At 32.6% G+C, this 72,089-nt stretch overlaps 2 protein-coding genes and 1 long non-coding RNA gene across 3 annotated transcripts in view; 2 read left to right on the top strand and 1 right to left on the bottom strand.

The window, feature by feature from the left end:
- Window positions 1-43,520: 43,520 nt before the first annotated feature.
- LOC143238526 (uncharacterized) lies at window positions 43,521-47,440 on the top strand. Its single transcript, XR_013020626.1, has 2 exons — window positions 43,521-43,656; window positions 46,314-47,440. It is a non-coding gene; the product is annotated as an uncharacterized LOC143238526 (long non-coding RNA).
- Window positions 47,441-59,656: 12,216 nt separating this feature from the next.
- Window positions 59,657-61,836, top strand: LOC143238520 (zinc transporter ZIP1-like). Its single transcript, XM_076478813.1, has one exon. The coding sequence runs from the start codon at window positions 59,711-59,713 to the stop codon at window positions 60,659-60,661; it is 951 nt and encodes a 316-aa protein (XP_076334928.1). The 5' UTR covers window positions 59,657-59,710; the 3' UTR covers window positions 60,662-61,836.
- A 9,990-nt stretch (window positions 61,837-71,826) lies between these two features.
- The window catches only part of LOC143244040 (zinc transporter ZIP2-like), a 1,659-nt gene continuing 1,396 nt past the window's right edge, over window positions 71,827-72,089 (bottom strand). Inside the window, exon 3 of the mRNA XM_076488015.1 lies at window positions 71,827-72,089. This exon is cut by the window's right edge and continues 87 nt beyond it. Within this exon, the coding sequence (XP_076344130.1) occupies window positions 71,869-72,089 (221 nt within the window). The 3' untranslated portion in view covers window positions 71,827-71,868.

Genomic DNA, 72,089 nt, shown 5'->3' with positions numbered 1-72,089 from the left:
TGTTATTTTGTCCATAAAGAAGCTACACTTCATTGTTATGAGAAATGTTTTGTTATTCTGTTCACGAAGAAGAAACACCTACATTGTGTTAAGAAATGTTTTGTTATTCTGTCCATCAAGAAGAAACACCTACATTGTTATGAGAAATGTTTTGTTATTCTGTCCATGAAGAAGATAGACCTACATTGTTATGAGAAAATGGTTTGTTATTCTGTCCATGAGTAGGTACCTCCTATATTGTTATGAGAAATGTTTTTTTGATTCTGTCCATGAAGGAGGTACACCTACATTGTTATGGGAAATGTTTTGTTAATATTTCCATGAAGATGGTACACCTACATTGTTATGAGAAATGTTTTGTTATTCTGTCCACAAAGAAGGAACACCTATATTGTTATGAGAAATGTTTTGTTATTCTGTCATTGAAGAAGAAACAACTACATTGTTATGAGAAATGTTTTGTTCTTCTGTCCATGAAGAAGAAACACATTCATTGTTATGAGAAATGTTTTGTTATTCTGTTCACGAAGAAGAAACACCTACATTGTGTTAAGAAATGTTTTGTTATTCTGTCCATCAAGAAGAAACACCTACATTGTTGTGAGAAATGTTTTGTTATTCTGTCCATTAAGGAGGTACACGTACATTGTTAAGAGAAATGTTTTGTTATTCTGTCCATGAAGGAGGTACACCTACATTGTTATGGGAAATGTTTTGTTAATATTTCCATGAAGATGGTACACCTACATTGTTATGAGAAATGTTTTGTTATTCTGTCCACAAAGAAGGAACACCTACATTGTTATGAGAAATGTTTTGTTATTCTGTCCATGAAGAAGAAACACATTCATTGTAAATGTTTGTTATTCTTCCGAAGAAGAAACACCTACATTGTTATGAGAAATGTTTTGTTATTCTGTCCATAAAGAAGAAACACCTACATTGTTATGAGAAATGTTTTGTTATTCTGTCCATGAAGAAGGTACACCTACATTGTTATGAGAAAATTTTTGTTATTCTGTCCATGAAGTAGGTACCTCTATATTTTTATGAGAAATGTTTTGTTATTCTGTCCATGAAGGAGGTACACCTACATTGTTATGAGAAATGTTTTGTTATTCTTTCATTGAAGAAGAAACACCTACATTGTTATGAGAAATGTTTTGTTATTCTGTCCATCAAGAAGGTACACCTACATTGTTATGAGAAATGTTTTGTTATTCTGTCATTGAAGAAGAAACAACTACATTGTTATGAGAAATGTTTTGTTATTCTGTCCATGAAGAAGAAACACCTTCATTGTTATGAGAAATGTTTTGTTATTCTGTTCACGAAGAAGAAACACCTACATTGTGTTAAGAAATGTTTTGTTATTCTGTCCATGAAGTAGGTACCTCTATATTTTTATGAGAAATGTTTTGTTATTCTGTCCAAGAAGGATGTACACCTACATTGTTATGAGAAATGTTTTGTTATTCTGTCCATGAAGATAGAAACCTCTACATTGTTATGAGAAATGTTTTGTTATTCTGTCCACGAAGGAGGTACACCTACATTGTTATGAGAAATGTTTGTTATTCTGTCCATCAAGAAGGTTCAACTACATTGCTTTGAAAAATGTTTTCTTATTCTGTCCATGAAGGAAACACCTACATTGTTATGAGAAATGTTTTGTTATTCTGTCCATTAAGAAAATACACGTATATTGTTATATGAAATGTTTTGTTATTCTGTCCATTAAGAAAATACACCTACATTGTTCTGAGAAATGTTTTGTTATTCTGTCCATGGAAGTACACCTACATTGTTAAGGGAAATGTTTTGTTATTCTGTCCATGAAGAAGGTACACCTACATTGTTATGAGAAATGTTTTGTTATTCTGTCCACAAAGAAGGAACACCTATATTGTTATGAGAAATGTTTTGTTATTCTGTCATTGAAGAAGAAACAACTACATTGTTATGAGAAATGTTTTGTTATTCTGTCCATGAAGAAGGTACACTATATTGTTAGAAATGTTTTGTTCTGTCATTGAAGAAGAAACAACTTCATTGTTATGAGAATGTTTTGTTATTCTGTCCACGAAGAAGAAACACCTACATTGTGTTAAGAAATGTTTTGTTATTCTGTCCATCAAGAAGAAACACCTACATTGTTATGAGAAATGTTTTGTTATTCTGTCCATGAAGAAGGTACCTCTACATTGTTATGAGAAATGTTTTGTTATTCTGTCCATGAAGTAGGTACACCTACATTGTTATGGGAAATGTTTTGTTAATATTTCCATGAAGATGGTACACCTACATTGTTCTGAGAAATGTTTTGTTATTCTGTCCATGAAGAAGGTACACCTATATTGTTATGAGAAATGTTTTGTTATTCTGTCCACAAAGAAGGAACAACTACATTGTTATGAGAAATGTTTTGTTCTTCTGTCCATGAAGAAGAAACACATTCATTGTTATGAGAAATGTTTTGTTATTCTGTTCACGAAGAAGAAACACCTACATTGTGTTAAGAAATGTTTTGTTATTCTGTCCATCAAGAAGAAACACCTACATTGTTATGAGAAATGTTTTGTTATTCTGTCCATGAAGAAGAAACACCTACATTGTTATGAGAAATGTTTTGTTATTCTGTCCATGAAGTAGGTACCTCTATATTTTTATGAGAAATGTTTTGTTATTCTGTCCATGAAGGAGGTACACCTACATTGTTATGGGAAATGTTTTGTTATTCTTTCCATGAAGATGGTACACCTACATTGTTATGAGAAATGTTTTGTTATTCTGTCCATGAAGGAGGAACACCTACATTGTTATGAGAAATGTTTTGTTATTCTGTCCATGAAGAAGAAACACATTCATTGTTATGAGAAATGTTTTGTTATTCTGTTCACGAAGAAGAAACACCTACATTGTGTTAAGAAATGTTTTGTTATTCTGTCCATTAAGAAAATACACGTATATTGTTATATGAAATGTTTTGTTATTCTGTCCATTAAGAAAATACACCTACATTGTTCTGAGAAATGTTTTGTTATTCTGTCCATTAAGGAGGTACCTCTATATTGTTAAAGAAATGTTTTGTTATTCTGTCCATGAAGGAGGTACACCTACATTGTTATGGGAAATGTTTTGTTAATATTTCCATGAAGATGGTACACCTACATTGTTATGAGAAATGTTTTGTTATTCTGTCCACAAAGAAGGAACACCTATATTGTTATGAGAAATGTTTTGTTATTCTGTCCATTGAAGAAAACAACTACATTGTTATGAGAAATGTTTTGTTATTCTGTCCACAAAGAAGAAACACATTCATTGTTATGAGAAATGTTTTGTTATTCTGTCCATGAAGAAGAAACACCTACATTGTTGTTAGAAATGTTTTGTTATTCTGTCCATGAAGAAGGTACACCTACATTTTTATAAAATGTTTTGTTATTCTGTCCATGAAGAAGGTACACCTACATTGTTATGGGAAATGTTTTGTTATTCTGTCCATGAAAAAGGTACCTCTACATTGTTATGAGAAATGTTTTGTTATTCTGTCCATGAAGGAGGAACACACTACATTGTTATGAGAAATGTTTTGTTATTCTGTCCATGAAGAAGGTTCACCTTATTGTTTTGAGAATGTTTTTGTTATTCTGTCCATGAAGAAGGTACACCTACATTGTTATGAGAAATGTTTTGTTATTCTGTCCATTAAGAAAATACACGTATATTGTTATAGGAAATGTTTTGTTATTCTGTCCATTAAGAAAATACACCTACATTGTTCTGAGAAATGTTTTGTTATTCTGTCCATTAAGGAGGTACACCTACATTGTTAAGAGAAATGTTTTGTTATTCTGTCCACAAAGAAGGTACACCTACATTGTTGTGAGAAATGTTTTGTTATTCTGTCCACAAAGGAGATACACCTACATTGTTATGAGAAATGTTTTGTTATTCTGTCCATGAAGGAGGTACACCTACATTGTTATGAGAAATGTTTTGTTATTCTGTCCATGAAGAAGGTACACCTACATTGTTATGAGAAATGTTTTGTTATTCTGTCATTGAAGAAGAAACAACTACATTGTTATGAGAAATGTTTTGTTATTCTGTCCATGAAGAAGAAACACATTCATTGTTATGAGAAATGTTTTGTTATTCTGTCCATGAAGAAGGTACACCTACATTGTTATGAGAAATGATTTGTTATTCTGTCCATGAAGTAGGTACCTCTATATTTTTATGAGAAATGTTTTGTTATTCTGTCCATCAAGAAGGTACACCTACATTGGTATGAGAAATGTTTTGTTATTATTTCCACAAAGATGGTACACCTACATTGTTATGGGAAATGTTTTGTTATTCTGTCCACAAAAAAGGAACACCTATATTGTTATGGGAAATGTTTTGTTATTCTGTCATTGAAGAAGAAACAACTACATTGTTATGAGAAATGTTTTGTTCTTCTGTCCATGAAGAAGAAACACATTCATTGTTATGAGAAATGTTTTGTTATTCTGTTCACGAAGAAGAAACACCTACATTGTTATGTTAAGAAATGTTTTGTTATTCTGTTCAAAAAGAAGGTACACCTACATTGTTATGAGAAATGTTTTGTTATTCTGTCCATGAAGGAGGTTCACCTTCATTGTTATTGGAAATGTTTTGTTATTCTGTCCATAAAGAAGGTACACCTATATTGTTATGAGAAATGTTTTGTTATTCTGTCCATGAAGGAGGTAACACCTACATTGTTATGAGAAATGTTTTGTTATTCTGTCCATGAAGAAGGTACACCTTCATTGTTATGAGAAATGTTTTGTTATTCTGTCCACGAAGGAACACCCATTATTATTATGAAATGTTTTGTTATTCTGTCCACAAGAAGGTTCACCTACATTGTTATGAGAAATGTTTTGTTATTCTGTCCATCAAGAAGGTACCTACATTGTTATGAGAATGTTTTGTTATTCTGTCCATTAAGAAAATACACCTACATTGTTATGGGAAATGTTTTGTTATTCTGTCCATGAAGAAGGACACCTACATTGTTATGAGAAATGTTTTGTTATTCTGTCCATGAAGAAGGTACACCTACATTGTTATGAGAAATGTTTTGTTATTTGTCCACAAAGAAGGTACACCTACATTGTTATGGGAAATGTTTTGTTATTCTGTCCACAAAGAAGGAACACCTACATTGTTTTGAGAAATGTTTTGTTATTCTGTCCATGAAGAAGAGTACACCTACATTGTTATGAGAAATGTTTTGTTATTCTGTCCATGAAGGAAGTACACCTACATTGTTATGAAATGTTTTGTTATTCTGTCCATAAAAGGAACACCTACATTTTTATGAGAAATGTTTTGTTATTCTGTCCATGAAAGGAGGTACACCTACATTGTGATGAGAAATGTTTTGTTATTCTGTCCATCAAGAAGAACACCTACATTGTTATGAGAAATGTTTTGTTATTCTGTCCATGAAGAAGGTACACCTACATTGTTATGAGAAATGTTTTGTTATTCTGTCCATGAAGAAGGAAACACCTACATTGTTGTGAAATGTTTTGTTATTCTGTCCATCAAAAAGCTACACCTACATTGTTATGAGAAATGTTTTTTTATTCTGTCCATGAAGGTACACCTTATTGTTATGAGAAATGTTTTGTTATTCTGTTCATCAGGAAGATACACCTACATTGTTATGAGAAATGTTTTGTTATTCTGTCCATAAAGAAGGTACACCTTCATTGTTATGAGAAATATTTTGTTATTTTGTCCATAAAGAAGCTACACCTACATTGTTATGAGAAATGTTTTGTTATTCTGTCCATGAAGAAGGTACACCTACATTGTTATGAAAAATGTTTTGTTATTCTGTCCACAAAGAAGGTACACCTACATTGTTATGAGAAATGTTTTGTTATTCTGTCCATGAAGGAGGTACACCTACATTGTTATGAGAAATGTTTTGTTATTCTTCTGTCCATGTAGGAGTTACACCTACATTGTTATGAGAAATGTTTTGTTATTCTGTCCATGAAGAAAGATACACCTACATTGTTATGAGAAATGTTTTGTTATTCTGTCATTGAAGAAGAAACAACTACATTGTTGTGAGAAATGTTTTGTTATTCTGTCCATGAAGAAGAAACACCTTCATTGTTATGAGAAATGTTTTGTTATTCTGTCCATTGAAGAAGAAACACCTACATTGTTATGAGAAATGTTTTGTTATTCTGTCCATCAAAAAGTTACACCTACTTTGTTATGAGAAATGTTTTGTTATTCTGTCCACAAAGAAGGTACACCTACATTGTTATGAGAAATGTTTTGTTATTCTGTCCACAAAAAAGGAACACCTACATTGTTATGAGAAATGTTTTGTTATTCTGTCCATGAAGAAGGTACACCTACATTGTTATGAGAAATGTTTTGTTATTCTGTCCATTGAAGAAGAAGAACACCTACATTGTTATGAGAAATGTTTTGTTATTCTGTCCACAAAGAAGGTACACCTACATTGTTATGAGAAATGTTTTGTTATTCTGTCCATGAAGAAGGTACACCTACATTGTTATGAGAAATGTTTTGTTATTCTGTCCATGAAGGAGGAACACCTACATTGTTATGAGAAATGTTTTGTTATTCTGTCCATGAAAAGGTACAGTTACATTGTTATGAGAAATGTTTTGTTATTCTGTCCATGAAGAAGGTACACCTTCATTGTTATTGGAAATGTTTTGTTATTCTGTCCACGAAGAAGAAATTCCTACATTGTGTTGAGAAATGTTTTGTTATTCTGTCCATCAAGAAGGTACACCTACATTGTTATGAGAAATGTTTTGTTATTCTGTCCATGAAGAAGGTACATCTACATTGTTATGAGAAATGTTTTGTTATTCTGTCCAAAGAAGAACACCTATTTGTTATGAGAAATGTTTTTGTTATTCTGTCCACAAAGAAGGTAACACCTACATTGTTATGAGAAATGTTTTGTTATTCTGTCCAAAGAAGGTACACCTACATTGTTATGAAATGTTTTTGTTATTCTGTCCATGAAGAAGGTACACCTACATTGTTATGAGAAATGTTTTGTTATTCTGTCCATGAAGAAGGTACACCTACATTGTTATGAGAAATGTTTTGTTATTCTGTCCATGAAGAAGGTACACCTACATTGTTATGAGAAATGTTTTGTTATTCTGTCCATGAAGAAGGTACACCTACATTGTTATGAGAAATGTTTTGTTATTCTGTCCATGAAAAGGAACACCTACATTGTTATGAGAAATGTTTTGTTATTCTGTCCATGAAGAAGGTACACCTTCATTGTTATGGAAATGTTTTGTTATTCTGTCCATCAAGAAGGAACACCTACATTGTTATGAGAAATGTTTTGTTATTCTGTCCATGAAAAAGGTACACCTATATTGTTATGAGAAATGTTTTGTTATTCTGTCCATGAAGAAGAAACACATTCATTGTTATGAGAAATGTTTTGTTATTCTGTCCATGAAGGAGGTTCACCTTCATTGTTTGGAAATGTTTTGTTATTCTGTCCAACAAGAAGGTACCATACATTGTTATGAGAAATGTTTTGTTATTCTGTCCATGAAGAAGTACACCTACATTGTTATGAGAAATGTTTTGTTATTCTGTCAACAAAGAAGGAACACCTACATTGTTATGAGAAATGTTTTGTTATTCTGTCCAAAAGAAGATACATCTACATTGTTATGAGAAATGTTTTGTTATTCTGTCCATGAAGAAGTTACACCTACATTGTTATGAGAAATGTTTTGTTATTCTGTCCATGAAGAAGGAACACCTACATTGTAATGAGAAATGTTTTGTTATTCTGTCCATGAAGAAGGTACACCTACATTGTTATGAGAAATGTTTTGTTATTCTGTCCATGAAGAAAGTACACCTACATTGTTATGAGAAATGTTTTGTTATTCTGTCCATGAAGAAGGTACACCTACATTGTTATGAGAAATGTTTTGTTATTCTGTCCACAAAGGAGGTACACCTACATTGTTATGAAAAATGTTTTGTTATTCTGTCCATGAAGAAGGTACACCTACATTGTTATGAGAAATGTTTTGTTATTCTGTCCATAAAAAAAAGTACACCTACATTGTTATGAGAAATGTTTTGTTATTCTGTCCATGAAGAAGTACACCTACATTGTTATGAGAAATGTTTTGTTATTCTGTCCATGAAGGAGGTACACCTACATTGTTATGAGAAATGTTTTGTTATTCTGTCCATGAAGAAAGGTACACCTACATTGTTATGAGAGAAATGTTTTGTTATTCTGTCCATGAAGAAGATACACCTACATTGTTATGAAATGTTTTGTTATTCTGTCCAAAAGAGGAACACCTACATTGTTTTGAGAAATGTTTTGTTATTCTGTCCATGAAGAGGAACACCTACATTGTTAAGAAATGTTTTGTTATTCTGTTTACAATTCTTACATTGTTATGAGAAATGTTTTGTTATTCTGTCCATGAAGAAGGTACACCTACATTGTTATGAAATGTTTTGTTATTCTGTCCATGAAAGAAGATACACCTACATTGTTATGAGAAATGTTTTGTTATTCTGTCCATGAAGAAGGAACACCTACATTGTTATGAGAAATGTTTTGTTATTCTGTCCATGAAGAAGGTACACCTACATTGTTATGAGAAATGTTTTGTTATTCTGTCCATGAAGAAGGTACACCTACATTGTTATGAAATGTTTTGTTATTCTGTCCATGAAAAAGGTACACCTACATTGTTATGAGAAATGTTTTGTTATTCTGTCCATGAAAGAAGGTACACCTACATTGTTATGAGAAATGTTTTGTTATTCTGTCCATGAAGAAGGTACACCTACATTGTTATGAGAAATGTTTTGTTATTCTGTCCATCAAGAAGGTATACCTACATTGTTATGAGAAATGTTTTGTTATTCTGTCCATGAAGAAGGTACACCTACATTGTTATGAGAAATGTTTTGTTATTCTGTCCATGAAGAAGGTACACCTACATTGTTATGAGAAATGTTTTGTTATTCTGTCCATGAAGAAGTTCACCTACATTGTTATGAGAAATGTTTTGTTATTCTGTCCACAAAGAAGGTACACCTACATTGTTATGAGAAATGTTTTGTTATTCTGTCCATGAAGAAGGTACACCTACATTGTTATGAGAAATGTTTTGTTATTCTGTCCATGAAGAAGGAACACCTACATTGTTATGAGAAATGTTTTGTTATTCTGTCCATGAAGAAGGAGGTACACCTTCATTGTTATGAGAAATGTTTTGTTATTCTGTCCATAAAGAAGGTACACCTACATTGTTATGAAAATGTTTTGTTATTCTGTCCATGAAGAAGGTACACACCTACATTGTTATGAAAAATGTTTTGTTATTCTGTCCATGAAGAAGGTACACCTACATTGTTGTGAGAAATGTTTTGTTATTCTGTCCATGAAGGAGATACATCTACATTGTTATGAGAAATGTTTTGTTATTCTGTCCATGAAGAAGGTACACCTACATTGTTATGAGAAATGTTTTGTTATTCTGTCCATGAAGAAGGTACACCTACATTGTTATGAGAAATGTTTTGTTATTCTGTCCATGAAGAAGGTACACCTACATTGTTATGAGAAATGTTTTGTTATTCTGTCCATGAAGAAGGTACACCTACATTGTTATGAAATGTTTTGTTATTCTGTCCATGAAGAAGGTACACCTACATTGTTATGAGAAATGTTTTGTTATTCTGTCCATGAAGAAGGTACACCTACATTGTTATGAAATGTTTTGTTATTCTGTCCATGAAGAAGGTACACCTACATTGTTATGAGAAATGTTTTGTTATTCTGTCCATGAAGAAGGTACACCTACATTGTTATGAGAAATGTTTTGTTATTCTGTCCATGAAGGAGATACACCTACATTGTTATGAGAAATGTTTTGTTATTCTGTCCATGAAGAAGATACACCTACATTGTTATGAGAAATGTTTTGTTATTCTGTCCATGAAAAGGTACACCTACATTGTTATGAAAAATGTTGTTATTCTGTCCATAAAAGGAACACCTACATTGTTATGAGAAATGTTTTGTTATTCTGTCCATGAAGAAGGTACACCTACATTGTTATGAGAAATGTTTTGTTATTCTGTCCACAAAGAAGGTACACCTACATTGTTATGAGAAATGTTTTGTTATTCTGTCCATGAAGAAGGTACACCTACATTGTTATTGGAAATGTTTTGTTATTTTGTCCATGAAGAAGAAACTCCTACATTGTGATGAGAAATGTGTTGTTATTCTGTCCATGAAGAAGGTACACCTACATTGTTATGAGAAATGTTTTGTTATTCTGTCCATGAAGAAGGTACACCTACATTGTTATGAGAAATGTTTTGTTATTCTGTCCACAAAGAAGGTACACCTACATTGTTATGAGAAATGTTTTGTTATTCTGTCCATGAAGAAGGTACACCTACATTGTTATGAGAAATGTTTTGTTATTCTGTCCATGAAAAGGTACACCTACATTGTTATGAGAAATGTTTTGTTATTCTGTCCATGAAGAAAATACACCTACATTGTTATGAGAAATGTTTTGTTATTCTGTCCATGAAAAGGTACACCTACATTGTTATGAGAAATGTTTTGTTATTCTGTCCATGAAAGAAGGTACACCTACATTGTTATGAGAAATGTTTTGTTATTCTGTCCATGAAGAAGGTACACCTACATTGTTATGAGAAATGTTTTGTTATTCTGTCCAAAAGAAGGTACACCTACATTGTTATGAGAAATGTTTTGTTATTCTGTCCATGAAGAAGGTACACCTACATTGTTATGAGAAATGTTTTGTTATTCTGTCCATAAAGAAGGTACACCTACATTGTTATGAGAAATGTTTTGTTATTCTGTCCATGAAGAAGGTACACCTACATTGTTATGAGAAATGTTTTGTTATTCTGTCCATGAAAGAAGGTACACCTACATTGTTATGAAATGTTTTGTTATTCTGTCCATGAAGAAGATACACCTACATTGTTATGAGAAATGTTTTGTTATTCTGTCCATGAAGAAGGTACACCTACATTGTTAAGAGAAATGTTTTGTTATTCTGTCCATGAAAGAGGTACACCTACATTGTTATGGGAAATGTTTTGTTATTCTGTCCATGAAGAAGGTACACCTACATTGTTATGAGAAATGTTTTGTTATTCTGTCCATGAAGAAGGTACACCTACATTGTTATGAGAAATGTTTTGTTATTCTGTCCATGAAGAAGGTACACCTACATTGTTATGAGAAATGTTTTGTTATTCTGTCCATGAAGAAGGTACACCTACATTGTTATGAGAAATGTTTTGTTATTCTGTCCATGAAGAAGGTACACCTACATTGTTAAGAGAAATGTTTTGTTATTCTGTCCATGAAGAAGGAACACCTACATTGTTATGAGAAATGTTTTGTTATTCTGTCCATGAAGAAGGAACACCTACATTGTTATGAGAAATGTTTTGTTATTCTGTCCATGAAGAAGGTACACCTATATTGTTATGAGAAATGTTTTGTTATTCTGTCCATGAAGAAGGTACACCTACATTGTTATGAGAAATGTTTTGTTATTCTGTCCATGAAGAAGGAACACCTACATTGTTATGGGAAATGTTTTGTTATTCTGTCCATGAAGAAGGTACACCTACATTGTTATGAGAAATGTTTTGTTATTCTGTCCATGAAGAAGGTACACCTACATTGTTATGAGAAATGTTTTGTTATTCTGTCCACAAAGAAGGTACACCTACATTGTTATGAGAAATGTTTTGTTATTCTGTCCATGAAGAAGGTACACCTACATTGTTATGAGAAATGTTTTGTTATTCTGTCCATGAAGAAGGTACATCTACATTGTTATGAGAAATGTTTTGTTATTCTGTCCATGAAGGAGTTACACCTACATTGTTATGAGAAATGTTTTGTTATTCTGTCCATGAAGAAGGTACACCTACATTGTTATGAGAAATGTTTTGTTATTCTGTCCATGAAGAAGGTACACCTACATTGTTATGGGAAATGTTTTATTCTGTCCATGAAAAGGTACACCTACATTGTTATGAGAAATGTTTTGTTATTCTGTCCACGAAGAAGGAACACCTACATTGTTATGAGAAATGTTTTGTTATTCTGTCCATGAAGAAGGTACACCTACATTGTTATGAGAAATGTTTTGTTATTCTGTCCAAGAAGGTACAACTACATTGTTATGAGAAATGTTTTGTTATTCTGTCCATGAAAAAATATAATTATAAAATGTTTTTAGGAGGTATTCCTTCATTGTTATGGAAATGTTTTGTTATTCTGTCCATGAAGGAGGTACACCTACATTGTTATGAGAAATGTTTTGTTATTCTGTCCATGAAGAGGTACACCTACATTGTTATGAGAAATGTTTTGTTATTCTGTCCATCAAGAAGGTACACCTACATTGTTATGAGAAATGTTTTGTTATTCTGTCCATGAAGAAGGTACACCTACATTGTTATGAGAAATGTTTTGTTATTCTGTCCATCAAGAAGGAACACCTACATTGTTATGAGAAATGTTTTGTTATTCTGTCCATGAAGAAGGTACACCTACATTGTTATGAGAAATGTTTTGTTATTCTGTCCATGAAGAAGGTACACCTACATTGTTATGAGAAATGTTTTGTTATTCTGTCCATGAAGAAGGTACACCTACATTGTTATGAGAAATGTTTTGTTATTCTGTCCATGAAGAAGGTACACCTACATTGTTATGAGAAATGTTTTGTTATTCTGTCCATGAAGAAGGTACACCTACATTGTTATGGAAATGTTTTGTTATTCTGTCCATGAAGAGAGTACATTTTAGAAATGTTTTGTTATTCTGTCCATGAAGAAATGTTTTGGTACACCTACATTGTTATGAGAAATGTTTTGTTATTCTGTCCATGAAGAAGGTACACCTACATTGTTATGAGAAATGTTTTGTTATTCTGTCCATGAAAGATAACACCTACATTGTTATGAGAAATGTTTTGTTATTCTGTCCATGAAGAAGAAACACCTACATTGTTATGAGAAATGTTTTGTTATTCTGTCCAAGAAGAAAACACCTACATTGTTATGAGAAATGTTTTGTTATTCTGTCCATGAAGAAGGTACACCTACATTGTTATGAGAAATGTTTTGTTATTCTGTCCACAAAGAAGGTACACCTACATTGTTATGAGAAATGTTTTGTTATTCTGTCCATGAAGGAGATACATCTACATTGTTATGAGAAATGTTTTGTTATTCTGTCCATGAAGAAGGTACACCTACATTGTTATGAGAAATGTTTTGTTATTCTGTCCATGAAGAAGTTACACCTACATTGTTATGAGAAATGTTTTGTTATTCTGTCCATGAAGAAGACACACCTACATTGTTATGAGAAATGTTTTGTTATTCTGTCCATGAAGAAGGTACACCTACATTGTTATGAGAAATGTTTTGTTATTCTGTCCATGAAGAAGGTACACCTACATTGTTATGAGAAATGTTTTGTTATTCTGTCCATGAAGAAGGTACACCTACATTGTTATGAGAAATGTTTTGTTATTCTGTCCATGAAGAAGGTACACCTACATTGTTATGAGAAATGTTTTGTTATTCTGTCCATGAAGAAAGTTTTGTTACACCTACATTGTTATGAGAAATGTTTTGTTATTCTGTCCACAAAGAAGAAACACCACATTGTTATGAGAAATGTTTTGTTATTCTGTCCATGAAGAAGGTACACCTACATTGTTATGAGAAATGTTTTGTTATTCTGTCCATGAAGAAGAATACACCTACATTGTTATGAAATGTTTTGTTATTCTGTCCATGAAGAAGAAACACCTACATTGTTATGAGAAATGTTTTGTTATTCTGTCCATGAAGAAGAAACACCTACATTGTTATGAGAAATGTTTTGTTATTCTGTCCATGAAGAAGATACACCTACATTGTTATGAGAAATGTTTTGTTATTCTGTCCATGAAGAAGGTACACCTACATTGTTATGAGAAATGTTTTGTTATTCTGTCCATGAAGAAGGTACACCTACATTGTTATGAGAAATGTTTTGTTATTCTGTCCATGAAGAAGGTACACCTACATTGTTATGAGAAATGTTTTGTTATTCTGTCCATGAAGAAGGTACACCTACATTGTTATGAGAAATGTTTTGTTATTCTGTCCATGAAGAAGGTACACCTACATTGTTATGAGAAATGTTTTGTTATTCTGTCCATGAAGAAGGTACACCTACATTGTTGAGAAATGTTTTGTTATTCTGTCCACAAAGAAGGTACACCTACATTGTTATGAGAAATGTTTTGTTATTCTGTCCATGAAGAGGACACACCTACATTGTTATGAGAAATGTTTTGTTATTCTGTCCATAAGAAGGTACACCTACATTGTTATGAGAAATGTTTTGTTATTCTGTCCATCAAGAAGGTACACCTACATTGTTATGAGAAATGTTTTGTTATTCTGTCCATGAAGAAGAAACACCTACATTGTTATGAGAAATGTTTTGTTATTCTGTCCATGAAGAAGGCACCTACATTGTTATGAGAAATGTTTTGTTATTCTGTCCATCAAAAGGAACACCTAAGAAATGTTTTGTTATTCTGTCCACAAGAAGGTACACCTACATTGTTATGAAATGTTTTGTTATTCTGTCCATGAAGAAGGTACACCTACATTGTTATGAGAAATGTTTTGTTATTCTGTCCATGAAGAAGGTACACCTACAAGAAGGTCCAAAGAAGAACACCTACATTGTTATGAGAAATGTTTTGTTATTCTGTCCATGAAGGAGGTACACCTACATTGTTATGAGAAATGTTTTGTTATTCTGTCCATGAAGAAGGTACACCTACATTGTTATGAGAAATGTTTTGTTATTCTGTCCATGAAGAAGGTACACCTACATTGTTATGAGAAATGTTTTGTTATTCTGTCCATGAAGAAGGTTCACCTACATTGTTATGAGAAATGTTTTGTTATTCTGTCCACAAAGAAGGAACACCTACATTGTTATGAGAAATGTTTTGTTATTCTGTCCATGAAGAAGGTACACCTACATTGTTATGAGAAATGTTTTGTTATTCTGTCCATGAAGAAGGTACACCTACATTGTTATGAGAAATGTTTTGTTATTCTGTCCATGAAGAAGGTACACCTACATTGTTATGAGAAATGTTTTGTTATTCTGTCCATGAAGAAGGTACACCTACATTGTTATGAGAAATGTTTTGTTATTCTGTCCATGAAGAAGGTACACCTACATTGTTATGAGAAATGTTTTGTTATTCTGTCCATGAAGAAGAAACACCTTCATTGTTATGAGAAATGTTTTGTTATTCTGTCCATGAAGAAGAAACACCTACATTGTTATGAGAAATGTTTTGTTATTCTGTCCATGAAGAAGAAACACCTACATTGTTATGAGAAATGTTTTGTTATTCTGTCCATCAAGAAGGTACACCTACATTGTTATGAGAAATGTTTTGTTATTTGTCCAAAAGAAGGTACACCTACATTGTTATGAGAAATGTTTTGTTATTCTGTCCATGAAGAAGGTACACCTACATTGTTATGAGAAATGTTTTGTTATTCTGTCCATGAAGAAGGTACACCTACATTGTTATGAGAAATGTTTTGTTATTCTGTCCATGAAGAAGGTACACCTACATTGTTATGAGAAATGTTTTGTTATTCTGTCCATGAAGAAGGTACACCTACATTGTTATGAGAAATGTTTTGTTATTTGTCCACAAGAAGGTACACCTACATTGTTATGAGAAATGTTTTGTTATTCTGTCCATGAAGCAGGTACACCTACATTGTTATGAGAAATGTTTTTTTTTATTCTGTCCATGAAGAAGGTACACCTACATTGTTATGAGAAATGTTTTGTTATTCTGTCCATGAAGAAGGTACACCTACATTGTTATGAGAAATGTTTTGTTATTCTGTCCATGAAGAAGGTACACCTATATTGTTATGAGAAATGTTTTGTTATTCTGTCCATGAAGAAGGAACACCTACATTGTTATGAGAAATGTTTTGTTATTCTGTCCATGAAGAAGGTACACCTACATTGTTATGAGAAATGTTTTGTTATTCTGTCCAAAAAGAAGGTACACCTACATTGTTATGAGAAATGTTTTGTTATTCTGTCCACAAAGAAGGTACACCTACATTGTTATGAGAAATGTTTTGTTATTCTGTCCATGAAGAAGGAATACACCTACATTGTTATGAGAAATGTTTTGTTATTCTGTCCATGAAAGAAACACCTACATTGTTATGAGAAATGTTTTGTTATTCTGTCCATGAAGAAGTACACCTACATTGTTATTGTTATTCTGTCCATGAAGAAGGTACACCTACATTGTTATGAGAAATGTTTTGTTATTCTGTCCATGAAGAAGGTACACCTACATTGTTATGAGAAATGTTTTGTTATTCTGTCCATGAAGAAGGTACACCTACATTGTTATGAGAAATGTTTTGTTATTCTGTCCATGAAGAAGGTACACCTACATTGTTATGAGAAATGTTTTGTTATTCTGTCCATGAAGAAGGTACACCTACATTGTTATGAGAAATGTTTTGTTATTCTGTCCATGAAGAAGGTACACCTACATTGTTATGAGAAATGTTTTGTTATTCTGTCCATGAAGAAGGTACACCTACATTGTTATGAGAAATGTTTTGTTATTCTGTCCATGAAGAAGGTACACCTACATTGTTATGAAATGTTTTGTTATTCTGTCCATGAAAGAAGAAACACCTACATTGTTATGAGAAATGTTTTGTTATTCTGTCCATGAAGAAGAATACACCTACATTGTTATGAGAAATGTTTTGTTATTCTGTCCATGAAGAAGGTACACCTACATTGTTATGAGAAATGTTTTGTTATTCTGTCCATGAAGAAGGTACACCTACATTGTTATGAGAAATGTTTTGTTATTCTGTCCATGAAGAAGAAACACCTACATTGTTATGAGAAATGTTTTGTTATTCTGTCCATGAAGAAGAAACACCTACATTGTTATGAGAAATGTTTTGTTATTCTGTCCATGAAGAAGAAACACCTACATTGTTATGAGAAATGTTTTGTTATTCTGTCCATGTTAAGAAGGTACACCTACATTGTTATGAGAAATGTTTTGTTATTCTGTCCATGAAGAAGGTACACCTACATTGTTATGAGAAATGTTTTGTTATTCTGTCCATGAAGAAGGTACACCTACATTGTTATGAGAAATGTTTTGTTATTCTGTCCATGAAGAAGGTACACCTACATTGTTATGAGAAATGTTTTGTTATTCTGTCCACAAAGAAGGTACACCTACATTGTTATGAAAATGTTTTGTTATTCTGTCCATGAAGAAGGTACACCTACATTGTTATGAGAAATGTTTTGTTATTCTGTCCATGAAGAAGGTACACCTACATTGTTATGAGAAATGTTTTGTTATTCTGTCCATGAAGAAGGTACACCTACATTGTTATGAGAAATGTTTTGTTATTCTGTCCACAAAGAAGGTACACCTACATTGTTATGAGAAATGTTTTGTTATTCTGTCCATGAAAAAGGTACACCTACATTGTTATGAGAAATGTTTTGTTATTCTGTCCATGAAGAAGAAACACCTACATTGTTATGAGAAATGTTTTGTTATTCTGTCCATGAAGAAGGTACACCTACATTGTTATGAGAAATGTTTTGTTATTCTGTCCATGAAGAAGGTACACCTACATTGTTATGAGAAATGTTTTGTTATTCTGTCCAAGAAGAGAGTACACCTACATTGTTATGAGAAATGTTTTGTTATTCTGTCCATGAAGGAGGTACACCTACATTGTTATGAGAAATGTTTTGTTATTCTGTCCATGAAGAAGGTACACCTACATTGTTATGAGAAATGTTTTGTTATTCTGTCCAAGAAGAAGGTACACCTACATTGTTATGAGAAATGTTTTGTTATTCTGTCCATGAAGAAGGTACACCTACATTGTTATGAGAAATGTTTTGTTATTCTGTCCATGAAGAAGGTACACCTACATTGTTATGAGAAATGTTTTGTTATTCTGTCCATGAAGAAGGTACACCTACATTGTTATGAGAAATGTTTTGTTATTCTGTCCATGAAGAAGGTACACCTACATTGTTATGAGAAATGTTTTGTTATTCTGTCCATGAAGAAGGTACACCTACATTGTTATGAGAAATGTTTTGTTATTCTGTCCATGAAGAAGGTACACCTACATTGTTATGAGAAATGTTTTGTTATTCTGTCCATGAAGAAGGTACACCTACATTGTTATGAGAAATGTTTTGTTATTCTGTCCATGAAGAAGAAACACCTACATTGTTATGAGAAATGTTTTGTTATTCTGTCCATGAAGAAGAAACACCTACATTGTTATGAGAAATGTTTTGTTATTCTGTCCATGAAGAAGGTACACCTACATTGTTTGAGAAATGTTTTGTTATTCTGTCCATGAAGAAGGTACACCTACATTGTTATGAGAAATGTTTTGTTATTCTGTCCATGAAGAAGGTACACCTACATTGTTATGAGAAATGTTTTGTTATTCTGTCCACAAAGAAGGAACACCTACATTGTTATGAGAAATGTTTTGTTATTCTGTCCATGAAACAGGTACACCTATATTGTTATGAGAAATGTTTTTTTTATTCTGTCCAAAAAGAAAGTACACCTACATTGTTATGAGAAATGTTTTGTTATTCTGTCCATGAAGGAGGTACACCTACATTGTTATGAGAAATGTTTTGTTATTCTGTCCATGAAGAAGGTACACCTACATTGTTATGAGAAATGTTTTGTTATTCTGTCCATGAAGGAGGTACACCTACATTGTTATGAGAAATGTTTTGTTATTCTGTCCATGAAGAAGGTACACCTACATTGTTATGAGAAATGTTTTGTTATTCTGTCCATGAAGAAGGTACACCTACATTGTTATGAGAAATGTTTTGTTATTCTGTCCATGAAAAAGGTACACCTACATTGTTATGAAATGTTTTGTTATTCTGTCCATGAAGAAGAAACACCTACATTGTTATGAGAAATGTTTTGTTATTCTGTCCATGAAGAAGGTACACTTACATTGTTATGAGAAATGTTTTGTTATTTGTCCACAAAGAAGGTACACCTACATTGTTATGGGAAATGTTTTGTTATTCTGTCCACAAAGAAGGAACACCTACATTGTTATGAGAAATGTTTTGTTATTCTGTCCATGAAGAAGGTACACCTACATTGTTATGAGAAATGTTTTGTTATTCTGTCCATGAAGAAGAAACACCTACATTGTTATGAGAAATGTTTTGTTATTCTGTCCATGAAGAAGAAACACCTACATTGTTATGAGAAATGTTTTGTTATTCTGTCCATGAAGAAGGTACACCTACATTGTTGTGAGAAATGTTTTGTTATTCTGTCCATGAAGAAGGTACACCTACATTGTTATGAGAAATGTTTTGTTATTCTGTCCACAAAGAAGGTACACCTACATTGTTATGTGAAATGTTTTGTTATTCTGTCCATGAAGAAGGAACACCTACATTGTTATGAGAAATGTTTTGTTATTCTGTCCATGAAGAAGGTACACCTACATTGTTATGAGAAATGTTTTGTTATTCTGTCCATGAAGAAGGTACACCTACATTGTTATGAAATGTTTTGTTATTCTGTCCAAAAAAGGTACACCTACATTGTTATGAGAAATGTTTTGTTATTCTGTCCATGAAGAAGGTACACCTACATTGTTATGAGAAATGTTTTGTTATTCTGTCCATTGTTAAGAAGGTACACACCTACATTGTTATGAGAAATGTTTTGTTATTCTGTCCATGAAGAAGGTACACCTACATTGTTATGAGAAATGTTTTGTTATTCTGTCCATGAAGAAGAAACACCTACATTGTTATGAGAAATGTTTTGTTATTCTGTCCATGAAGAAGGTACACCTACATTGTTATGAGAAATGTTTTGTTATTCTGTCCATGAAGAAGGTACACCTACATTGTTATGAGAAATGTTTTGTTATTCTGTCCATGAAGAAGGTAACACCTACATTGTTATGAGAAATGTTTTGTTATTCTGTCCATGAAGAAGAAACACCTACATTGTTATGAGAAATGTTTTGTTATTCTGTCCATGAAGAAGAAACACCTACATTGTTATGAGAAATGTTTTGTTATTCTGTCCATGAAGAAGAAACACCTACATTGTTATGAAATGTTTTGTTATTCTGTCCATGAATTCTGTCCATGAACCTACATTGTTATGAGAAATGTTTTGTTATTCTGTCCATGAAGAAGGTACACCTACATTGTTATGAAATGTTTTGTTATTCTGTCCATGAAGAAGGTACACCTACATTGTTATGAGAAATGTTTTGTTATTCTGTCCACTACAAGAAGGTTACACCTACATTGTTATGAGAAATGTTTTGTTATTCTGTCCATGAAGAAGGTACACCTACATTGTTATGAGAAATGTTTTGTTATTCTGTCCATGAAGAAAATACACCTACATTGTTATGAGAAATGTTTTGTTATTCTGTCCATGAAGAAGGTACACCTACATTGTTATGAGAAATGTTTTGTTATTCTGTCCATGAAGAAGGTACACCTACATTGTTATGAAATGTTTTGTTATTCTGTCCATGAAGAAGGTACACCTACATTGTTATGAGAAATGTTTTGTTATTCTGTCCATGAAGAAGGAACACCTACATTGTTATGAGAAATGTTTTGTTATTCTGTCCATGAAGAAGGTACACCTACATTGTTATGAGAAATGTTTTGTTATTCTGTCCATGAAGAAGGTACACCTACATTGTTATGAGAAATGTTTTGTTATTCTGTCCATGAAGAAGGTACACCTACATTGTTATGAGAAATGTTTTGTTATTCTGTCCATGAAGGAAGGTACACCTACATTGTTATGAGAAATGTTTTGTTATTCTGTCCATGAAGAAGGTACACCTACATTGTTATGAGAAATGTTTTGTTATTCTGTCCATGAAGAAGGTACACCTACATTGTTATGAGAAATGTTTTGTTATTCTGTCCATGAAGAAGGTACACCTACATTGTTATGAAATGTTTTGTTATTCTGTCCATGAAAGAAGGTACACCTACATTGTTATGAGAAATGTTTTGTTATTCTGTCCATGAAGGAAGGTACACCTACATTGTTATGAGAAATGTTTTGTTATTCTGTCCATGAAGAAGGTACACCTACATTGTTATGAGAAATGTTTTGTTATTCTGTCCATGAAGAAGAGGTACACCTACATTGTTATGAGAAATGTTTTGTTATTCTGTCCATGAAGAAGGTACACCTACATTGTTATGAGAAATGTTTTGTTATTCTGTCCATGAAGAAGGTACACCTACATTGTTATGAGAAATGTTTTGTTATTCTGTCCATGAAGAAGAAACACCTACATTGTTATGAGAAATGTTTTGTTATTCTGTCCATGAAGAAGAAACACCTACATTGTTATGAGAAATGTTTTGTTATTCTGTCCATGAAGAAGGTACACCTACATTGTTATGAGAAATGTTTTGTTATTCTGTCCATGAAGAAGGTACACCTACATTGTTATGAGAAATGTTTTGTTATTCTGTCCATGAAGAAGGTACACCTACATTGTTATGAGAAATGTTTTGTTATTCTGTCCATGAAGAAGGTACACCTACATTGTTATGAGAAATGTTTTGTTATTCTGTCCATGAAGAAGGTACACCTACATTGTTATGAGAAATGTTTTGTTATTCTGTCCATGAAGAAGGTACACCTACATTGTTATGAAATGTTTTGTTATTCTGTCCATGAAGAAGGTACACCTACATTGTTATGAGAAATGTTTTGTTATTCTGTCCATGAAGAAGGTACACCTACATTGTTATGAGAAATGTTTTGTTATTCTGTCCATGAAGAAGGTACACCTACATTGTTATGAGAAATGTTTTGTTATTCTGTCCATGAAGAAGGTACACCTACATTGTTATGAGAAATGTTTTGTTATTCTGTCCATGAAGAAGAAACACCTACATTGTTATGAGAAATGTTTTGTTATTCTGTCCATGAAGAAGGTACACCTACATTGTTATGAGAAATGTTTTGTTATTCTGTCCACAAAGAAGGTACACCTACATTGTTATGAGAAATGTTTTGTTATTCTGTCCATGAAGAAGGTACACCTACATTGTTATGAGAAATGTTTTGTTATTCTGTCCATGAAGAAGGTACACCTACATTGTTATGAGAAATGTTTTGTTATTCTGTCCATGAAGGAGGTACACCTACATTGTTATGAGAAATGTTTTGTTATTCTGTCCATGAAGAAGGTACACCTACATTGTTATGAGAAATGTTTTGTTATTCTGTCCATGAAGAAGGTACACCTACATTGTTATGGGAAATGTTTTGTTATTCTGTCCATGAAGAAGGTACACCTACATTGTTATGAAATGTTTTGTTATTCTGTCCAGAGAAGAAGGTACACCTACATTGTTATGAGAAATGTTTTGTTATTCTGTCCATGAAGAAGGTACACCTACATTGTTATGAGAAATGTTTTGTTATTCTGTCCATGAAGAAGGTACACCTACATTGTTATGAGAAATGTTTTGTTATTCTGTCCATGAAGAAGAAACCTACATTGTTATGAGAAATGTTTTGTTATTCTGTCCATGAAGAAAGTACACCTACATTGTTATGAGAAATGTTTTGTTATTCTGTCCATGAAGAAGGTACACCTACATTGTTATGAAATGTTTTGTTATTCTGTCCATGAAGAAGGTACACCTACATTGTTATGAGAAATGTTTTGTTATTCTGTCCATGAAGAAAAACACCTACATTGTTATGAGAAATGTTTTGTTATTCTGTCCATGAAGAAGAAACACCTACATTGTTATGAGAAATGTTTTGTTATTCTGTCCATGAAGAAGAAACACCTACATTGTTATGAGAAATGTTTTGTTATTCTGTCCATGAAGAAGAAACACCTACATTGTTATGAGAAATGTTTTGTTATTCTGTCCATGAAGAAGGTACACCTACATTGTTATGAAATGTTTTGTTATTCTGTCCATGAAGAAGGTACACCTACATTGTTATGAGAAATGTTTTGTTATTCTGTCCATGAAGAAGGTACACCTACATTGTTATGAGAAATGTTTTGTTATTCTGTCCATGAAGAAGGTACACCTACATTGTTATGAAATGTTTTGTTATTCTGTCCATGAAGAGGTACACCTACATTGTTATGAGAAATGTTTTGTTATTCTGTCCATGAAGAAGGTACACCTACATTGTTATGAGAAATGTTTTGTTATTCTGTCCATGAAGAAGGTACACCTACATTGTTATGAGAAATGTTTTGTTATTCTGTCCATGAAGAAGGTACACCTACATTGTTATGAGAAATGTTTTGTTATTCTGTCCATGAAGAAGGTACACCTACATTGTTATGAGAAATGTTTTGTTATTCTGTCCATGAAGAAGGAACACCTACATTGTTATGAAATGTTTTGTTATTCTGTCCATGAAGAAGGTACACCTACATTGTTATGAGAAATGTTTTGTTATTCTGTCCATGAAGAAGAAACACCTACATTGTTATGAGAAATGTTTTGTTATTCTGTCCATGAAGAAGAAACACCTTCATTGTTATGAGAAATGTTTTGTTATTCTGTCCATGAAGAAGGTACACCTACATTGTTATGAGAAATGTTTTGTTATTCTGTCCATGAAGAAGGTACACCTACATTGTTATGAGAAATGTTTTGTTATTCTGTCCATGAAGAAGGTACACCTACATTGTTATGAGAAATGTTTTGTTATTCTGTCCATGAAGAAGGTACACCTACATTGTTATGAAATGTTTTGTTATTCTGTCCATGAAGAAGGTACACCTACATTGTTATGAGAAATGTTTTGTTATTCTGTCCATGATGAATGGTACACCTACATTGTTATGAGAAATGTTTTGTTATTCTGTCCATTAAGAAGGTACACCTACATTGTTATGAGAAATGTTTTGTTATTCTGTCCATGAAGGAAGGTACACCTACATTGTTATGAGAAATGTTTTGTTATTCTGTCCATGAAGGAGGTACACCTACATTGTTATGAGAAATGTTTTGTTATTCTGTCCATGAAGAAGGTACACCTACATTGTTATGAGAAATGTTTTGTTATTCTGTCCATGAAGAAGGTACACCTACATTGTTATGAGAAATGTTTTGTTATTCTGTCCATGAAGAAGGTACACCTACATTGTTATGAGAAATGTTTTGTTATTCTGTCCATGAAGAAGGAAACACCTACATTGTTATGAGAAATGTTTTGTTATTCTGTCCATGAAGAAGAAAACACCTACATTGTTATGAGAAATGTTTTGTTATTCTGTCCATGAAGAAGAAACACCTACATTGTTATGAGAAATGTTTTGTTATTCTGTCCATGAAGAAGGTACACCTACATTGTTATGAGAAATGTTTTGTTATTCTGTCCATGAAGAAGGTACACCTACATTGTTATGAGAAATGTTTTGTTATTCTGTCCACAAAGAAGGTACACCTACATTGTTATGAGAAATGTTTTGTTATTCTGTCCATGAAGAAGGTACACCTACATTGTTATGAGAAATGTTTTGTTATTCTGTCCATGAAGAAGGTACACCTACATTGTTATGAGAAATGTTTTGTTATTCTGTCCATGAAGAAGGTACACCTACATTGTTATGAGAAATGTTTTGTTATTCTGTCCATGAAGAAGATACACCTACATTGTTATGAGAAATGTTTTGTTATTCTGTCCATGAAGAAGGTACACCTACATTGTTATGAGAAATGTTTTGTTATTCTGTCCATGAAGAAGGTACACCTACATTGTTATGAGAAATGTTTTGTTATTCTGTCCATGAAGAAGGTACACCTACATTGTTATGAGAAATGTTTTGTTATTCTGTCCATGAAGAAGGTACACCTACATTGTTATGAGAAATGTTTTGTTATTCTGTCCATGAAGAAGGTACACCTACATTGTTATGAGAAATGTTTTGTTATTCTGTCCATGAAGAAGGTACACCTACATTGTTATGAGAAATGTTTTGTTATTCTGTCCATGAAGAAGGTACACCTACATTGTTATGAGAAATGTTTTGTTATTCTGTCCATGAAGAAGGTACACCTACATTGTTATGAGAAATGTTTTGTTATTCTGTCCATGAAGAAGAAACACCTACATTGTTATAAGAAATGTTTTGTTATTCTGTCCATGAAGAAGAAACACCTACATTGTTATGAGAAATGTTTTGTTATTCTGTCCATGAAGAAGGTACACCTACATTGTTATGAGAAATGTTTTGTTATTCTGTCCATGAAGAAGGTACACCTACATTGTTATGAGAAATGTTTTGTTATTCTGTCCATGAAGAAGGTACACCTACATTGTTATGAGAAATGTTTTGTTATTCTGTCCATTCTGTCAAAGAAGGTACACCTACATTGTTATGAGAAATGTTTTGTTATTCTGTCCATGAAGAAGGTACACCTACATTGTTATGAGAAATGTTTTGTTATTCTGTCCACAAAGAAGGTACACCTACATTGTTATGAGAAATGTTTTGTTATTCTGTCCATGAAGAAGGTACACCTACATTGTTATGAGAAATGTTTTGTTATTCTGTCCATGAAGAAGGTACACCTACATTGTTATGAGAAATGTTTTGTTATTCTGTCCATGAAGAAGGTACACCTACATTGTTATGAGAAATGTTTTGTTATTCTGTCCATGAAGAAGGTACACCTACATTGTTATGAGAAATGTTTTGTTATTCTGTCCATGAAGAAGAAACACCTACATTGTTATGAGAAATGTTTTGTTATTCTGTCCATGAAGAAGGTACACCTACATTGTTATGAGAAATGTTTTGTTATTCTGTCCATGAAGAAGGTACACCTACATTGTTATGAGAAATGTTTTGTTATTCTGTCCACGAAGAAGGAACACCTACATTGTTATTGGAAATGTTTTGTTATTCTGTCCATGAAGAAGGAAACACCTACATTGTTATGAGAAATGTTTTGTTATTCTGTGAAGAAGAAACACCTACATTGTTATGAGAAATGTTTTGTTATTCTGTCCACCTACATTGTTATGAGAAATGTTTTGTTATTCTGTCCATGAAGAAGAAACACCTACATTGTTATGAGAAATGTTTTGTTATTCTGTCCATGAAGAAGGTACACCTACATTGTTATGAGAAATGTTTTGTTATTCTGTCCATGAAGAAGGTACACCTACATTGTTATGAGAAATGTTTTGTTATTCTGTCCATGAAGAAGGTACACCTACATTGTTATGAGAAATGTTTTGTTATTCTGTCCATGAAGAAGGTACACCTACATTGTTATGAGAAATGTTTTGTTATTCTGTCCATGTTATTCTGTCCATGAAGAAGGTACACCTACATTGTTATGAGAAATGTTTTGTTATTCTGTCCATGAAGAAGGTACACCTACATTGTTATGAGAAATGTTTTGTTATTCTGTCCATGAAGAAGGTACACCTACATTGTTATGAGAAATGTTTTGTTATTCTGTCCATGAAGAAGGTACACCTACATTGTTATGAGAAATGTTTTGTTATTCTGTCCATGAAGAAGGTACACCTACATTGTTATGAGAAATGTTTTGTTATTCTGTCCATGAAGAAGAAACACCTACATTGTTATGAGAAATGTTTTGTTATTCTGTCCATGAAGAAGGTACACCTACATTGTTATGAGAAATGTTTTGTTATTCTGTCCATGAAGAAGGTACACCTACATTGTTATGAGAAATGTTTTGTTATTCTGTCCATGAAGAAGGTACACCTACATTGTTATGAGAAATGTTTTGTTATTCTGTCCATGAAGAAGGTACACCTACATTGTTATGAGAAATGTTTTGTTATTCTGTCCATGAAGAAGGTACACCTACATTGTTATGAGAAATGTTTTGTTATTCTGTCCATGAAGAAGGTACACCTACATTGTTATGAGAAATGTTTTGTTATTCTGTCCATGAAGAAGGTACACCTACATTGTTATGAGAAATGTTTTGTTATTCTGTCCATGAAGAAGGTACACCTACATTGTTATGAGAAATGTTTTGTTATTCTGTCCATGAAGAAGGTACACCTACATTGTTATGAGAAATGTTTTGTTATTCTGTCCATGAAGAAGGTACACCTACATTGTTATGAGAAATGTTTTGTTATTCTGTCCATGAAGAAGGTACACCTACATTGTTATGAGAAATGTTTTGTTATTCTGTCCATGAAGAAGGTACACCTACATTGTTATGAGAAATGTTTTGTTATTCTGTCCATGAAGAAGGTACACCTACATTGTTATGAGAAATGTTTTGTTATTCTGTCCATGAAGAAGAAACACCTACATTGTTATGAGAAATGTTTTGTTATTCTGTCCATGAAGAAGGTACACCTACATTGTTATGAGAAATGTTTTGTTATTCTGTCCATGAAGAAGGTACACCTACATTGTTATGAGAAATGTTTTGTTATTCTGTCCATGAAGAAGGTACACCTACATTGTTATGAGAAATGTTTTGTTATTCTGTCCATGAAGAAGGTACACCTACATTGTTATGAGAAATGTTTTGTTATTCTGTCCATGAAGAAGGTACACCTACATTGTTATGAGAAATGTTTTGTTATTCTGTCCATGAAGGAGGTACACCTACATTGTTATGAGAAATGTTTTGTTATTCTGTCCACAAAGAAGGTACACCTACATTGTTATGAGAAATGTTTTGTTATTCTGTCCATGAAGAAGGTACACCTACATTGTTATGAGAAATGTTTTGTTATTCTGTCCATGAAGAAGGTACACCTACATTGTTATGAGAAATGTTTTGTTATTCTGTCCATGAAGAAGGTACACCTACATTGTTATGAGAAATGTTTTGTTATTCTGTCCATGAAGAAGGTTATACACCTACATTGTTATGAGAAATGTTTTGTTATTCTGTCCACGAAGAAGAAACACCTACATTGTTATGAGAAATGTTTTGTTATTCTGTCCATGAAGAAGGTACACCTACATTGTTATGAGAAATGTTTTGTTATTCTGTCCACAAAGAAGGTACACCTACATTGTTATGAGAAATGTTTTGTTATTCTGTCCATGAAGAAGGTACACCTACATTGTTATGAGAAATGTTTTGTTATTCTGTCCATGAAGAAGGTACACCTACATTGTTATGAGAAATGTTTTGTTATTCTGTCCATGAAGAAGAAACACCTACATTGTTATGAGAAATGTTTTGTTATTCTGTCCATGAAGAAGAAACACCTACATTGTTATGAGAAATGTTTTGTTATTCTGTCCATGAAGAAGGTACACCTACATTGTTATGAGAAATGTTTTGTTATTCTGTCCATGAAGAAGGTACACCTACATTGTTATGAGAAATGTTTTGTTATTCTGTCCATGAAGAAGGTACACCTACATTGTTATGAGAAATGTTTTGTTATTCTGTCCATGAAGAAGGTACACCTACATTGTTATGAAATGTTTTGTTATTCTGTCCATGAAGAAGGTACACCTACATTGTTATGAGAAATGTTTTGTTATTCTGTCCATGAAGAAGGTACACCTACATTGTTATGAGAAATGTTTTGTTATTCTGTCCATGAAGAAGGTACACCTACATTGTTATGAGAAATGTTTTGTTATTCTGTCCATGAAGAAGGTACACCTACATTGTTATGAGAAATGTTTTGTTATTCTGTCCATGAAGAAGGTACACCTACATTGTTATGAGAAATGTTTTGTTATTCTGTCCATGAAGAAGGTACACCTACATTGTTATGAGAAATGTTTTGTTATTCTGTCCATGAAGAAGGTACACCTACATTGTTATGAGAAATGTTTTGTTATTCTGTCCATGAAGAAGAAACACCTACATTGTTATGAGAAATGTTTTGTTATTCTGTCCATGAAGAAGAAACACCTACATTGTTATGAGAAATGTTTTGTTATTCTGTCCATGAAGAAGGTACACCTACATTGTTATGAGAAATGTTTTGTTATTCTGTCCATGAAGAAGGTACACCTACATTGTTATGAGAAATGTTTTGTTATTCTGTCCATGAAGAAGGTACACCTACATTGTTATGAGAAATGTTTTGTTATTCTGTCCATGAAGAAGGTACACCTACATTGTTATGAGAAATGTTTTGTTATTCTGTCCATGAAGAAGGTACACCTACATTGTTATGAGAAATGTTTTGTTATTCTGTCCATGAAGAAGGTACACCTACATTGTTATGAGAAATGTTTTGTTATTCTGTCCATGAAGAAGGTACACCTACATTGTTATGAGAAATGTTTTGTTATTCTGTCCATGAAGAAGGTACACCTACATTGTTATGAGAAATGTTTTGTTATTCTGTCCATGAAGAAGGTACACCTACATTGTTATGAGAAATGTTTTGTTATTCTGTCCATGAAGAAGAAACACCTACATTGTTATGAGAAATGTTTTGTTATTCTGTCCATGAAGAAGAAACACCTACATTGTTATGAGAAATGTTTTGTTATTCTGTCCATGAAGAAGGTACACCTACATTGTTATGAGAAATGTTTTGTTATTCTGTCCATGAAGAAAGGTACACCTACATTGTTATGAGAAATGTTTTGTTATTCTGTCCATGAAGAAGAAACACCTACATTGTTATGAGAAATGTTTTGTTATTCTGTCCATGAAGAAGAAACACCTACATTGTTATGAGAAATGTTTTGTTATTCTGTCCATGAAGAAGAAACACCTACATTGTTATGAGAAATGTTTTGTTATTCTGTCCATGAAGAAGGTACACCTACATTGTTATGAGAAATGTTTTGTTATTCTGTCCATGAAGTAGGTACCTCTACATTGTTATGAGAAATGTTTTGTTATTCTGTCCATGAAGAAGGTACACCTACATTGTTATGAGAAATGTTTTGTTATTCTGTCCATTAAGAAAATACACCTACATTGTTATGAGAAATGTTTTGTTATTCTGTCCATGAAGGAGGTACACCTACATTGTTAAGAGAAATGTTTTGTTATTCTGTCCATGAAGAAGGTACACCTACATTGTTATGAGAAATGTTTTGTTATTCTGTCCATGAAGAAGGTACACCTACATTGTTATGAGAAATGTTTTGTTATTCTGTCCATGAAGAAGGTACACCTACATTGTTATGAGAAATGTTTTGTTATTCTGTCCATGAAGAAGGTACACCTACATTGTTATGAGAAATGTTTTGTTATTCTGTCCATGAAGAAGAAACACCTACATTGTTATGAGAAATGTTTTGTTATTCTGTCCATGAAGAAGAAACACCTACATTGTTATGAGAAATGTTTTGTTATTCTGTCCATGAAGAAGGTACACCTACATTGTTATGAGAAATGTTTTGTTATTCTGTCCATGAAGAAGGTACACCTACATTGTTATGAAATGTTTTGTTATTCTGTCCATGAAGAAGGTACACCTACATTGTTATGAGAAATGTTTTGTTATTCTGTCCATGAAGAAGGTACACCTACATTGTTATGAGAAATGTTTTGTTATTCTGTCCATGAAGAAGGTACACCTACATTGTTATGAGAAATGTTTTGTTATTCTGTCCATGAAGAAGGTACACCTACATTGTTATGAGAAATGTTTTGTTATTCTGTCCATGAAAGAAGGTACACCTACATTGTTATGAGAAATGTTTTGTTATTCTGTCCATGAAGAAGGTACACCTACATTGTTATGAGAAATGTTTTGTTATTCTGTCCATGAAGAAGGTACACCTACATTGTTATGAGAAATGTTTTGTTATTCTGTCCATGAAGAAGGTACACCTACATTGTTATGAGAAATGTTTTGTTATTCTGTCCATGAAGAAGGTACACCTACATTGTTATGAGAAATGTTTTGTTATTCTGTCCATGAAGAAGGTACACCTACATTGTTATGAGAAATGTTTTGTTATTCTGTCCATGAAGAAGAAACACCTACATTGTTATGAGAAATGTTTTGTTATTCTGTCCATGAAGAAGGTACACCTACATTGTTATGAGAAATGTTTTGTTATTCTGTCCATGAAGAAGGTACACCTACATTGTTATGAGAAATGTTTTGTTATTCTGTCCATGAAGAAGGTACACCTACATTGTTATGAGAAATGTTTTGTTATTCTGTCCATGAAGAAGGTACACCTACATTGTTATGAGAAATGTTTTGTTATTCTGTCCATGAAGAAGGTACACCTACATTGTTATGAGAAATGTTTTGTTATTCTGTCCATGAAGAGAAGGTACACCTACATTGTTATGAGAAATGTTTTGTTATTCTGTCCATGAAGAAGGTACACCTACATTGTTATGAGAAATGTTTTGTTATTCTGTCCATTCTGAAGAAGGTACACCTACATTGTTATGAGAAATGTTTTGTTATTCTGTCCATGAAGAAGGTACACCTACATTGTTATGAGAAATGTTTTGTTATTCTGTCCATGAAGAAGGTACACCTACATTGTTATGAGAAATGTTTTGTTATTCTGTCCATGAAGAAGAAACACCTACATTGTTATGAGAAATGTTTTGTTATTCTGTCCATGAAGAAGAAACACCTACATTGTTATGAGAAATGTTTTGTTATTCTGTCCATGAAGAAGGTACACCTACATTGTTATGAGAAATGTTTTGTTATTCTGTCCATGAAGAAGGTACACCTACATTGTTATGAGAAATGTTTTGTTATTCTGTCCATGAAGAAGGTACACCTACATTGTTATGAGAAATGTTTTGTTATTCTGTCCATGAAGAAGGTACACCTACATTGTTATGAGAAATGTTTTGTTATTCTGTCCATGAAGAAGGTACACCTACATTGTTATGAGAAATGTTTTGTTATTCTGTCCATGAAGAAGGTACACCTACATTGTTATGAGAAATGTTTTGTTATTCTGTCCATGAAGAAGGTACACCTACATTGTTATGAGAAATGTTTTGTTATTCTGTCCATGAAGAAGGTACACCTACATTGTTATGAGAAATGTTTTGTTATTCTGTCCATGAAGAAGGTACACCTACATTGTTATGAGAAATGTTTTGTTATTCTGTCCATGAAGAAGGTACACCTACATTGTTATGAGAAATGTTTTGTTATTCTGTCCATGAAGAAGGTACACCTACATTGTTATGAGAAATGTTTTGTTATTCTGTCCACAAAGAAGGTACACCTACATTGTTATGAGAAATGTTTTGTTATTCTGTCCATGAAGAAGGTACACCTACATTGTTATGAGAAATGTTTTGTTATTCTGTCCATGAAGAAGGTACACCTACATTGTTATGAGAAATGTTTTGTTATTCTGTCCATGAAGAAGAAACACCTACATTGTTATGAGAAATGTTTTGTTATTCTGTCCATGAAGAAGAAACACCTACATTGTTATGAGAAATGTTTTGTTATTCTGTCCATGAAGAAGGTACACCTACATTGTTATGAGAAATGTTTTGTTATTCTGTCCATGAAGAAGGTACACCTACATTGTTATGAGAAATGTTTTGTTATTCTGTCCATGAAGAAGGTACACCTACATTGTTATGAGAAATGTTTTGTTATTCTGTCCATGAAGAAGGTACACCTACATTGTTATGAGAAATGTTTTGTTATTCTGTCCATGAAGAAGGTACACCTACATTGTTATGAGAAATGTTTTGTTATTCTGTCCATGAAGAAGGTACACCTACATTGTTATGAGAAATGTTTTGTTATTCTGTCCATGAAGAAGGTACACCTACATTGTTATGAGAAATGTTTTGTTATTCTGTCCATGAAGAAGGTACACCTACATTGTTATGAGAAATGTTTTGTTATTCTGTCCATGAAGAAGGTACACCTACATTGTTATGAGAAATGTTTTGTTATTCTGTCCATTAAGAAAATACACCTATATTGTTATGAGAAATGTTTTGTTATTCTGTCCATGAAGAAGGTACACCTACATTGTTATGAGAAATGTTTTGTTATTCTGTCCATGAAGAAGGTACACCTACATTGTTATGAGAAATGTTTTGTTATTCTGTCCATGAAGAAGGTACACCTACATTGTTATGAGAAATGTTTTGTTATTCTGTCCATGAAGAAGGTACACCTACATTGTTATGAGAAATGTTTTGTTATTCTGTCCATGAAGAAGGTACACCTACATTGTTATGAGAAATGTTTTGTTATTCTGTCCATGAAGAAGGTACACCTACATTGTTATGAGAAATGTTTTGTTATTCTGTCCATGAAGAAGAAACACCTACATTGTTATGAGAAATGTTTTGTTATTCTGTCCATGAAGAAGAAACACCTACATTGTTATGAGAAATGTTTTGTTATTCTGTCCATGAAGAAGAAACACCTACATTGTTATGAGAAATGTTTTGTTATTCTGTCCATGAAGAAGGTACACCTACATTGTTATGAGAAATGTTTTGTTATTCTGTCCATGAAGAAGGTACACCTACATTGTTATGAGAAATGTTTTGTTATTCTGTCCATGAAGAAGGTACACCTACATTGTTATGAGAAATGTTTTGTTATTCTGTCCATGAAGAAGGTACACCTACATTGTTATGAGAAATGTTTTGTTATTCTGTCCATGAAGAAGGTACACCTACATTGTTATGAGAAATGTTTTGTTATTCTGTCCATGAAGAAGGTACACCTACATTGTTATGAGAAATGTTTTGTTATTCTGTCCATGAAGAAGGTACACCTACATTGTTATGAGAAATGTTTTGTTATTCTGTCCATGAAGAAGGTACACCTACATTGTTATGAGAAATGTTTTGTTATTCTGTCCATGAAGAAGGTACACCTACATTGTTATGAGAAATGTTTTGTTATTCTGTCCATGAAGAAGGTACACCTACATTGTTATGAGAAATGTTTTGTTATTCTGTCCATGAAGAAGGTACACCTACATTGTTATGAGAAATGTTTTGTTATTCTGTCCATGAAGAAGGTACACCTACATTGTTATGAGAAATGTTTTGTTATTCTGTCCATGAAGAAGGTACACCTACATTGTTATGAGAAATGTTTTGTTATTCTGTCCATGAAGAAGGTACACCTACATTGTTATGAGAAATGTTTTGTTATTCTGTCCATGAAGAAGGAAACACCTACATTGTTATGAGAAATGTTTTGTTATTCTGTCCATGAAGAAGAAACACCTACATTGTTATGAGAAATGTTTTGTTATTCTGTCCATGAAGAAGGTACACCTACATTGTTATGAGAAATGTTTTGTTATTCTGTCCATGAAGAAGGTACACCTACATTGTTATGAGAAATGTTTTGTTATTCTGTCCATGAAGAAGGTACACCTACATTGTTATGAGAAATGTTTTGTTATTCTGTCCATGAAGAAGTTACACCTACATTGTTATGAGAAATGTTTTGTTATTCTGTCCATGAAGAAGGTACACCTACATTGTTATGAGAAATGTTTTGTTATTCTGTCCATGAAGAAGGTACACCTATATTGTTATGAGAAATGTTTTGTTATTCTGTCCAAAAAGAAGGTACACCTACATTGTTATGAGAAATGTTTTGTTATTCTGTCCATGAAGAAGGTACACCTACATTGTTATGAGAAATGTTTTGTTATTCTGTCCATGAAGAAAGGTACACCTACATTGTTATGAGAAATGTTTTGTTATTCTGTCCATGAAGAAGAATACACCTACATTGTTATGAGAAATGTTTTGTTATTCTGTCCATGAAGAAGGTACACCTACATTGTTATGAGAAATGTTTTGTTATTCTGTCCATGAAGAAGGTACACCTACATTGTTATGAGAAATGTTTTGTTATTCTGTCCATGAAGAAGGTACACCTACATTGTTATGAGAAATGTTTTGTTATTCTGTCCATGAAGAAGAAACACCTACATTGTTATGAGAAATGTTTTGTTATTCTGTCCATGAAGAAGGTACACCTACATTGTTATGAGAAATGTTTTTGTTATTCTGTCCAAAAAGAAAGTACACCTACATTGTTATGAGAAATGTTTTGTTATTCTGTCCATGAAGAAGATACACCTACATTGTTATGAGAAATGTTTTGTTATTCTGTCCATGAAGAAGGTACACCTACATTGTTATGAGAAATGTTTTGTTATTCTGTCCATGAAGGAGTTACAGGTACATTGTTATGAGAAATGTTTTGTTATTCTGTCCATGAAGAAGAAACACCTACATTGTTTTGAGAAATGTTTTGTTATTCTGTCCATGAAGAAGAAACACCTACATTGTTATGAGAAATGTTTTGTTATTCTGTCCATGAAGAAGAAACACCTACATTGTTTGAGAAATGTTTTGTTATTCTGTCCATGAAGAAGGTACACCTACATTGTTATGAGAAATGTTTTGTTATTCTGTCCACAAAGAAGGTACACCTACATTGTTATGTGAAATGTTTTGTTATTCTGTCCACGAAGAAGGAACACCTACATTGTTATGAGAAATGTTTTGTTATTCTGTCCATGAAGAAGGTACACCTATATTGTTATGAGAAATGTTTTGTTATTCTGTCCATAAAGAAAGTACACCTACATTGTTATGAGAAATGTTTTGTTATTCTGTCCATGAAGAAGATACACCTACATTGTTATGAGAAATGTTTTGTTATTCTGTCCATGAAGAAGGTACACCTACATTGTTATGAGAAATGTTTTGTTATTCTGTCCATGAAGAAGGTACACCTACATTGTTATGAGAAATGTTTTGTTATTCTGTCCATGAAGAAGGTACACCTACATTGTTATGAGAAATGTTTTGTTATTCTGTCCATGAAGAAGGTACACCTACATTGTTATGAGAAATGTTTTGTTATTCTGTCCATGAAGAAGGTACACCTACATTGTTATGAGAAATGTTTTGTTATTCTGTCCATGAAGAAGGAACACCTACATTGTTATGAGAAATGTTTTGTTATTCTGTCCATGAAGAAGGTACACCTACATTGTTATGAGAAATGTTTTGTTATTCTGTCCACGAAGAAGGAACACCTACATTGTTATGAGAAATGTTTTGTTATTCTGTCCATGAAGAAGGTACACCTACATTGTTATGAGAAATGTTTTGTTATTCTGTCCATGAAGAAGGTACACCTACATTGTTATGAGAAATGTTTTGTTATTCTGTCCATGAAGGAGGTACACCTACATTGTTATGAGAAATGTTTTGTTATTCTGTCCACAAAGAAGGTACACCTACATTGTTATGAGAAATGTTTTGTTATTCTGTCCATGAAGGAGGTACACCTACATTGTTATGAGAAATGTTTTGTTATTCTGTCCATGAAGAAGGTACACCTACATTGTTATGAGAAATGTTTTGTTATTCTGTCCATGAAGAAGGTACACCTACATTGTTATGAGAAATGTTTTGTTATTCTGTCCATGAAGAAGGTACACCTACATTGTTATGAGAAATGTTTTGTTATTCTGTCCAAAAGAAGGTACACCTACATTGTTATGAGAAATGTTTTGTTATTCTGTCCATGAAGAAGGTACACCTACATTGTTATGAGAAATGTTTTGTTATTCTGTCCATAAAGAAGGTACACCTACATTGTTATGAGAAATGTTTTGTTATTCTGTCCACGAAGAAGAAACTCCTACATTGTGTTGAGAAATGTTTTGTTATTCTGTCCATCAAGAAGGTACACCTACATTGTTATGAGAAATGTTTTGTTATTTGTCCACAAAGAAGGTACACCTACATTGTTATGGGAAATGTTTTGTTATTCTGTCCACAAAGAAGGAACACCTACATTGTTATGAGAAATGTTTTGTTATTCTGTCCAAAAAGAAGGTACACCTACATTGTTATGAGAAATGTTTTGTTATTCTGTCCATGAAGAAGGTACACCTACATTGTTATGAGAAATGTTTTGTTATTCTGTCCACAAAAAAGGAACACCTACATTGTTATGAGAAATGTTTTGTTATTCTGTCCATGAAGAAGGTACACCTATATTGTTATGAGAAATGTTTTGTTATTCTGTTCAAAAAGAAGGTACACCTACATTGTTATGAGAAATGTTTTGTTATTCTGTCCATGAAGAAGGTACACCTACATTGTTATGAGAAATGTTTTGTTATTCTGTCCATAAAGGAGGTACACCTACATTGTTATGAGAAATGTTTTGTTATTCTGTCCATGAAGAAGGTACACCTACATTGTTATGAGAAATGTTTTGTTATTCTGTCCATGAAGAAGGTACACCTACATTGTTATGAGAAATGTTTTGTTATTCTGTCCATGAAGGAGATACATCTACATTGTTATGAGAAATGTTTTGTTATTCTGTCCATGAAGAAGGTACACCTACATTGTTATGAGAAATGTTTTGTTATTCTGTCCATGAAGAAGTTACACCTACATTGTTATGAGAAATGTTTTGTTATTCTGTCCATGAAGAAGGTACACCTACATTGTTATGAGAAATGTTTTGTTATTCTGTCCATGAAGAAGGTACACCTACATTGTTATGAGAAATGTTTTGTTATTCTGTCCATGAAGAAGGTACACCTACATTGTTATGAGAAATGTTTTGTTATTCTGTCCATGAAGAAGGTACACCTACATTGTTATGAGAAATGTTTTGTTATTCTGTCCATGAAGAAGGAACACCTACATTGTTATGAGAAATGTTTTGTTATTCTGTCCATGAAGAAGGTACACCTACATTGTTATGAGAAATGTTTTGTTATTCTGTCCAAAAGAAGGTACACCTACATTGTTATGAGAAATGTTTTGTTATTCTGTCCATGAAGGAGATACACCTACATTGTTATGAGAAATGTTTTGTTATTCTGTCCATGAAGAAGAAACACCTACATTGTTATGAGAAATGTTTTGTTATTCTGTCCATGAAGAAGAAACACCTTCATTGTTATGAGAAATGTTTTGTTATTCTGTCCACGAAGAAGAAACACCTACATTGTGTTGAGAAATGTTTTGTTATTCTGTCCATCAAGAAGGTACACCTACATTGTTATGAGAAATGTTTTGTTATTCTGTCCACAAAGAAGGTACACCTACATTGTTATGTGAAATGTTTTGTTATTCTGTCCACGAAGAAGGAACACCTACATTGTTATGAGAAATGTTTTGTTATTCTGTCCATGAAGAAGGTACACCTATATTGTTATGAGAAATGTTTTGTTATTCTGTCCAAGAAGAAGGTACACCTATATTGTTATGAGAAATGTTTTGTTATTCTGTCCAAAAAGAGAGTACACCTACATTGTTATGAGAAATGTTTTGTTATTCTGTCCATGAAGAAGGTACACCTACATTGTTATGAGAAATGTTTTGTTATTCTGTCATTGAAGAAGAAACAACTACATTGTTATGAGAAATGTTTTGTTATTCTGTCCATGAAGAAGAAACACCTTCATTGTTATGAGAAATGTTTTGTTATTCTGTCCACGAAGAAGAAACACCTACATTGTGTTGAGAAATGTTTTGTTATTCTGTCCATCAAGAAGAAACACCTACATTGTTATGAGAAATGTTTTGTTATTCTGTCCATGAAGAAGGTACACCTACATTGTTATGAGAAATGTTTTGTTATTCTGTCCATGAAGAAGAAACACCTACATTGTTATGAGAAATGTTTTGTTATTCTGTCCATGAAGAAGTTACACCTACATTGTTATGAGAAATGTTTTGTTATTCTGTCCACAAGAAGAAACACCTACATTGTTATGAGAAATGTTTTGTTATTCTGTCCATGAAGAAGCTACACCTACATTGTTATGAGAAATGTTTTGTTATTCTGTCCATGAAGAAAATACACCTACATTGTTATGAGAAATGTTTTGTTATTCTGTCCATTAAGAAGGTACACCTACATTGTTATGAGAAATGTTTTGTTATTCTGTCCACAAAGAAGGTACACCTACATTGTTATGAGAAATGTTTTGTTATTCTGTCCATGAAAAGGTACACCTATATTGTTATGAGAAATGTTTTGTTATTCTGTCCATGAAGAAGAAACACATTCATTGTTATGAGAAATGTTTTGTTATTCTGTTCACGAAGAAGAAACACCTACATTGTGTTAAGAAATGTTTTGTTATTCTGTCCATCAAGAAGAAACACCTACATTGTTATGAGAAATGTTTTGTTATTCTGTCCATGAAGAAGGTACACCTACATTGTTATGAGAAATGTTTTGTTATTCTGTCCATGAAGTAGGTATTTCTACATTTTTATGAGTAATGTTTTGTTTTTCTGTCCATGAAGGAGGTACACCTACATTGTTATGAGAAATGTTTTGTTATTCTGTCCATGAAGAAGCTACACCTACATTGTTATGAGAAATGTTTTGTTATTCTGTCCATTAAGAAAATACACCTATATTGTTGTGAGAAATGTTTTGTTATTCTGTCCATTAAGAAAATACACCTACATTGTTCTGAGAAATATTTTGTTATTCTGTCCATTAAGGAGGTACACCTACATTGTTAAGAGAAATGTTTTGTTATTATGTCCTTGAAAGAGGTACACCTACATTGTTATGGGAAATGTTTTGTTATTCTGTCCATGAAGAAGGTACACCTACATTGTTATGAGAAATGTTTTGTTATTCTGTCCAAAAAGAAGGAACACCTACATTGTTATGAGAAATGTTTTGTTATTCTGTCCACAAAGAAGGTACACCTACATTTTTATGAGAAATGTTTTGTTATTCTGTCCATGAAGGAGTTACACCTACATTGTTATGAGAAATGTTTTGTTATTCTGTCCATGAAGAAGGTTCACCTACATTGTTATGAGAAATGTTTTGTTATTCTGTCATTGAAGAAGAAACAACTACATTGTTATGAGAAATGTTTTGTTATTCTGTCCATGAAGAAGAAACACCTTCATTGTTATGAGAAATGTTTTGTTATTCTGTCCACGAAGAAGAAACACCTACATTGTGTTGAGAAATGTTTTGTTATTCTGTCCATCAAGAAGAAACACCTACATTGTTATGAGAAATGTTTTGTTATTCTGTCCATGAAGAAGGTACACCTACATTGTTATGAGAAATGTTTTGTTATTCTGTCCAAAAGAAGGTACACCTACATTGTTATGAGAAATGTTTTGTTATTCTGTCCATGAAGGAGATACACCTACATTGTTATGAGAAATGTTTTGTTATTCTGTCCACAAAGAAGGTTCACCTACATTGTTATGAGAAATGTTTTCTTATTCTGTCCATGAAGAAGCTACACCTACATTGTTATGAGAAATGTTTTGTTATTCTGTCCATTAAGAAAATACACCTACATTGTTCTGAGAAATGTTTTGTTATTCTGTCCATTAAGGAGGTACACCTACATTGTTAAGAGAAATGTTTTGTTATTCTGTCCACAAAGAAGGAACACCTACATTGTTATGAGAAATGTTTTGTTATTCTGTCCATGAAAAAGGTACACCTACATTGTTATGAGAAATGTTTTGTTATTCTGTCCATGAAGAAGAAACACCTTCATTGTTATGAGAAATGTTTTGTTATTCTGTCCACGAAGAAGAAACACCTACATTGTGTTAAGAAATGTTTTGTTATTCTGTCCATGAAGGAGTTACACCTACATTGTTATGAGAAATGTTTTGTTATTCTGTCCATGAAGAAGGTACACCTACATTGTTATGAGAAATGTTTTGTTATTCTGTCCATGAAGAAGGTACACCTACATTGTTATGAGAAATGTTTTGTTATTCTGTCCACAAAGAAGGTACACCTACATTGTTATGAGAAATGTTTTGTTATTCTGTCCATGAAGAAGGTACACCTACATTGTTATGAGAAATGTTTTGTTATTCTGTCCATGAAGAAGGTACACCTACATTGTTATGAGAAATGTTTTGTTATTCTGTCCATGAAGGAGTTACACCTACATTGTTATGAGAAATGTTTTGTTATTCTGTCCATGAAGAAAATACACCTACATTGTTCTGAGAAGTATTTTGTTATTCTGTCCATTAAGGAGGTACACCTACATTGTTAAGAGAAATGTTTTGTTATTATGTCCTTGAAAGAGGTACACCTACATTGTTATGGGAAATGTTTTGTTATTCTGTCCATGAAGAAGGAACACCTACATTGTTATGAGAAATGTTTTGTTATTCTGTCCACAAAGAAGGTACACCTACATTTTTATGAGAAATGTTTTGTTATTCTGTCCATGAAGGAGTTACACGTACATTGTTATGAGAAATGTTTTGTTATTCTGTCCATGAAGAAGAAACACCTACATTGTTATGAGAAATGTTTTGTTATTCTGTCCATGAAGAAGGTACACCTACATTGTTATGAGAAATGTTTTGTTATTCTGTCCACGAAGAAGGAACACCACATTGTTATGAGAAATGTTTTGTTATTCTGTCCATGAAGAAGGAAACACCTACATTGTTATGAGAAATGTTTTGTTATTCTGTCCAAAAGAAGGTACACCTACATTGTTATGAGAAATGTTTTGTTATTCTGTCCATGAAGAAGGTACACCTACATTGTTATGAGAAATGTTTTGTTATTCTGTCCACAAAGAAGGAACACCTACATTGTTATGAGAAATGTTTTGTTATTCTGTCCATGAAGGAGGTACACCTACATTGTTATGAGAAATGTTTTGTTATTCTGTCCATGAAGAAGGTACACCTACATTGTTATGAGAAATGTTTTGTTATTCTGTCCATGAAGAAGGTACACCTACATTGTTATGAGAAATGTTTTGTTATTCTGTCCGTGAAGAAGAAACACCTTCATTGTTATGAGAAATGTTTTGTTATTCTGTCCATGAAGGAGGTACACCTACATTGTTATGAGAAATGTTTTGTTATTCTGTCCATGAAGAAGGTACACCTACATTGTTATGAGAAATGTTTTGTTATTCTGTCCATGAAGAAGGTACACCTACATTGTTATGAGAAATGTTTTGTTATTCTGTCCATGAAAAAGATACACCTACATTGTTATGAGAAATGTTTTGTTATTCTGTCCATGAAGAAGGTACATCTACATTGTTATGAGAAATGTTTTATTATTCTGTCCATGAAGGAGTTACACCTACATTGTTATGAGAAATGTTTTGTTATTCTGTCCATGAAGAAGGTACACCTACATTGTTATGAGAAATGTTTTGTTATTCTGTCCATGAAGGAGGTTCACCTACATTGTTATGAGAAATGTTTTGTTATTCTGTCCATGAAGAAGGTACACCTACATTGTTATGAGAAATGTTTTGTTATTCTGTCCATGAAGAAGGTACACCTACATTGTTATGAGAAATGTTTTGTTATTCTGTCCATGAAGAAGGTACACCTACATTGTTATGAGAAATGTTTTGTTATTCTGTCCATGAAGAAGGTACACCTACATTGTTATGAGAAATGTTTTGTTATTCTGTCCATGAAGAAGGTACACCTACATTGTTATGAGAAATGTTTTGTTATTCTGTCCATGAAGGAGGTACACCTACATTGTTATGAGAAATGTTTTGTTATTCTGTCCATGAAGAAGGTACACCTACATTGTTATGAGAAATGTTTTGTTATTCTGTCCATGAAGAAGGTACACCTACATTGTTATGAGAAATGTTTTGTTATTCTGTCCATGAAGAAGGTACACCTACATTGTTATGAGAAATGTTTTGTTATTCTGTCCACAAAGAAGGTACACCTACATTGTTATGAGAAATGTTTTGTTATTCTGTCCATGAAGAAGGTACACCTACATTGTTATGAGAAATGTTTTGTTATTCTGTCCATGAAGAAGGTACACCTACATTGTTATGAGAAATGTTTTGTTATTCTGTCCACAAAGAAGGTACACCTACATTGTTATGAGAAATGTTTTGTTATTCTGTCCACAAAGAAGGTACACCTACATTGTTATGAGAAATGTTTTGTTTTTCTGTCCATGAAGTAGGTACACCTACATTGTTATGAGAAATGTTTTGTTATTCTGTCCATGAAGGAGGTACACCTACATTGTTATGAGAAATGTTTTGTTATTCTGTCCACAAAACAGGTACATCACATTGTTATGAGAAATGTTTTGTTATTTTGTCCACAAAACAGGTACACCTACGTTGTTATGAGAAATGTTTTGTTATTCTGTCCATGAAGGAGGTACACCTACATTATTAAGAGAAATGTATTCAGAAACTAAAATATTAGAAGTTTAATTGATGTACGAGACCTGAGGTTATTATACTGATTCTAATGGTATTTCGTTTTTGCAGTATAAACGTTCCATTTAAATAATTCATAACATTTTTCTCAGATGATTTTCTCTCTGGTTACTGTACATCAAGTCCTCTCACCAGCTGGTCGGCAGGTGATCATAGACTGTTGTTGCCGCTAGCTGTTACTAGGAGGTGAGGAAACTACCACCTGTGGTGGACGTGATCTATTTTACGCTAAAATATTTATTAAAGTGTCATTCATGAAAGTGCGCTTATAATGTCGTCAGTTTTTAATATATTGTTTCTGTACAGCATGGGCATTAATCACAATTCTTTCTCATTTATTGTTGGTTTTATTAATACTTAGCTTAAATAATATCATTTTACTGAATTGAATTCTAAAAATATTACTGAATCAGTTGAAACGATGATTTTTTTTTTGAATTATATTCTAATAATAATACTGAATCAGTTGAAACGATGATTTTGTTGAATTATATTCTAATAATAATACTGAATCAGTTGAAACGATGACTTTGTTGAATTATATTCTGATAATAATACTGAATCAGTTGAAACGATGATTTTGTTGGATTATATTCTAATAATAATACTGAATCAGTTGAAACGATGACTTTGTTGAATTATATTCCAATAATAATACTTAGTTGTTTGAAACCATGATTTTGTTGAATTATCTTCTAATAATAATACTTAGTTGTTTGAAACCATGATTTTGTTGAATTATATTCTAACAATAACACTCAGTTGTTTGAAACGATGATTTTCTTGAATTATATTCTAATAATAATACTTAGTTGTTTGAAACCATGATTTTGTTGAATTATATTCTAACAATAACACTCAGTTGTTTGAAACGATGATTTTCTTGAATTATATTCTAACAATGATATTTAGTTGTTTCAAACCATGATTTTGTTGAAGTATATTCTAATAATAACACTTAGTTGTTTGAAACGATGATTTTGTTGAATTATATTCTAATATTATTACTTAGTTGTTTGAAACGATGATTTTGTTGAATTATATTCTATTATTACTTAGTTGTTTGAAACGATGATTTTGTTGAAGTATATTCTAGTAATAACACTTAGTTGTTTTAAACGATGATTTTGTTGAATTATATTCTATTATTACTTAGTTGTTTGAAACGATGATTTTGTTGAAGTATATTCTAGTAATAATACTTAGTTGTTTTAAACGATGATTTTGTTGAATTATATTTTAATAATAATACTTAGTTGTTTGAAACGATGGTTTTCTTGAATTATATTCTAATAAAAATACTTAGTTGTTTGAAACCATGATTTTGTTGAATTATATTCTAATAATAATACTTAGTTGTTTGAAACGATGGTTTTCTTGAATTATATTCTAATATTATTACTTAGTTGTTTGAAACGATGATTTTGTTGAATTATATTCTAATAAAAATACTTAGTTGTTTGAAACCATGATTTTGTTGAATTATATTCTAACAATAATATTTAGTTGTTTGAAACGATGATTTTGTTGAAGTATATTCTAATAATAACACTTAGTTGTTTTAAACGATGATTTTGTTGAATTATATTCTAATATTATTACTTAGTTGTTTGAAACGATGATTTTGTTGAATTATATTCTATTATTACTTAGTTGTTTGAAACGATGATTTTGTTGAAGTATATTCTAGTAATAATACTTAGTTGTTTTAAACGATGATTTTGTTGAATTATATTCTATTATTACTTAATTGTTTGAAACGATGGTTTTCTTGAATTATATTCTAATAAAAATACTTAGTTGTTTGAAACCATGATTTTGTTGAATTATATTCTAATAATAATACTTAGTTGTTTGAAACGATGGTTTTCTTGTATTATATTTTAATATTATTACTTAGTTGTTTGAAACGATGATTTTGTTGAATTATATTCTAATAAAAATACTTAGTTGTTTTAAACGATGATTTTGTTGAATTATATTCTAACAATAATATTTAGTTGTTTGAAACCATGATTTTGTTGAAGTATATTCTAATAATAACACTTAGTTGTTTGAAACGATGATTTTGTTGAATTATATTCTAATATTATTACTTAGTTGTTTGAAACGATGATTTTGTTGAATTATATTCTATTATTACTTAGTTGTTTGAAACGATGATTTTGTTGAAGTATATTCTAGTAATAATACTTAGTTGTTTTAAACGATGATTTTGTTGAATTATATTCTATTATTACTTAGTTGTTTGAAACGATGATTTTGTTGAAGTATATTCTAGTAATAACACTCAGTTGTTTGAAACGATGATTTTCTTGAATTATATTCTAACAATAATATTTAGTTGTTTGAAACCATGATTTTGTTGAAGTATATTCTAATAATAACACTTAGTTGTTTGAAACGATGATTTTGTTGAATTATATTCTAATAATAATACTTAGTTGTTTGAAACGATGGTTTTCTTGAATTATATTCTAATATTATTACTTAGTTGTTTGAAACGATGATTTTGTTGAATTATATTCTAATAAAAATACTTAGTTGTTTGAAACCATGATTTTGTTGAATTATATTCTAATAATAACACTTAGTTGTTTGAAACCATGATTTTGTTGAATTATATTCTAATAACAATACTTAGTTTTTGAAGGTCATTTTACAGTATTGATGATATTATTAAATTAAAGACCAACATTTAACTGAACGATATATTAATTAGTTGAAATAATACAATTTTGCTGCTTAATATGAATGTTATATAAGCAACATAATTACGTTTCATCAACTCTCAGTGTATTAGGAATCTGAATTCAGTAACACGTTTTTCTCGTTCCCTGCAGTACTCAGCCAGTTACGAACGGGTCACACCAGCTTTCCATCACTCCTCCACCTTCATCTAATCCGTCACATCAAGTGCGAATCAAAGCGGAGCCCGTGTCCCCTTCTAGAGACATCTCCAGACCTTCCGCAGATTACTGTATACAGGGGAACCATCTTCCGAGGTCACCTCCTGGCTGTAGACATCACGAGTTGAAACGGCCACATCTTTCCGTGGACGTGTGGGCTACATAGCTCTTAGGAACATGCTTAATGACCAAATTGGCCATTCTTTAAGCACTTTTTCATTGTTAGCGGTAACCTTGGTGACCAACATAAGCGTCAGTAATTACGAAAGAATTTGTTGTTCTTTTGGTGGTGGTTAGACAGTAGCAAGTAAACAGACATAAATTTGAAGACGCTTGTTAATTAGTCATCAACAAGTCTGGTGTATTAGACTGTACCTGTTTAAAAACAGTCTGATAATGGCTGAAATACACAACATTTCGATTGTGATTCTACTGGTATGTGTCAATCAGAATCTTTAATGTCTCAGTACTGTCTGAATTACGGAACTACAGTTGACACTAATAAAGTGTCGTACAGGGCTCGTGCCACTGTCACTGGAATCGAAAGGACGCCAGCGTGTTTGTGCCTGCTGCTCTGAATCCAGCTTCATCTGGAAAGCCAAATTTTAGTTAAATTTGATTTTCTGTTAACTGGAAAATAATATATAACAGGAATACTCGATTAGAAGGGTTAACTACACGAATCACGTGTAATTCTAAAGTGACTAATATATTTCAAAGTGTATAAAAGAAACCAATGTCTTATTGACTAACATATAGTTATTTTGTTTAAGATGGTTCGTAGGATATTTATCCATGTAAAGTATGTACCTGCAGGTTAATATAGAAAACACTGCACTGGGTTTCAATTCGGATTTTATTAAGATGTGTTTCGAATATTTCAACTAAGGATTTACAACACTTAATGAAGGGTCACGAGAATAGTGACCTGTGATAAACATAATATTAACACTTGATAACGTCTGTATGTTCAATTGTCTCTTTATTGCACGAGCTTATAAGCCATACGAAGAAACAAATAAACTTAAAACTACTTGTTAGAAATAAAGGGTCATGTTATATGATGGGTCTGATGTTATTAAAACGTTCTCAACATGATAATTAATCTCGTTAAGATGTACATTTAATTTTCATGAAGAAAAAAGTTACTTGTGGTAAATATATCTGAAGAAAATACAAGTGTCACTTAAGAATTAATTCAAAATTGTAATTATTGAAAGTCATTTGAATAACACAGAAATAATCTTTGTACCATTTTAATGTACAGTCAGTGTGGAACGAAACATCATATTATATAGAGACACACAACGAGTAATGTTGTGTTTGTAACATTTTAATGTACAGTACGTGTGGAACGAAACATCATATTATATAGAGAGACACACAACGAGTAATGTTGTGTTTGTAACATTTTAATGTACAGTACGTGTGGAACGAAACATCATATTATATAGAAACACACAACGAATAATGTGTTTGTAACATTTTAATATAGTGTCAGTATGGTACGAAACTTCATATTATACAGAGACACACAACCTGTAGACACCTTCTAAGACTGCATATAGAAGAACAGAGACTGAAGGAGCACCATGTAACGAAAACAACTGGAATACAATACACTGAGCTTAAACAACTTTTCTCCACAAACATTAGAGCACTAGATATCCTGAACCTCTACATCAAACGCTATACATCTAACCAAGAAAACATCAAGAAACAAGTTAAAAAATTCAACAGACTGATCAAGATGTATAATCCTACGTCTAAAAACATAGTTCACAATTACAGTTCGAGAGTACTAAGTGCTACAGAAAATAACATCCTTAACCTAGGTCTTAACTGTGCCATCCAACCTAGCACAGTTCCAACTGTTGACATAGCTGCAACCTTAGAACTTGCTGCACAAAGCCTCCCGAACCTATGGCTAAACAATTCCGACATCAAACTTACACTATTCTCAGGAAGACCAAGAAACCAAAACCGAACACCACTAAACACGAACGCCGAACCGTCTAAAACGAGACAATAACATCAATATTCCAGTAGCAGATACAGGAAACAGTATATTCATCCTAGATTATTACACGAAGATCAAACAGTTACCAGACAAACACCAATATAAAAAGATCACCAATTATCGTACAGAAAAGACAGAAACACTCATCAATAGAACGCTGAACAAACTAAAGAAACAAGGCTTAATCAACGAGAAACTTAAAATCCAAGGAAAATTTCCCTCCTCAGTTCTACGGACTACCTAAGGTACACAAACCTAATATACCTTTAAGGCCTATCGACAGTGCTCGAAACTCACCTTGTCGTCAACTGGCTGGTTTCCTAGTACTTATCTTATCTCCACTACGAGGAACCACTGAACATCACATTCAAAACTTGACAGATTTTATAAAAGAAATCAGAAAGCTACACATGAAATCCCAGGATATTATGGTCAGTTTTGACATCACAGGCCGATTTACCAATGTTCCAGTCTCAGAAACCCTTCACAATGAATGCTGAATGACAACACTTTACCACACAGAACAGATATGAAAATAGACGCCACAATGTAACTAACAACTATTTGCCTACAATCAGCCTATTTCCAATACAACGAGGAATTCTACGAACCAAGAGATGGTCTAGCCATGGGACCACCACTCTCTCCAATCCTAGCAGACATTTTCATGGAAGACTTTTAAGAAAGAGCCCTTTTATCTACACTGATAAAACCAAGTTTCTACAGACGTTATGTCGACCATACCTTTGTTATTTGGCCCCATGGTCATGAAAACTTACCAGTCTCCTCGGAACATCTGAATTCCACAGACAAAAGAATCCATTTCACTATGGAAATAGAAGAACAAAACAGTCTATCGTTTCTTGACATCAGCAAACAAGCAAGACGAATAACCACAACTGTATACAGAAAACCAACCCACACAGACACTTTCTGCACTTTCAGTCCTATCATTCAACCTCGATAAAACGTGATATAATCCAATGTCTAAACAAGAGAGCAGAAAATGTTTGCGATAAAACATACATTGAAGCAGAATGTCAAAAGATCGTAAAGAGTTTTAATCAGAATGGTTACACCTCTTCCTTCATTAAAAAGTCCTTCAAGATGATCACGATAGAAAGAAAACATGAGAAAGTTACAACCACTACCACCATTTACCTTCCATACCTTCAACATTTCAGTGAAAAACTCAAATGCATAGCCAAAACATTCAACACAGAAGATCACCAGACAAGAAAAATCAAAGAATCGTTTTATATTAACACTATTAAACCTTCAGTAAACAGAGATTAGTAACCTATGGCTGCCACTGGTTGAATCTACAGGAAATCTCTCCTCCATTTAGAAACAGTGATAATCCAACCAATCATAACACGCTCTCCACAATCTACCAGGACACTATAAAAGACCGATAACACCTACATGCATACTGACCTTATTGATGGATGGATCCCCAGCTTTGACTCCGTGCTAGTCAGTGGTGTTTTTACATTTCTCTTGCTATAATGACGCTGTCATTTCCAGGTCCTGCTGTGCCGTTCCCGCCAACTGTCCCGCCGGTAATCGTCGACGGTCTACCGCCTCACCTTTCGCCTCTTCAAGTTGTCACATTTATTGCACAGGCTCAGCCTGGCGCTTCCATTGATCCGTCTAGAACGCGTATTCTCCGCCGAAGGGGAATCCTTCTCCAGCCGTCTACGCCTGAAGACTTGTCCTACCTCTGTTCGCCATGGAACTCCCCTATGATTATTAGTTGTGCACCCACGAAAAGCCCTACTAGCTTATTCACAGTCTTCCTTAAAGGAGTACATCATTCCATCCAACCGAGTGAAATTAAATGCGCCGTGGAAACCCAAACCCAGTCAGTGTTATACGCCGTGCACCGAATTTATTCAAAATCCTCCCGTCAAGCTACTAAGTTCATGAAGATTGTAACACCCAGCAAACGTATTGCCGATACCATCTTACGAAACGGATGGTACTACCATATATTCCACTTCAGTGCCGAACGCCCCCGACGCCATCCAACTCAACCCAAAACTCCTAAGCAACCTACACCTGCACCACAGCCTAGCGGAATATCCACTATGCCCACAGCCACCCCGCCACCTGTAAACCAATCATCTGAAAAGTATACCCAATCGGATTTCGTTAATAAAATATCCCAGGGCACACAAACCATCGATGAAGTACCAAAAACTAGCGAGTCTTCTACCATGACTGACAATATCCCAACAGCAGAAGCAGTTTCTCAAACTAAGACAGACATGATTAATCAAAATACCCAGTATCCTGACGATAGGCGCATCACGAGAGCAAGTAGGAAGGCTGCTTTTCTTGATTCGAAGTTAAGTCCGTTCCCTAATCGTTCTCGCTGGCTTGACCAACCACTCGTCCCATTCAACTCGGATAATCCGTGTTGCTCTTTAGAAGAGTCGCCGTTCACCAATCGTATTCCCTGGCTTGACCGACAATTCAACCCATTAGTCTTGGATAACCCGTGTTGCTCTTTGGAAGAGTCGCCATTTTAGTTCAAAACACATCCAAGCTACCACCTATGCGTTTTGTGTTCTGTTATTATCATTTGCTTTGTAATCATATGTATGTCAGTTGTTCTTAATCTATATAATTTCTTTCCCTGCACCTCTTCTTCCGGGGTACTCCCGTTTCCCCCCACAGCAAAAGTTCTGTTTCATAGGATCTATAGATCCCAGCCCTGAAAAGAGGTACGTTATTTTGATATCTAAATTTAAAATTAGTATCCAAATTTTTGAATATCCAAGATTTTTAAGTGTTTAATAGCTAATACATATAAGTCATGAGACCTAATCATATCGTCGCACTGTGTTTGCATCTCTCGGCTCTCTCCAAGTCAACATTCTTAAACATCATTCCTCGGACGCTTGTGGCTGTTCTGCTGAACCTTCCTCATCTTTCTTCGTCGTCTCTCTGGCCGGCAGGATCTCTTCTCAGCTTTTCTCAGGATCTCTTCTCAGCTTTACCTTATGCCTCTCAATTAAATTCAACACATTATCTACTTCTAGGTCATTCGTGACCATCGCGTTGTATGAATAACTAACATGCCACTCCTGTCCATATCAGTCGCTCCGTAATCAGGTAACTAATTTATTCTTGCCTTGTGTGGGGTGAAGGGAAACAATAGTTTCTGACCGCCCCTGGTTATTTTTCGTTCGACAGAACGAAAGAATAATTTAACCAAAATACCTACCAAGGTCTCTGCTCATCCATACTGACCTGACGACGAAAGGCGGAAGACTGTTGAAATGTTGTCCTCTAAACTTGGGTCTGTCTCCACAATAGGCAGTTGCCGTCCATTCTACAAAGTTTCACCATGAATAATGTTGAGTTCGTATTCTTTTAATCTACAACCAGTGTGGAACAAAACATCATATTATATAGAAACACACAACGAGTAATGTGTTTGTAACATTTTAATCTAAAGTAAGTGTGGAACAAAACATTATATTATATAGAAACACACAACGAGTAATGTCGTGTTTGTAACATTTTAATCTAAAGTAAGTGTGGAACAAAACATTATATTATATAGAAACACACAACGAATAATGTCGTGTTTGTAACATTTTAATCCAAAGTAAGTGTGGAACGAAATATCATATTATATAAAGACACAGAACGCCTTGAACGACACTAGATATTTAATGATAGAATGTAATAATAAAGTCCATATATAAAACGTTAAACCACTTTAAGTATTAAATGATAGAGTGTTGTAATAATACCCTCTCCATAGAACACGTTGAATGACACTACATGTTCAATAATAGAATGTTGTAATAATACATTTTACATAGGACATGTTAAGCGACATTATATATTGAATTATAGAATGTTGTAATAATACAGCCTACTTGGAACGCATTTAACAACACTATACATTAAAAATAGAATGTTGTAATAATACAGCCTACTTAGAACGCATTTAACAACACTATACATTAAAAATAGAATGTTGCAATTTTAAAGTGTAGAGCACGTTGAACAACACTAGATACTGAATGATAAAATGTTGTAATTATAGAGTATAGACAGAATACATTGAACGACATCATTTATTGAATGATAGAATGTACTAATAATGCAGTCTACATGGAACACGTGGAACAACACTAGATATTCAATGACAAAATGTTGTAATAATACAGTCTACACAGAACACGTTCAATGACACTAGATATTGAATGATATAGTGTTGTTAAAATATAGTTTCAATAGAACACCTTGAACGACGACTCCAGGTATTCAATGATAGAATGTTGTGATAATACAATCCACAAAGAACTAGTTTAAAAACACTAGATATTGAATGATAAAATGTTGTAATAATAGAGTCTACACAAAACACGATGAACGACACTAGATATTGAACGATGGAATGTTGCAATAATACAGTCTACATAGAACATCGTGAACAGATATTAAATTATATAATGATTTAATAATACATTCTACACAGAACACTTTTAAAACACTAGATATTGAATGATAGAATGTTTTAATAGCACATTGAACAGTAGATATTGAATGATATAGTTTGTTTTGTTCTTGTTTGTTTTTGAATTTCGCACAAAGCTACTCGAGGGCTATCTGTGCTAGCCGTCCCTAATTTAGCAGTTTAAGACTAGAGGGAAGGCAGCTAGTCATCACCACCCACCGCCAACTCTTGGGCTACACTTTTACCAACGAATAGTGGGATTGACCGTCACATTATAACGCCCCCACGGCTGGGAGGGCGAGCATGTTTGGCGCGGCTCGGGCGCGAACCCGCGACCCTCAGACTACGAAACGCACGCCTTAACGCGCTAGGCCATGCCGGGCCAAATGATATAGTATTGTACGTCTACATAGAACACATTGAACTGCCCTAGATATTGAATGATAGATTGTAATAATACAGTCTACATAGAACACGTTCAATAACATTAGATACTAAATGATAGAATACTGTTATAATACAGTCTACATTGAGCACCTTGAACGACTCTAGGTATTGAAGGATAGAATTTTGTAACAATACAGTCTACATAGAACACGTTGAATGACAGTAGATATTGAATGATAGAATGTTACAATAATACAGTCTACATAGAACACGGTGAACGACACTAGATAGTGAATGGTAGAATGTTAGAATAATACAGTCTACATAGAACACGGTGAACGACACAAGATAGTGAATTACAGAATACGCTGAACGACACAAGATATTGAATGATAGATTGTAATAATACACTCTACGTAGAACACGTTGAACGACATTAGATATTGAATGATAGATTGTTGTAATAATACAGTCTATATATAACACGTTGAACGGCATTAGATATTCAATGATACAATGTTGTAACAATACAGTCTACACAGAACACGTGGAACAACACTAGATATTCAATAACAGAATGTTCAAATAATACAATCTACATAGAACACGTTGAATGACACTAGACACTGAATGGTATAATGTTGTTATAATACAGCATCACAGGACACCTTGAACGACGACTCTAGGTATTGAATAATAGCATGTTGCAATAATTATGACAACACAGAACCCGTTGAACGACATTAGATAATATGTGATAGAATATTGTAATAACACATTCTAATATAATACGATGAAAAACATTACATACTGAATGATAGAATGTTGTTGCAATACATTCTACATATAACACTTTGAACAAACCAGACATTGAGTGATGTAATAATACAGCTTACACAGAACATATTGAACTACGCTAGTTATTAAATGATACAATGTTGTAATAATACAGTCCTCAAAGAACTCGTTTCAAACACTAGATATTGAATGCCTGAATGTTGTACTTCTACAAAGAACACGTTGAATGACACTAGATATTGAATTATAGAATGCAGTAATTATAGAGTTTACACAGAACACGTTGAATGACACTAGATATTGAATTATAGAATGCAGTAATTATAGAGTTCACACAGAACACGTTGAATGACACTAGATATTGAATTATAGAATGCAGTAATTATAGAGTTTACACAGAACACGTTGAATGACACTAGATACTGAATTATAGAATGCTGTAATTATAGAGTTTACACATAACACGTTGAATGACATTAGATACTGAATGATAGAATGCTGTAAATATAGAGTTTACACAGAACACGTTGAATGACACTAGATACTGAATTATAGAATGCTGTAATTATAGAGTTTACACAGAACACGTTGAATGACACTAGATATTGAATTATAGAATGCAGTAATTATATAGTTTACACAGAACACGTTGAATGACACTAGATATTGAATTATAGAATGCAGTAATTATAGAGTTTACACAGAACACGTTGAATGACACTAGATACTGAATTATAGAATGCTGTAATTATGGAGTTTACACATAACACGTTGAATGACATTAGATACTGAATAATAGAATGTAATAATATAGACTACATAGACTACATCAAACGAAATTTGATATCAAATGACTGAAAGTAATAATACAGTCTACACAGAACACGTTGAATAACATTAGATAGTGAATGATAGAATGTTGTAATAATACAGTCTACATAGAATACGTTGAAGTACACTATATATCAAATGATAGAATGTTGTAATAATACATTCTACAAAAACACGTGGAACGACTCTAGATATTAACTGATGTAATGCTGTAATAATACAGTCTACATAGAACACGTTGATCGACACTGGATATTGAATGCTTGAATGTTGTAACATTACAGTCTATATAGAACTCGTTGAATAAAACTGGGAATTAAATGACAGAATACATATGTAAAAACAGCTGGTATGGGTTGATAATTATTTTTTTTATGTAGAGGAGCGAACAACGTTTCGACCTTCTTCGGTCATCGTCAGCCGTTTTTACATATATATTTTTCTCTACAAGTGGGCTTTCTCGTCATCACGGATAAATGATAGAATGTTGTAACAAGACAGTCTACTTGGAACACGTTGAATGACACTAGATATTAAATTACAAAATGTTGTAATAATATAGTCTATATAGAACTTGTTGAACGAGTCTAGAGATTAAATAATAAAATGTAATAATGCAGACTACATAGAACACGTTGAGCGACAGTAAATATTATAATATAGAATGTTGTAAAATACAGTCTGCATAAAACACGTTGAACAACAGTAAATATTGAACGGTAGAATGTAATAATGCATTGATCGACACTAGATATTGCATTATAGAATGTTGTAGCAACACAGTTACATAAAATACGTTGAACGAGTCTAATCATTGAATGATAGAATGTTGTTATAATACAATCTACATAGAAGATATTGAACAACACGAGTTATTAAATGACAGAATGTAATAATACAGTCTGGATAGAACACGTTCAATAACATTAGATATTAAATGATAGAATGTTGTAATAGTACAGTGTACATAGAACACGCTGAACGACACTAGATATTAAATGATAGAATGTTGTAAAAATACAGTCTAAATAAAACACGTTGAACGAGTCTAGTTATTGAATAATAGAATGTTGAAATAATATAGGCTAAATAAAACACGTTGAACAAGTCTAGTTATTAAATGATAGAATGTTGTTATAATACAGTCCACCTAGAACACGTTGAGCAACAGTAAATATTAAATCATAGAATGTTGTAACAAAACATTCAAGATACAAAACGTTGACCGATACTAGATATTAAATGATAGAATGTTACTATAATACAGTCTACCTAGAACACGTTGAGCAACAGTAGATATTAAATCAAAGAATGTTGTAAGAATATAGTCTACACAGAACACGTTGAACAACACTAAATATTGAAAAATAATGTTGTAATAAAACATTCAACACAGAAAACGTTGCACGACACTAGATATTAGATGATAGAATGTAATAATACATTCTACATAGAACACGTTGAATAACACTAAATATTGAAAAATAATGCTGTAATAAAACATTCAACACAGAAAACGTTGCACGACACTAGATATTAGATGATAGAATGTAATAATACATTCTACATAGAACACGTTGCACGACACTAGATATTAAATGATAGAATGTTGTAATAATACCGTCTACATGGAACAACACTAGATATTGAATAATAAAATGTTGTAATAATACATTCTACATAGAACACTAGATACTGAATGACAGAATGTTGTAAAGTACAGTCTAAATAAAACACGTTTATCGACTCTAAGTATTAAACGATAGAATAATCAGTGATGACGAGAAAACCCACTTGTAGAGAAAAATATATATCTAAAAACGGTTCGTTTGGGTTGAGAAAATATTATGTAGAGGAGCAAACCATATAATGGCACTTTTATATCATCTATATAATTATTATATCACTGTCTGTTATATACCCATGTAACAAGTACGCAGGGTGTGAATGGATGTTAAAAATAATTAGTAGAAGGTTTATTTGGTCCGTGGGGGTCACATACACATTTAATCCAGTTTTAATGTTTTATAGCCAGATTTGGCATGAAGGTTTGTTGGGTCCATTACGTTTTGTGGTTAACATATCATGTTTTACACATCTGTGTGTTTTGTTATGGTTATCTTAGGCTCCTGTCCGATCGTATTTAAGGCATCACAATAGAAATTGACACGTTTAAAGGTTCTTGCGTTTAACACATTGACAGACAAACATTTAGTTCTGCTCACTTTGACAGATTTTTTAAGTGGTTCAGAGCTCACAAATAAAGCATAATTTGGGGCTGGGGTGAATTACTCGGTTATACTTTGACCAATTTATATGGGATTTGGTGCGGGTCCCAACTCACTGAAAAACCATAATGTTGGATCTGCTTGTTTTAAATACGACAGGGGATCAAGATACAAGAAAAAGGATAATATAAGTTTTTTTTTTATTATTCCACCATATTTTGGCCAACCTACATTAATCACAAAGGATTTTTTTCTACCCTCATCACACCATAATATTGGACTTGTCCATTTTGTTATGTTTCTAAAGATTTTTCTGTTGTCAGATTTCGCCATGTTAACATCACGAATTTTGGTCTAAAAACAGGATAACTAGAATAGTATGGAATAATTCTAATCATATACATCTGTAAGTCCACTTGTCTTAAGTCTAACATTAGTAAGCTTTCATCAAATACGGCCGTATTCGTTAAAGAAATAAATTAACACTGTCAAACGTTCTTAGCGTGCTTAATACTATTAACAGATAAAGTTGTTCTACGACCTAATGTTAAACCTATTTAAAAACTTTGGTACGATTTTAATATATTATTGTAATTATTTTAATATATTATTGTACAATATGTTTCTTCATGTATATCCGCCTTCTGTTTATATCCGTTGAAACGAAGTGCGTCCGCAAGCTCATTTCAACAGGAAACTGTGAATACATTTTCAAGACAGAATGGTTTTGGTTTGTTTTGAATTTCGCGCAAAGCTGCACGATGGCTATCTGCGCTAGCCGTCCTTAATTTAGCAGTGTAAGACTAAAGGGAAGCAGCTAGTTATCACCACCCACAGCCAACTCTTGGGCTGCTATTTTACCAACGATTGTCTTTGAACTGTGAAGAGTTAATATGGAAGTCCGAAAAGTTATTGTTGTTCGAAGTTAAACATAAAGCTACACAGGCATGGTATCGAAACCCAGTTTCCAACGTTGTAAGTCCACAGACATGCCACTGGAAGAATAGAAGGGTCTGCGAGATTGTCTTTGATTCGGGAGGGAAATCATTAAGAACGTTCTGGATACATCATGATGTACCATAAAACAATAAGATGTATGTAATCTTAATATAATAACAATCCACTTTCAAAACGTTATTTATGGTTAACATTCATGTGTAGAATATGTATTAAACTTACATGAAAACAATTTTAAAGTAACACTGAAAACATTTACGCTCTATTATCAATAGGGTTGAGGTATATTTGAGCTAAAGTCTTTCAGAAATAAAGACAAAGGTCAACATAAAATCGCTTCTATTTAAATTGAGACTAATATGATGTGAACTTTAGAAAGATGGCTGGCGTTAACCAATAAAATAAAGTGTTCACGTTTAAACTATGTGTCAAACAAGAATCCTAATTATCATAACAATTTTAAATATGAAAAGTGTCAATTGAAAGTAATTTGATTTTTTTTATCAGAAAGCACAGATAAAACGTAACTTACAGGAATGGTTGTTTTCGGAAAATTAAGTTAAGGGTTAGCCTTCAGTAAGCTATTATGTCAATGAAACTTACTTTTCAAGTAAAATGTATTTAGCGTGTTGGGCTAAGGATTCTTTTATTAGGTGTCTGTGACTTATTAGCGATTAATTCGAAAATAAACAAGAAACACGTATTTCAATTAAAATTATATAGTAAATATAATATTCAAACTAGTTAACAGTATGTACAACAAATTTCTTACGCTATAAAGATCATAGGGATATCACAAACTATATAGTTCTCTTCTTGTTGTCAAAAGTCTACTCAGGCCTATTCAATTGCTTTAGAATTTCAGTTGGCATTCTGAACTACCTTTCTCTATTTCAATCACTCTAGTGTTATTTGTATAATTCCTTTATAATTATAGCGTGAGTTATCACAGTAATCGTCTGGTCCTCGTACTTTGTATATCTTCTGTTTCTTTTTGTCAAAGTGCACTCAAGTTGGTTCAGTTACTTTGCAACTCATTTTGATGAAAAAACAAACAACACTTAACACTTTTAAAACTGTTAGTTTCACTCTAACATATTAATCGTAAAGCCTCTCGCAATAAATACGCCTTTCCCTCTTGCAGCAGTTAACTTCACGTTTAATTTTTCTTTGGTCAAACTTCTAATTTCTGTGGCTTTTTATGACTGAATTCCTGTTCGTCTCACTCTACATATTTATCGCTATACTCGTCTTCTAGAAACATTTATATCCTCAACGTCAAAAAATTTTACGTTACGTTCGATAATCTCGACATCAAAGAGTTACAGGCAGTACGTACATCTCTTATAGTGTTTCATAACAAAACTTGTTATAACGTTTACTTTAAAATAATTGGTCTTAATTCTTTTGTGAAGAAAAACTTAAACAAGTATGAAATATTCACTCACAAAATTAATTAATCGAGAATAATGTCTCCACTAAACAGTGTTTTATATCATGACACGAGTTAAATAACAAAATTAAATGCAATATATTTTATCTTAAGCACTAGATGGCGCTAAATAGATGTCACATGCTGAGTAAGTTGTAATAAATTTTGTTCTTGGTAGACCATGTGGTTGATCTAATCATGTCGCTTCTCGAAACAAGAGTGTTGACTTTGAGTTTGCTATTATTCGGAACGTTTACTTGTGGAACTTTGCCGCTTCTATTGGTTAAATGGTTTAAACAGAGGAACACAATGCAAGGGCTACAAGTCACGAGCATGTCGACGATATCGTTTTTGCAGTATATCGGAGGTGGCGTGTTATTAGAAACGTGTTTTGTTCACTTGTTTCCTGAAGTTCGAGCTAGCTTTGAACGCCACTGGCAACAGCAGAGTAACAGTAATTACCATTTTCCAATTCCAGAATTAATCGTATGTTTAGGTTTTCTAACAGTCTATGTTGTAGAAGAGGTGTTATATGCAGCACTGGAAAACCGTTGCCAAACCGAAAACAGATTAGGCCGTTATGGCCTGCATCAAGGGCTGTTTCTTACCGATAGAAATCCGTCATACAGCGAAACTGACAGATCAATGATTTATCCTGCTGAATTATCGTCCTCTCTGACTTCTCCAAGTTATTTTATTCGGGGTTTAATTATTATTTTCGCACTTTCTGTTCATTCAGTTTTCGAAGGTTTCGCCTTTGGGCTCCAGGAAACTGAGAATGAAACGTGGATGTTGTTTTTCGCCGTTGCGCTGCACAAATTTGTAATTTCTTTCGTTGTAGGATTAGAGTTGCACTCGAACGGTACCAAAAGTATAACGGTTCTTGTTTATATGGCGGTTTTTGCAATAATGGCTCCACTGGGTATTCTTATTGCTATGGTTACGGAAAACTCACTACAAAAATCACCAGACCTATCGGTAGGTACCATGAATGGTCTTGCAACCGGAACATTGGTGTATGTAACATTTTTCGAGGTCCTTCAAAGGGAGAAAAATTCCCACCTTTCCAGCCTGCTGCATCTTTTAGCATTGTTGATTGGATTTATTTTAATGGTTGTGATCCAGTGGGTGACGACTTATGAAGTTTAAGAATACAAGTTACTTTTTCAAATTTACTTTCTACATTTTTTGTGACTAGAAACTCCGTTATTATTAGATAAAAATATATTAGTTTTAAAAATGGCCAAATAGACAATGTCACTGTTTCAACAAAAATTTTAAAAATTGTGAGCCATGAACGTTATATATGTATATTTTTCCCCCAAAGTCAAAGTTATATGTAAGTTGTTAAAATTAAAATATTTCGAATCAACAAGTTTTATTTAATCTGATAGAACGTTTCGTATAAAGGAAACTTTCTTAACCAGTCATGAACTAAATTTCCCTAACCCATGTAGTTATTATTCTTTTGAATGAAAACTGTGACTGCAAAACAGACTTTCTAGGATATCACTTGATTGGTTTATTTTATATGTTCATGGCTGGATATTGCTACTATAATAATTGTTCATTTTCAAAGCAAAGCGGGGATCGAAACAGATTTTAGTGATGTAATTTTATAAACTTACCACTGTCCCATTGCGAAAAAAAAAATGTTGATAGAGACCTGATGAATTTTTGAATGTTAAGTAAAGAAAACAAATGTGATATGTTTATATTGTATTTTCATGGGCTCAAAGACTAAATAATATATATCAGTGACCACATTATGAAATCGAATTATTTCTGAGGGAAAAATGTTTAATAATTTTTTTTCATAGGTGGTTTGTGTTTTAATCTATAGTTGTTTTTTTTGCTATTATGTTTATGTGAATTTCACTTGTTTTGTTGCTAATTAACCAGCTCCTTCGGGAAGATATACAAATATAATTATTATTTTCTTGGAAAAACAAAATTTTAATATGTTTTAGAATTCTCAGAATCCTTGGTTTTGCATTTACACATCAGTTCAACATAAGGAGAAGACATGGATCTGGGGATGTTAAAATGTTAGACCTAAATGTGATCTTTCTTGTTACTCCCGGTGGCGCCTTAAGGGTACGTGCTAAGTTTGGCGACAGTCGGTCCAGTAGTTCTGTAGTTATAATAAATAGATACATATACGGGTCTTTGTCAAGTAATGGATTAGATGTTCATCTTGTATTTTTAATTTTCTTTTCCTACATCGATTGCAAAGCCTGGTGTACTAGTAATTGTAGTAATGACATTGGAAAAAATGTTCTGGTTGAATATTTTGGAAGTCAAATAAAATTTTTCAAAATTCAGCGCGCGAATGTGTTTGTAAGTTTATTTGTCTGCGGATTACTTGGAGCTAACAGGACCCCACTTGGGATTCAGGATGGCCTGAGGAGTTCCTTATCTCTCTGGCATACTCTCATACCCTTATTTATTTGCGGCTACAACACTCTCGTAAGGACCCCTAAAGATATACAGACTGATGTTTTCACGGTTAATGAACACGAATTTAACATCATATTTTATGTTTCCAGCCACATCTGCCCCGAGATTTCTAGAGTGTCATTTTTGAAATTGTATTCGTAACATTCTCATAAGATAGTGGGAGTGAACGTCGTTCGTGTGCTCACATACCACGGGCGAATGTTTCAATCATTTCTTTCGGGTATGGACGCCTTGCGGTAACTATCGAAGTGACATGAACTGACGGAGTACATTAATGGGGTGCTCTGTGAATCACGTGGGGGCTTTTGATCAGCAGATTGCGAATGCTTCGTGATAGTTAGGTTCAAAGAGCCGAAAATAAAACCCTTGTCTCGGAGATTCCTGCGACTTATAATTCAACATTAGGGACGGTTATACATGAATTCTAAAGGGGTTTCTAACATGGTTAGTTAGTGACATATACTATTAGTAGATAACTTGTCCCCCAGAGCGGTAGTCACGATGTAGTGGTCCTCTCTGGCTGTTATGCAGCGAAGAAGGCCTTGACCTGGTCTCTTACCATAAGAGCTCGTTTCCTGCTAGCGTCGCCAAAGTCGATTGATGAAGCTTAGTGACATACCGACGAGCTTTGCCCACCCTCCTTTGGATCTTATCGTCCTCCAGCATCTAAACTGACCTTGCCACCTCGTTCTCTGTCAGATGGTGCCTGTTTGTTTGTTTGTTTTTGGAATTTCGCACAAAGCTACTCGAGGGCTATCTGTGCTAGCCGTCCCTAATTTAGCAGTGTAAGACTAGAGGGAAGGCAGCTAGTCATCACCACCCACCGCCAACTCTTGGGCTACTCTTTTACCAACGAATAGTAGGATTGACCGTAACATTATAACGCCTCCAGGGCTGGAAGGACGAACATGTTTAGCGCGACGTGGGCGCGAACCCGCGACCCTCGGATTACGAGTCGCACGCCTTACGCGCTTGGCCATGCCAGGTCCCAAATGGTGCCTGACTGCTTGAGTACACAAGATGAAGGTACACACTGACAAAACGAGCTGCGAAAGATCCATATTGGTGTTTGTTTCGAGAATTAATCAAGAATGCATAGTTTCACGTAACAACCTTATACAGGGTACCTTGTGTTATATTATGTATGAGTTGCTTCAAACTTCACTCGCAAGCTTACAAAATACACTTGTAGACAAACGGATATGTTTTTCATAGATTAATTTAATTATGACAAATATAAACTGAAATATATACTTGTTCCTTTATTTTTTTTGAGCAGTACATATATTGCTGGACGTTGATACTTTGTCTCTGTTATTATGTATGGATCATATCGATGTCATCTCTTACAGCCTCCTTCATTATTTTCAAGGTTTGATATTAACCATCCCTACTACCTTGTTTCATTGTTTAAGATGATTAATATCAGCCATCTATACTATATTGTTTCATTTTTTAAAGGATTAATATTAACCATTCCTACTACCTTGTTTCATTTTTCTCTAGGACTGATATCTGCAATCCCTACTATCTTGTTACATTATTGTTAAATGATTGATATTCGACTTCCCCTAAAACGTATTTCATTGTTTTTAAAGGCTTTGTATTAACCACCCATACTACCTTGTTTCATTGTTTTCAAAGTATTGATATTAACCATCCATACTGCATTGTTTTTAAAAGGTTAATATTAGTCATCCATACTATATTCTTTCATTGTTTTCAAATGATAAATATTAGATATCTCTTCTACCTTGTTTCACTGGTTTAAATGATTAATATTGGGTATCCATACTATATTGTTTCATTGTTTTTAAAAGACTGATATTAGGTATCGATACTATATTGTTTCATTGTTTTTAAAAGACTGATATTAGCCATCCCAATTATATTGCTTTTTTGTATTCAAATGATTAATATTAGCCATCAATACTAACTTGCTTCATTGTATTTAAATGATTAATATTAGCAGTCTTTACTACCTTTTTTCATTGTTTTTAAATGATTGATAATAGCCATCTATACTATATTGTTTCATTGTTTTTGTATAATTGATATTAGTCATCCATACTACCCTATTTCACTGTTTTTAAAGGATTAGTATTAACCATCCAGACTATATTGTTTATTTGTTTTTAACTGATCAATATTAGCCATCCATACTACCCTATTTCACTGTTTTTAAAGGATTAGTATTAACCATCCAGACTATTATGTTTATTTGTTTTTAACTGATCAATATTAGCCATCCATACTACCATGTTTCATTGTTTCTAAAAGATTGATATTTGCCATAACTACTACATTGTTTCTAAAGGATTAACATTAGCAGTCCATACTACTTTCTTTCATTGTTCCTAAATGATTGATATTAACCATCCATACTATCTTGTTTCATTCTTCTTAAAGGAATGATATTAGCTATCTTTAATACCTTGTTTCATTGTTTCTAAATGATTTATATTACCTATCCATACTTCCTTGTTTCATTGTTTTTAAAGGATTTATATTAAATATCCATAATGTATTGTTTCATAGTTTTTAAATTATGGATATTAGCCATCCATACTCCTTCTTATTCGTTTTAAAGGATTGATATTAACCATCCCTACTGCATACCTTGTGTCATTGTTTTTAAAAGATTTATATTAAATATCCATAATGTATTGTTTCATATTTTTTTAAATTATGGATATTAGCCATCCCTACTCCTTTTTATTCTTTTTAAAGGATTGATATTAACCATCTTTCTTTTTAAATTATTAATATATATGCAATCCTTACAATATCGTTTCATTATTCTTAAAGAATTGATCTACTATATACACTATACTGTTCATTGTTTAACATCATTAATATTAGCAATCTGTACTACCTTGTTTCATTATTTTAGAGGACTGATTTAAGCCATCCTTACAAACTTGTTTCATTGTTTTTAAATGATTTATATTAGCATACTGTAATGTTTCATTTCTTTTTAAATGAATGATATTAACCATTCATACTATATTGTTTCATTGTTTTATAATGATTTATATTAACCATTCCTACTACATTGTTTCACTGTTTATGAATGATTGATATTAACCATCCCTACTGTATACCTTCTTTGTTTTTAAATAATTAATATTAGCCATCCATATCACCTTGTTTCAATTTTTAAATGGTTGACTTACTCATCCATACTACCTTCTGTCATTGATTTAAATGATTGATATTAGCTATTCATTGTTTTCAACTGAATGATATTAGCTATAAATTGTTTTCAACTAATTGATATTAGCTCTCCCAAATATTTTCTTTCATTATTTTTAAAGGATTGGTATTAACCATCCATACAATATCGCTTCTTTTTTAAATGATTGTTAGTAGTCATCTCTACTATCTTGTTTCATTGTTTACAGTATAGCTTTTTTGTTTTTAAATGATCGATATTAGCCATCCATACTACCTTCTTTCATTGATTATAAAGGATTGATATTATCCATCCATGCCACTTTGTTTCATTTTTAAATGATTTATATTAACCATCCATACTATATCGTTTCAATATTTTTGAATGATTGATATTAACTATGCATACTATATTGTTTCACTCTTTTTAAAGGATTGATATTAGCCATCCATGCCACCTTGTTTCATTTTCTTAAATAATTTATATTAACCATCCATACTATATCGTTTCAATATTTTTGAGTGATTGATATTAACCATGCATACTATATTGTTTCACTCTTTTTAAAGGATTAATATTAGCCATCCCTACTACCTTATATCATTTTTTAAAAGGATTGATATTAGCTATCCACAATATATTATTTCATTGTTTTAAATGATTAATAGTGATCATCTGCACTATATTGTTCCTTCTTTAAATAGTTCATATTAACTATCCTTACTATATTGTTTCATTGTTTTTAAATGATAGATATTAGGTATCCATACTACCTTGTTTCATTGTGTTTAAATGATCTCTATTACGTTGTTTCATTGTTTTTAAAGGATTGATATGAACCATCCCTTCTGTATAGCTTCTTTCTTTAAAAATGATTAATATTAGCCATACCTACTACCTGGTTTCAATATTTTTAAATGATTAATATTAACCACACACACTATATTGTTTCACTGTTTTTAAAGGATTGATATTAGCCATCCCTAATACCTTGTTTTATTGCTTTTAAAGGATTATTATTAACCATCCCTACTGTACAGTTTCTTTGTTTTTAAATGATTAATGTTAGTCATCGATACCACATTGTTTCATTTTCTAAAATGGCTGTTATTACCCATCCCTATTACCTTGTTTCATTGATTTTAAAGGATTGATATGTACCATCCGTACTGTATTGTTTTATTAATTTCAAATTATTAATCTTAGCCCTCCATACTACCTTGTTTCATTGTTTTCAAGTGATTGATATTAGCCATCCCTAATACTTGATTCATTATTTTTAAAGGAATAATATCAAACATTCCTACTATCTTGTTTCATTGTTCTTAAATGATTGATATTACCCATCCCTACTACCTTTTTGGATTGATATTAAAGAATTAATAATAACCATCCATACTATATTGTTTTTTGCTTTTAAATTATTAATATAGCCATCAATACTACCTTGTTTTATTGTTTTTAAAACACTGATATTATCCATCCCTAATATATTGTTTCATTGTTTCTAAAAGATTGATATTAACCATTCATACAGTATTGTTCATTGTTTTACATGATTAGTATTAACCATCCATACGACCTTGTTTCATTGTTTTTAAATGACTGATGTTAGCTATCCCTACTACCATCTCTTTTGTTTTTAAATGATTAATATTAATTATCCTTTCCACCTTCTTTCATTATTTATAAATGCTGATATTCACCTTCCCTAGTACATTGTTTCATCGTTTTTAAAAAAATCATTTAAACCATCCACATTCTATTGTTTCATTTTTTTAAATGATTGAATGTTAACCATCCTTACTATAGTGTTTCTTTGTTTAAAAGGATTGTTATTAGCGATCCATACTATCTTGTTTCATTGTTTTTAAAGAATTTACGTTAATCATCCATAATGTATTGTTTCATTGTTTTTAAATGATGAATATCAGCCATTCCTACTTCCTTGTTCCATTGTTTATAAAGGATTGATATTAATCATCTCTATTCTGTAGCTTCTCTGTTTTTTGAACAATTAATATTAGCCATCGATACCACCTTGTTTCATTGTTTTTAAATGACTGATATTAGCCATCCCTAGTACCTTGTTTAATTGTTTTTAAAAGATTTATACGAACCGTCAATACCATATAGTTCATTGTTTTAAATGATTGATATTAGCCATCCCTACTACCTTGTTTAATTATTTTTAAAAGATTTATATGAACCGTCCATACTATATAGTTCATTGTTTTACATGATTAACATTATCCATCCATACGACCTTGTTTCATTGTTTTTAAAATATTTATACAAACTGTCCACACTATATAGTTCATTGTTTTACATGATTAATATTAGCCATCCATACGACCTTGTTTCATTGTTTTTAAATGATTGATATTAGCCGTCCCTGCTACCTTATTTCATTGTTTTTAAAGGATTGATATTAAGCATCCAAACTATATTGTTTCATTGTTTTTAAATGATTAATGTCTGCTTTCCATACTACCTTTTTATTGTTTTTAAAGAATTAATATTTGTCATCCATAGTACCTTGTGTCATTATTCTTAAATGTTTGTTTTGTTTGTTTGTTTTGGAATTTCGCACAAAGCTACTCGAGGGCTATCTGTGCTAGCCGTCCCTAATTTAGTAGTGTAAGACTAGAGGGAAGGCAGCTAGTCATCGCCACCCACCGCCAACTCTTGGGCTACTCTTTTACCAACGAATAGTGGGATTGACCGTCACATTATACACCCCCACGGCTGGGAGGGCGAGCATGTTTAGCGCGACGCGGGCGCGAACTCGCGACCCTCGGATTACGAGTCGCACGCCTTACGCGCTTGGCCATGCCAGGCTTTCTTAAATGACAGAACACAAGAGTATTCTGTACTAGTAGTTATGTTCCAGAGCATAAAAAATAGAACAGAACAGTATCCTCTACTAATGGATATGTTGTAATAATCAAACATAGAACTCAACAGTACATTCTAGTATAAATTTTTCGTTTTTTTTGCATACTGACGACGAAAGTGAATTGATGCTTCATTCTTATCTTTATATGTTTATACGAATGAAGGAAATTTGTTATTCTTATTATAAGATTTCGAAACTTTGAATTGTGGTAGTTTACTGCAGAATGCAAAATTATTCCAAACTACGAGTTGAGGCGTTGACGCAACTTCTACCGTTATAAGTCATACAGCTGTTGTTTTAGTCTGGTGTACATGTAGTTTCATAACTGTAATCTATTTGTTGATTTTGATACATGTGCATTATATGTGAGAGTTTTTATAAGTGGGCTATGGTTGAGAGAGATGTTGATGGTGAAAGTGATGTGAAAAACCAACAAATGTAGCCATAGATACGTGCTAGTACGATGTTTGAAAAACAATAACCCAATGACAACCAAAGTTTCTAGATATTTATCACTCTATCCATTTCCTGAATTACATAACGAATTTCTGTTGTATGAATATGTCTGTTTCCGTTGAGCGTGAAGTGATAACTTTAGAAATTTTTTTAGAAAGAATAATAAAGGTCAGTAAATTTATTAAACGTTTAGATGAATGGTGTCTTGGTACAGATAATACACTTTATTAAACCATTTAGATGAATGGTGGTTTGGTACAGATAATACACTTTATTAAACCATTTAGATAAACGGTGGTTTGGTACTGATAATACATTTTATTAAACTTTTTAGATGAATGGTGTCTTGGTACAGATAATACACTTTATTAAACCATTTAGATGAATGGTGGTTTGGTACAGATAATACACTTTATTAAACCTTTTAAATGAATGGTAGATTGATAGAGACAACACACTTTATTAAATCTTTAAATGAATGGTGGTTTGGTATAGATAAACCACTTTATTAAACCTTTTAGATGAATGGTGGTTTGGAATAGATAATACACTTCATTATACCTTTAAAGAAATGGTGGTTTGGAATAGATAATACACTTTATTAAATCTTTTAGATGAATGGAGGTTTGGTACAGATAACACATTTTATTAAACCTTTCAGATGAATGGTAGAAATATCACTTTATTAAACCTTTCAGATGAATGTTGATTTAGTACGGATAATACATTTTATTAATCATTTTAGATGAATGGTTGTTTGGGGCATGTAATACATTTTTAAAGCTTTTAGATGATCTGTGGTTCAGTGAAAATAATACACTATATTATACCTTTCATAATAATGGTGGCTTGGTAAAGACAACACACTTTACTAAACTTTTCAGATAAATAGTGACCTGGTAGAGACAATGCTTTATTAAACCTTTTAGATGAATTGTGGCTTGGTACATACAAGAAACTTTACTAAACCTTTTAGATAAATGGTGGTTGGGTACATATATACTTAAACAATTTTTATGAATTCTGGTTTGGTAAAGATAATAATTTTATTAAACCATTTAGATTATTATGCTGATAATAAACTTTATGAAACATTTGATATGAATGGTGGTTTGGTGCAGATAATACATTTTATTAAACCTTTCAGATAAATAGAAGATATATCACTTTATTAAACCTTTTAGATGAATGGTAGCTTGGTAGAGACAATGCAATTTAATAAACGTTTTAGATAAATGGTGGTTTTTGTGCAAATAATGCACTTTATTAAACGTTTAAGATGAATGGTTGTGTGGGGCATATGGTATACTTCATTAAACCTTTCATATGAATGGTGTCTTGGTACAGATAACACACTTTATTAAATCTTTTAGATGAACGGTGGTTTGGAAAAGATATTATATTTTATTAAACTTTTAGATGAATGGTAGCTTGGTACAGACAACACACTTTATTAAAGCTTTGAGGTGAATGGTAGATATATCACTTTATTAAACCATTTAGATGAATGGTGCAGATAATACACTTTATTAAACCATTTAGATGAATGGTGCAGATAATACACTTTATTAAACATTTTAGATGTATGGTGGTTTAGAAAATTTTGTAAAGCCTTTAGTTCAGTGGTAACACACTAAGAAGTTAATTAACTAAACATGTCTGTCATTAGGATTAATATTCAAATAAACTTATTCGACAGTTACATGTTTAGCTCCATCATCTTTATTCATAACTTCAATGTCTCTTTGTTTACCGTGCCACAGTCCTTTCTTTTCAATGTTACACAGAAAAATTATTACGGTGCATTTCTAACAAACAAACATCCATCCACACCCACAGTAATATAATGTGATGGTGGTCATAAGACCAGTTCATGCCTACCAAAGTTGTACTGACAGAACGATTAAAGAAGATATTATTTGGTCAAATTACATGTATTTATTAATGGCCATCTCAATAGCGTTTAATTACTCGCTGATTAAAAGCGTAAAAGGAGAAAAAATCGAAATGAAACTGAATTAAGTTTTGTTGACGAGAAATACAGTTGTTTATATCATCAAGTAGTTCTTTGTTCGGAATTTGAAGAGTCAGAAATATCTGTCATGATGAAGAGTTAGTGTAGGAAATATCTGTCATGATGAAGAGTTAGTGTAGGAAATATCTGTCATGATGAAGAGTTAGTGTAGGAAATATCTGTCATGATGAAGAGTTTGTGTAGGAAATATCTGTCATGATGAAGAGTTAGTGTAGGAAATATTTGTCATGATGAAGAGTTTGTGTAGGAAATATCTGTCATGATGAAGAGTTAGTGTAGGAAATATCTGTCATGATGAAGAGTTAGTGTAGGAAATATCTGTCATGATGAAGAATTAGTGTAGGAAATATCTGTCATGATGAAGAGTTAGTGTAGGAAATATCTGTCATGATGAAGAGTTAGTGTAGGAAATATCTGTCATGATGAAGAGTTAGTGTAGGAAATATCTGTCATGATGAAGAGTTAGTGTAGGAATTATCTGTCATGATGAAGAGTTAGTGTAGGAAATATTTGTCATGATGAAGAGTTTGTGTAGGAAATATCTGTCATGATGAAGAGTTAGTGTAGGAAATATCTGTCATGATGAAGAGTTTGTGTAGGAAATATCTGTCATGATGAAGAGTTAGTGTAGGAAATATCTGTCATGATGAAGAGTTAGAAATATCTGTCATGATGAAGAGTTAGTGTAGGAAATATCTGTCATGATGAAGAGTTAGTGTAGGAAATATCTGTCATGATGAAGAGTTAGTGTAGGAAATATCTGTCATGATGAAGAGTTAGTGTAGGAAATATCTGTCATGATGAAGAGTTAGTGTAGGAAATATCTGTCATGATGTCATAGGAAATATCTGTCATGATGAAGAGTTAGTGTAGGAAATATCTGTCATGATGAAGAGTTAGTGTAGGAAATATCTGTCATGATGAAGAGTTAGTGTAGGAAATATCTGTCATGATGAAGAGTTAGTGTAGGAAATATCTGTCATGATGAAGAGTTAGTGTAGGAAATATCTGTCATGATGAAGAGTTAGTGTAGGAAATATCTGTCATGATGAAGAGTTAGTGTAGGAAATATCTGTCATGATGAAGAGTTAGTGTAGGAAATATCTGTCATGATGAAGAGTTAGTGTAGGAAATATCTGTCATGATGAAGAGTTAGTGTAGGAAATATCTGTCATGATGAAGAGTTAGTGTAGGAAATATCTGTCATGATGAAGAGTTAGTGTAGGAAATATCTGTCATGATGAAGAGTTAGTGTAGGAAATATCTGTCATGATGAAGAGTTAGTGTAGGAAATATGTGTCATGATGAAGAGTTAGTGTAGGAAATATCTGTCATGATGAAGAGTTAGTGTAGGAAATATCTGTCATGAATCCAAAACCCAAAACGACAGCCATCAATTGCAGCAACCCTGACAAGAGAGAACTGGGGGATCGTTGAAGAACTTCGAAACAGGTCACAAATATTAGGGTTCCACAAGTCAATCCATTGAGGGTCCCTACCACGAGCTGAGAGAAAGACTGGTCGGTTAACACTACAACACCAATTCCCAGGG

Source organism: Tachypleus tridentatus, chromosome 2 (genome assembly GCF_004210375.1).
Source record: "Tachypleus tridentatus isolate NWPU-2018 chromosome 2, ASM421037v1, whole genome shotgun sequence".
Lineage (NCBI taxonomy): Eukaryota > Metazoa > Arthropoda > Merostomata > Xiphosura > Limulidae > Tachypleus > Tachypleus tridentatus.
Note: the sequence above shows the minus strand (reverse complement) of the source record. Positions and strands in the feature narration are given on the sequence as shown.

What these genes read in the sequence shown, in the direction of transcription:
- LOC143238520 (XM_076478813.1), top strand. Translation starts at nt 59,711, where the DNA reads ATGTCGCTTCTCGAAACAAGAGTGTTGACTTTGAGTTTGCTATTATTC.